Source organism: Papaver somniferum, unplaced genomic scaffold, assembly GCF_003573695.1.
Source record: "Papaver somniferum cultivar HN1 unplaced genomic scaffold, ASM357369v1 unplaced-scaffold_79, whole genome shotgun sequence".
NCBI lineage: Eukaryota > Viridiplantae > Streptophyta > Magnoliopsida > Ranunculales > Papaveraceae > Papaver > Papaver somniferum.
Genome location: NW_020650859.1, coordinates 1,591,001 through 1,662,753, shown reverse-complemented (window position 1 = coordinate 1,662,753; position 71,753 = coordinate 1,591,001). Strand labels below are relative to the sequence as shown.

The 71,753-nt window shown below is 35.7% G+C and overlaps 5 protein-coding genes and 2 long non-coding RNA genes across 12 annotated transcripts; 3 read left to right on the top strand and 4 right to left on the bottom strand.

Annotated features, from left to right (window-relative positions):
- Positions 1-15,657: 15,657 nt before the first annotated feature.
- On the top strand, positions 15,658-18,468 carry LOC113344714 (transcription factor PCL1-like). Of its 4 annotated transcripts, none has more exons than XR_003357907.1 (3): positions 15,658-16,922; positions 17,088-17,425; positions 17,741-18,468. XR_003357907.1 is itself a non-coding variant. In XM_026588648.1 (2 exons), the coding sequence occupies exon 1, from the start codon at positions 15,973-15,975 to the stop codon at positions 16,888-16,890; it is 918 nt and encodes a 305-aa protein (XP_026444433.1). In that variant the 5' UTR covers positions 15,658-15,972; the 3' UTR covers positions 16,891-16,922; positions 17,088-17,674. The 4 variants fall into 4 exon arrangements, 2 of the variants coding, with proteins under 2 accessions (XP_026444433.1, XP_026444434.1); XR_003357906.1 differs by having other exon boundaries at positions 17,725-18,468; XM_026588648.1 differs by lacking the exon at positions 17,741-18,468 and having other exon boundaries at positions 17,088-17,674.
- Positions 18,469-34,504: 16,036 nt separating this feature from the next.
- LOC113344545 (protein SAWADEE HOMEODOMAIN HOMOLOG 2-like) lies at positions 34,505-37,270 on the top strand. Of its 2 annotated transcripts, XM_026588497.1 has the most exons (10): positions 34,505-34,597; positions 34,687-34,809; positions 35,037-35,122; positions 35,243-35,288; positions 35,378-35,519; positions 35,638-35,704; positions 35,808-35,859; positions 36,154-36,297; positions 36,377-36,496; positions 36,684-37,270. In XM_026588497.1, the coding sequence occupies exons 2-10, from the start codon at positions 34,756-34,758 to the stop codon at positions 37,101-37,103; spliced, it is 1,131 nt and encodes a 376-aa protein (XP_026444282.1). In that variant the 5' UTR covers positions 34,505-34,597; positions 34,687-34,755; the 3' UTR covers positions 37,104-37,270. The 2 variants fall into 2 exon arrangements, with proteins under 2 accessions (XP_026444282.1, XP_026444281.1); XM_026588496.1 differs by having other exon boundaries at positions 34,509-34,809.
- Positions 37,271-37,606: 336 nt separating this feature from the next.
- On the top strand, positions 37,607-41,297 carry LOC113344750 (probable inactive purple acid phosphatase 27). Its single transcript, XM_026588686.1, has 14 exons — positions 37,607-37,634; positions 37,744-38,301; positions 38,390-38,477; positions 38,562-38,828; positions 38,914-39,022; positions 39,128-39,242; positions 39,337-39,469; positions 39,639-39,826; positions 39,932-40,118; positions 40,224-40,291; positions 40,392-40,476; positions 40,569-40,760; positions 40,895-40,978; positions 41,066-41,297. The coding sequence occupies exons 2-14, from the start codon at positions 37,967-37,969 to the stop codon at positions 41,198-41,200; spliced, it is 1,986 nt and encodes a 661-aa protein (XP_026444471.1). The 5' UTR covers positions 37,607-37,634; positions 37,744-37,966; the 3' UTR covers positions 41,201-41,297.
- A 251-nt stretch (positions 41,298-41,548) lies between these two features.
- LOC113344752 (thaumatin-like protein) lies at positions 41,549-42,535 on the bottom strand. The gene has a single exon (XM_026588688.1). The coding sequence runs from the start codon at positions 42,506-42,508 to the stop codon at positions 41,735-41,737; it is 774 nt and encodes a 257-aa protein (XP_026444473.1). The 5' UTR covers positions 42,509-42,535; the 3' UTR covers positions 41,549-41,734.
- Positions 42,536-44,468: 1,933 nt separating this feature from the next.
- On the bottom strand, positions 44,469-45,581 carry LOC113344529. Its single transcript, XR_003357856.1, has 3 exons — positions 45,351-45,581; positions 44,956-45,265; positions 44,469-44,853 (listed from the first exon to the last, which is right to left on the bottom strand). It is a non-coding gene; the product is annotated as an uncharacterized LOC113344529 (long non-coding RNA).
- A 784-nt stretch (positions 45,582-46,365) lies between these two features.
- Positions 46,366-47,855, bottom strand: LOC113344520. 2 transcript variants are annotated; one of them, XR_003357852.1, is made up of 2 exons: positions 47,143-47,855; positions 46,366-47,027 (listed from the first exon to the last, which is right to left on the bottom strand). It is a non-coding gene; the product is annotated as an uncharacterized LOC113344520 (long non-coding RNA). The 2 variants fall into 2 exon arrangements; XR_003357853.1 differs by having other exon boundaries at positions 46,366-47,019.
- Positions 47,856-60,602: 12,747 nt separating this feature from the next.
- On the bottom strand, positions 60,603-62,878 carry LOC113344650 (FACT complex subunit SPT16-like). The gene is made up of 2 exons (XM_026588577.1): positions 62,786-62,878; positions 60,603-62,643 (listed from the first exon to the last, which is right to left on the bottom strand). The coding sequence occupies exon 2, from the start codon at positions 62,599-62,601 to the stop codon at positions 60,997-60,999; it is 1,605 nt and encodes a 534-aa protein (XP_026444362.1). The 5' UTR covers positions 62,602-62,643; positions 62,786-62,878; the 3' UTR covers positions 60,603-60,996.
- Between the last annotated feature and the right edge of the window lie 8,875 nt (positions 62,879-71,753).

Sequence of the window (71,753 nt, the reverse complement as noted above, 5' to 3'; positions counted from 1 at the left end):
GTAATTTTCTTTGAAAACAAATTTATGTACACAGCTGTTTTGTTAAATGGAAATATCGAAGAAGGCCAATTTGAGTCGAATGATAAGTTGGTAATTTCTCCAGGACAAGAAGACTTATTGTCGCCTGTCAGTATACGGGTACCAGCCACTGAAAATGTTAATGGGAGTCAAACACGTACAGGTGAAATTACTCGGGTTCCAGCTGCTTCCTTACAGACCTTGTCAGATGGAAATACGAATGGTAGTGGAGCAACTGCAGCAGACAGTTCCGTAACAGATGGGATGGGTGACGTCTCCGTGACAAGCGGGAATCTAAATGGTAGTGAAGCAGTCAAAGGTGGCAGCATTCGGTCAGCTGATGTATCAGCACCTGCAGGAGATATTCCAGCTGCTTCCTTACAGACACCCGTCAGACCTTCCTTACTGACCCTTCCAAGATTGTCTCAGGTGGAATTTCAGACACGGTACCACCTGTAGCTCCTATACATAATGCCTCAAATGATACTTTTGTCCTACACGATGTTGGAGATTCCCGGGCTGTTGAATATTCAGTTGAATTTGTCTCATCTGATATTAATTCAGGAGATGTGTCAGCCCGGGCTTTATCTGATAGCGCTCAGATATCCGACACAGCATTTCGACGTAGTGCTAGGTCCCGAGTTCCTAATAGCCGATTACGAGATTATGTATGTAATACCACTAAAGCAATACACCCCGGTTCCTCTACTCTTCACTCGGCAGCGCCTTCAGGTATGTCTTATCCCATAACTAATTATGTGTCTTGTGCAATTTTTCTGCTAATCATACTCGTTTTTTGTCGGCGATTACTACTCTTAAAGAACCTACCAGTTATGTTGAAGTTGTCCGTCTTCCCGTTTGGCGTGTAGCTATGTCTAAGGAAATTAGTGCTCTTGATAAGAATGGCAAGTTATCTATTACGGATCTTCCTACAGGGAAGAAGGCTATTGGTTGTAAATGGATTTACAAAATTAAATATAATTCTGATGGTATTGCCGAGCGGTATAAAGCTCGCTTGGCTGTCCTCTGTAATAGACAAGTGGAAGGTGTGGATTATCATGAAACATTTACTCCCGTAGCTAAAATGGTTTCAGTTAGAACATTTTTAGCAGTCGCGGTTGCTCGTGATTAAGAGATACATCAAATTGATGTTCACAATGCTTTTCTACATGGGGATCTTGACGAGGAAGTATATATGCAACTTCCTCCAGGATATTCAATTAATTCTCCTGGTAAAGTGTGTCGCCTCCATAAATCTTTATATGGTCTTCGTCAAGCTCATCGTAATTGGTTTTCTAAGCTTGCAGGTGCTCTTAAGACTTTTGGATTTGTACAGTCTTATGATGATTATTCTTTATTTACCCTGCGACGAGGTGAGAATTATATTAACGTACTTGTCTATGTGGATGATTTAATTATTGCTGGGAACAGTTCCGCTGCTATTACTGCTTTTAAAGCATATGTAAGTCGTTGTTTTCATATGAAAGATCTGGGCCATCTCAATTATTTTCTTGGTATTAAAATGTCTCGAGGAACCGATGGTTTGTTTTTATCTCAACGAAAATACACCTTGGTTATTTTGTCTGAGACTGGACTTCTTGGAGCCAAACCAGCTTCTTCACCCATTGATCAACATCATCGTTTAGCTCTGGATGATGGACTCATATATTCTGGTTCATCCCAGTATCGTCGGCTTATTAGACGCTTGATTTATTTCACCATTACACGTCCTGAATTGTGTTACTCGGTGTAAAGCCCGTCCCAAATTTCAAGGGCATTTTTGTCATTTAGTATATAAGGGTAGTTTTGTCATTTCATGAAATACTATTGTAGTAACATGTTTTATCTTCTTTGATAATTCGTTATAGTTTGTAAGGCTATGGATTTTTTTCTAATGGGCCTAACAAGTATTAATCTTTTCTTTCTTTAATGGGCCTAGTAATGATAGTTATAAACTTATAAGGTTCTTATTCTTTTTCCTTCTTGTTGGGCCTAAGATACAAGTGGACCCTGTAGGTTGTACTGCTAAGTCTGTCGATCAAGAAGTTTTAGGTCAGATTTAGTATTTCATTTTAGGTTTAGCGTATATATAAAGAAGATACGGAAAAATAAGAAGAGGAGGAAATAGTTAGCCGCAATCTTTTTTTTTTAAGTTTAATCATTTCTTCCGGGCTGTGAACAGTATATAGAAAATTGAAACGAGAATACCAGTCAGTGGTTCGTAGATAATCTGTAAGAGAGTTATTTCTTAGGGTGTCGATGCTTTATGGTGACGTTTTGAATTGCGTTTTGAGGTAGTCGCAACACAATCAAAAATCTTTTCATATTTAAGTTTTCTTTAATTAATTTCAGATTTACGGGTTTTTATTATTGTATGGATGATAAATGATTTTATTGATGATGATGTGAGCATGATTATGATTGTCGGGCTGCGGTCTATAGGGTGTGATTCTTAAAATATTTTTTTGATGGGATACAAGATATCCTTGGGAACGATGTTGTTTCCCTAAACCCACGTGGGGCTCCCTGGGGCGAGCGGATTTGATTGATTTGATTGTTCTTATGGATGTGGTGTTTCCATGTGTTTTTGATGCTATTAGTCATGCTAATTGTTTTAAAAGGAATTGAAAATGTTTGATAAAATGTTTTATTGCTTCTTTTCCTACTGGGTGTCATAACTCACGTCGTTTAATGAAAAAAATTCCAGATTTTATGGCACCACAAGGAGCTGATGGCGGAAAAGCGTAGAGATCGGTTTTGGTGCTATTATTAGTTGTCTGCATAGGATTTATGATTGGGGATTGTAATAAAATATCATCAACTCTTTTAGATGATATAATTAGTTATTTATTGGTTATTAAAACTTTAGAGGTTATTGGGTTAATGTATAACCAATGAAAACAATGCTTTGTTTAGACTACTCTATTTGATTGAATAACGGAAATTTCTGGATCATGTCAGTTTGACTGTCTATCATAATTAGTATATAATACCTTTTTGTTTCATGTTTTTGTGGTACATGTAAAACTCTTTCACTATGTACATACAAAAATTTCAGAATTTTCTGAGTTCCAGAAATATTTTTAAATCAATTGTTTTTCACTGTACAAAACCTAGACGTTTTCTGTCATATTCAACTTTACTGAAGTTTGTCTATTTTTAAAATATTCTATGTCATGTTTTAGTCTTTGGTGTCTTCTTTAAACTTGAAGATGGTTCTTTTATGTTTTCAGCATGGTAGACCAAAAGCTAATTTGAAGTTGTGAGTGAATTGATATGATTTTTGTAAAATGAACCATCACTATTTTACGTTTATGCAGTACTGGTCAACTACTCGTTTAACTGTGGTCAAAAGGTCTTTAAGATAAACATAAAATTATAGAAATTTTATGATTGGAAAAATTCTAAGTTAGGATTCAGAATGTATAATCATAATAATTTATGGATTCGTATTGAACTCAGTAAAATTTCTTGAGTTACCAGATGTCTATTTATGTTTTATGACTCTTTCTTCAAACGTAACTCTTTTGGATTAAATCTGGAACTTTTAACGGTGAAATTAATTTTTCTGATAAAGTATGTTTCTTTAGGGTTCATGTAAATTAAAAATCACGTCATGTTAACGGTTAGATTTTCCTAAAAGAATTTTTATGTATCCGCTGCAACAAAATTTCTAAATTGAACATAAATAAAGATTAGATAAGGAATTAGTCGTTTGGACTTTGGCCAAGTGTGGAAGTCAGGGCCTGATATTAAATGTAGCATTCTGGATTTTGGGTTTGGATTTGGGTTGGAATCCAGGCCCAAAAATGTAGGGTGTTACACTCGGTGCATGTATTGGCCCAATTTATGCAGTCTCATAGGGTAGCTCATTGGGAAGCTGCTCTCAGAATTCTTCGTTATCTAAAGGGACATCCTGGTCAAGGGATTGTTTTACGCAAGGATTGTGCTCTCAACTTACGGCTTATTGTGATTCTGATTGGGCCTCTTGCCCTCTTGGTCGTCGTTTCCTTATTGGTTACTTTAATTTCTTGGTAGGCTCACCTATATCCTGGAAGACAAAGAAGTAACACACAATATCTCGTTCTTCTGCTGAGATCGAGTACCGTTCCATATCTCATACTTGTAATGAGATCACATGGCTAAAGGCATTATTGAAATATTTAGGTATGTTTCATTCTCAACTTATGCGTCTTTACTGTGATAGTCAATCCGCACTTCATATTGCTGCTAATCCCGTTTTTCATGAATGTACCAAACATATTGAGATTGATTGTCATTATGTACGTGATCAAGTTCAGTCCGGTGCTATTGTTAATTCTCATGTTCGCACAACCGCTCAGCTTGCAGACATTTTCACCAAAGCTCTTGGACGTCCTCAGTATGAACTCCTTCTTCGCAAGTTGGGCATTCGAGATCTCCATGCTCCAACTTGAGGGGGTGTATTAGGAGATACGTATATCTCTGTATATATGGTAGGAAATATGTTAGTTACGAAAGATATTATTTTGTAAATTTAATTTGTGTTTGTTTGCCTATTTAGATAAATTGTAATCGGTTTTGCTAAATCAAGCTTTTGGAATATACAAAACCTTCATCTTCTTACCTTGTCGTTTCACATGGTTATATTGACATAATCATGACATGGTTTGGTAATTTTTTCTACAAAATCCAATCGACAACGAGTTTGAAGTTAATTTTCTAGTGACATGTTCCACTTATATAGCTCTATATACCTGCCAAAAATGAAAATATCCCGATATACAAAACATCATCCACAAAATTTAATTTTAACTGTTAATCTTCAACAGTTGATATTCAAAATGGTGGATGGTAGATTTATATATCTCGGATGCATTACACTACACTTTGGACAACAGATATCGAGCAATTCTCGTGTAAGCTGCAACAGTGTTGCATGCAAAATTCACAGATACCCTAATTATTTAGATCTTCCAATTTTTCTCAACATAGTTTGGAGCATTGGTCATTACACGTCGCCCTACCACGTGTTCTGCAATTGCTTGAGCCATTGAGTGATAGCCAAGAGAGCTTATTGAGTTTCACATGTTGAAGCCAAAGCTTCAGGAGGAATAGTCGGAACCAAAGCACTTGCCGAATAAAAGGCCATGAAGCGTCTCTGCACATTTAAGAGTTTAGTTAAGTCGACTAATTACGAAGATTGCAAAATGGATTAGCAATACTAAAGGGATGATAAGAAAATTGGAATCTTAACTAAAAATCACACAGATTGATTTATTTTAAAAATTATTCTCATAAATAAAATCCACCATAGTGTTTCTGATCCAGCAAGTAAGGTATATGTATTATGGGTGTTTGATGATTTATTAAAAAAAGGTAGTCTTGAATATTATTCAGCCATGGCTCATCATGACAAGCTGAAAATCATCATCCTCTTGGCTTCATGATATTCAAGACTACCTTTTTCTGGTAAATCATCATGGCTTTTGGTTTGAAGGGTCATTCAAACAGGATCTGAAAAGTTTAATAGAACCCTTCTTTTGCTCTTCATGGCATCCATGAGAGTCTGGTTGGAGGAGATGAGTGATTCTGATCAAAAAGAGAACAAGAAAGGAAGATGCATATGATGGAATGATATGATGCTATTTGAATACTGGATGAAGTCATGGCTAACTGAAAAAGAAATTGACTTCACTAATTCATCTAAACGTTTTATGTAATGAGTGAATATGCAGAATGGCTTAGATATATAGACTAGTATTTATAATTTTAACATTAGCATTGCACTACACTACATTTGCAAGTAGTCCAACTTGCACACTCAATTATTAGAGATCGATTTGATCTTCATTCATTGAATTGACTAGAGAGAGCTTCAGTTAAAGATGCATACTTTAATTAGTTTGTTTTTATTCTTGTTCTTTGAACATAAGTTGTATGCATAAAAAGAAGTTGATATCAGGAATTGATTCAATGCTTAGCACATAAGACTGACTTCAGCAAGAGATAAATGGACGGCATGTATCCACTTGCCATACTAACCCTAAGAATAAGGCAGTGGTAGGCTCCAAATAGTGCAAGTATGTAAGAATCAAGCAAAACCACATAGTGATATATACAAGGATACCAAATACTTTTCTTTGCTGTCAATTGATGAAAGTTATGGTTTTGTATGTATGCAACTAGGGTCATGCTCAAGTCATGCGAAACCCGTTAAAAGGAATAGTTGAAAATTCATCGGCATATTGAAATCAGCCTTTGATTATATTCCTCCTAGCTATAGAAAAGTAAATAACTAGCTAGCTTAACTACTTGCTTGGCGGGGCCTCAGAATTTTCGGAATTAAAAGAGTTCAAATAAATTCTTGCAACATTTTAGAGGGAATTTTTTTTTGCTCGTGCACGTTATACCTGTATTATTTATCTAGCAGCATCACTATCAATCATTAAGAAATATGAACGACATTTAATTATCCATCTATGTTCTAAATTACCCGCCAAGAACCTTGTAAAGACTAAGAATCCAACTCATTGGTCATGTACTTTCTCACGCACGTTAATAGATTTCAGCATTAAATTTAAAACTTGATTATTGAGCTCTAGAAATGTCTAAACGAACGGCCAGAAGGTCCCCGGCTATGACGGGAACGTTGAGCCTTGTCACATAGTAGCCGAGTCCTTTCGTTGATTTATCTCTTGTGGAAAGTTCGGCTAAATATTTAAAAAACATTACCAGCTGAACGACAAAGTTCGGTTGATACGATTTTTAAAGTAAAACATTTTTTCAGCCTAACTGTTGTTGTTCCGAAGAAAAAAAATTAAGTTCGGCTAGTACATTTCAGCCAAACAAGACTTTGTAACTACCAAAATAACAAATGCGAATCAATCAATCATCTCAGTCAATCAATCAAATACGAATAAAAATAAGTTACGGGTTTGTGGGAAATACCTTTTAATGTGCGATTTTAAAGAATCGTGGTCTATCACTCGCTCTCCAACACCAATTAATCCACTATCCTCTTCAACTCCATTTTTTTCTAAAAACCCTAGATTGAGATGTTGTTGAAGCAAGTCCAGGATTAGGCGTCCTACCTCTAGCACAACACTTATAAAAAGGTGCCATATATGGGTTTAAATAATCGAGAACTTAATCGAAAAATCAAATTTTGAAAATAAACGATTTTGAATTTGGAGAATAAGAGGGGAGTTCGGCTGAGAAGAAGAGGGGAAGAAGAGTGAGTAATCTTCTGTGATTTTCGAGAGTTTAAATTTTTTTAAAATTAGGTAACAGTTATTTAGTTAATAACGGTTAATCAGTGGAGTAATTAAAGAGGTAATTATTAATTAGTGGAAGGATAACTAATTAGTGTATGGCTTAATTAGTGGGAGAGTTTTAGAATTAAAATTTAATTTAGTTGAAGGGTAATAGAATAATTTAAATTATTAAGGGTATTTTAGTAAAGTCAATAATACAAAAACACCCCTTATCATCTTTCATGGGATGGCATAATAACTTTGTATGCCCCAAATGATGGTTCATAATAATAGAACCATCTTTTGGGGACTATTCAAAAATGGTGGGGGACTACTCTTCACTTTTTGGGTGGATATTAGAAGTAAAAAATGAGTCACCCCTTATCTAAGTTTTTTTTAATATCAAATTTACCCTTGGTAATTAAATTAGTTAGTGTAATGATTAATTAGTGTTAGTATAATGATTAATTAGTGAGGTTAGGTTAATGAGTCACCACCAACCACCTCAAATCACCACCACCACTGACCACCTCAAATCACCACACCACCACCTCAAATCACCGCCACCACCACCACCACCGCCACCTCTATATATAGCTTAGTTTAAATCATTAACAAAACAAAATCAAAACCAAAATTATAACAAACCATTACTTTTCGTTCGTTTTCCGTTGAGATAATGAGAAGTAATCATCAAAATTAGTTGAAAATGGAAGTTACAGAGAACAGTTCGGTTAGGAAAAAAATACGACGTAACCGAACTAAAAGTTCGGTTGGGAAAAAAAATGAAAAAAGTTGCGACGTAACCAAACTAAAAGTTCGGCCGAGATATGATTTTGTGACGTAACTGAACTTTTCTCTGGAAAAGAAAACTCCATTAAAGCTGAGTTCGATAATATATAGGTTTTCAGAGAAAAGTTCGGTTAGGAGAAAAAATTTGAAAAAAATTGCGAGGTAACCGAACTTTTCTCTGAAAGAAAAAAAACCTCCATTAAAGTTGAGTTCAGTTAGTTCGACAAAATTTTTCACATAATTCCTAGCCGAACTTCTCTCTGTGACTTTCATTTTCAACTCATTTTGATGATTACTTCTCATTTTCTCAACGGAAAACGAATGAAAAGTAATGGGTGTGTTATAATTTTAATTTTGATTTTGTTTTCTTAATGATTTAAATTAAGCTATATATAGAGGTGGCGGTGGTGGTGATTTGAGGTGGTCGGTGGTGGTGAGCGGCGATAGTGATTGGAGGAGGTGGTTATATATATATATATATATATATATATATATATATAGGTGGTGGTGATGGGAGGATGTGATTATATACATATAGGTGAAGGATAGGTTAGTCATTTCCACACTTTAGGACACCCCTTATATGTATAGGGTAGACATTTGTATCACAAAGTAGTCCCCCATTTTTTTGAGTAGTCCCCAGAAAACCGTTCTAATAATAGCGCACGCAATTATTGAGCATGGGCCTAGGCCTGTTAGAGTAGAAGGTGCGGTTTAGCAAGATGGGCTCAGTTCAGGCCTCTATCGAAATTATACCCTAAGGGCAACTGCAATGGTGCGATCAAATCCAAAGATCAAAGATTAAAAAAAATGACTAAATTTGGGTTTAGTCAGTGGTGAGACGCTACGGTGGTGGAGTAAATTTGGTGGAGCGGAGCTATTATTTGCGCCTGATAGTAGGGTGTATGTATAAAATACGTTAGATGGGACGTAACTTTAAGTTACGCCTGGTACGTGGCGTAGCTTAAAATTGCGTTTGGTGTGGGGCGTAATATATAAAACCGCCCATGGAGAGGCGTGAATTAGCGTGAATTGAAGTTACGCCCCATCTAATTGAGAGAGAGGATCATCTGTGTTTTTATTAGGTGTTTCATGTTCTCATTTCTGCAACTCCAATCCAAAACACAGATAACCCAACCCTTCCCCCATCTCTCTCCTTCTATTAACTAATATTATTTTGAAATGAGTTTGTGCACTTTCTCGGCAAGGAAAAAATCTAAGTGCATAAAAAGAATCCAAAAGAAATGTTGATTGCTATTGAACCATCACGAAGGATCACCCACTATCATCTTTGTTAGTATAAGATCGCCATAAGTGGAAATTATCCTACTGGAGTGAGTCTCATCCTACTAGAGAGTTGATCTTCCAAACGGATCAAACGGGTATGGGTACCCTTTGGATAGCTAGTCAGTGTGTTTAACACTATGCCACTAACGTTGGCTGACACAAAACCGAATGGCCAGCAGTGTGGTGTTGGTCACCTTATGTTTTTGGCAGTTGGCACCCAAGTTTACCTCCTCTGACACATTGATCCCCTATATGGTGTCAGGCGTAACTAATAGTTATGCCCCATCTAATTTCAGGCGTAACTAATATCTACGTCCCATCTATTTTCAGGCGTAACTAATATGTGCGCTTGGCTTTAGGCGTAGCTAATATTTATGTCCCATCGGGCGTAGATTAAAGTTACGTTTGAAACAGACGAAACTGTTATTTGCGCCTAGCAAGAATATTTGCGTATGTTATCGGGCGTAGTCGTAAATTACGCCCGATCAAAACCAAACTGTCGATTAAATATAGTGTAGGATTTGGTTATAGTCTGGTATTTGATCGATAATCGGCTCTGTGACGTCTGATTTTTCTACCAAACTTTTAGTTATAGTCGATGACCGTGGTTGCTCTACAGACGTAAGAAGATATGCTTAACTAAGTTTCTTGTATACTAAGTGCTTGTTTTATTTTGAGCATTCTAATTAACAATTCGTTTAAGTATCACCTATCAGGGGCAGTAGAGAACGATTTGTTTTTATTTTTGGTAAAAGAATTAGCAATTGGCTTATTGACCGTAGGTGTCCTTTAGTTTCTTTGGTTGCAGATAGTGCGTGCTTTCAACTTGACTCAAATGTTTGGAAACCATTCGTTCAATGAGAATCAAGATACTGATATTATCCACCTACACATAAACTACTGTATAAAAGATTTTGATGAGATTTCTTCGCAATATTTTTTCAAATAAAGTCAATGTTAAAGATTACTACGTGTCAGAACCACACAAATATCTTCCTCTTTTTCCTGTCCACACCGACCCTTAACATCACCCACGTTAAAGTTAACAAGTGGGTTGACAACCTGTCATCCGTTGGATCCATATACGGTCTATTTTCTTAGGACAAAAATCTTGATCAACCTAGAATCTTTCTACCTCGAATAACATTTCAAGAAATTAGGAAAAAGGGTGATCTAAATTTGAATCAATTCTAAGATCTAATTGAGGTGTGAGCTACAAATCTAAAGCTATGTGCTCCATTTGGGTAATTTATGTCCAACATTTTAAAATTTGCCAAAATCTTTTAAGTGCTTGAAAAATAATTGTTAAGAATAAGTTTCACGTAGACATATTATGTGATGAAATTGATTTTTTTCCTCCTGGAGAAGATTCGTCATCACATATTTAGAGCAAGAGGTTTGCAAATTATCAAAATGGTCTTGGCATAGTCATAGAATTAAAATACAACACCCCTTAACCATTTATTTTTAAAATGATTAGTATATTCTTGTTTAATTAATACTAAAAAAATCTTATTAGTTTAATTAATTGAGTGTAGATTAATTAATGAGTAGATTAAAACTTCTTATGAATTTAAGTTATGAAATTTTGTTTTTGATTGAACTTATGTGGGAAGATTTTTGATGAAAAAAATTTGTTTTGAGAATATTTTTACAACGGAAATTAAGGCACACAACCCAAACATTTCTGAAAAGGGGATTGCAAAGTTGTTCAATGAAATCATACTCAAAATTATAAAAGAAATCAACACTTTCGGTTCTGAAAGTATGAAAAGTCGGCAAGGTCGTAAATTTCTTACCTTGCCGATTAATAGAATTTTCAAACAAAGGAGAAGGTCATATTTTGTTGCATATAGTCGGCAAGTTCGTAAATTTCTTACCCTGCCGACTAACATACAGTCGGCAAGGTCTTAAATTTTTTACCCTTCCGACTAATAGAATTTTCAAACACGGAAAAATGTCATATTCTGATGCATACAGTTGGCAAATTCGTAAAGTTCTTACCTTGCCGACTATAAGGTCGTAAATTTCTTACCTTGCCGACTAATAATATTTTCAAACACATGAGAAGGTCATTATTTGTTGCATATAGTCGGCAATGTATTTGTTCATTACAATGTCGATTAAACTATAGTCGTCAAGGTATAAGGATGAATACCGTGACGACCCTGTAAATGCCAATTTCAGAGATGAAAAGTCGTTACAATATTCAACCTAGAAAGATAACAACTAATACTAGCAGGCAAGGTGGACAAAAAAATACCCTGTCGACTTTTGATAAAAATGCAGAATCATACGGGTTCATACTCAGTTTGAGTTTGGGTACAAAATCATACCAAATCTCAAAACTCTTATGTTTTTTTTTGTTTCATTTTGATTCTACTTTTTTCTTTCTTTTTTGATTTCATCTTGTATGGTTAGAGTTTTAAAGAGATTTTGAAGATTGTTTGGATAGGTTTTAGTTTTAAGGTTGAATTCATGAATTAATAGTAAGGGTAATTTGGACTTTTAACATTTTTAGACACCCCTTAGCACACCACCTAGGATGGGCTTAAAATTGGTATACCCTAATTAATCTAGGTATACCCCAATTTAGCCAGGTAATTTTACTATCCATATCCCCGCGGCGGTGTAATTTTTTTAATATTAGTAATTTTGTGGATCAATGAATAAAGACTAGAGCTGTTAAACAAGCCAAAAAGGCGCAGGTTTGATTGGCCCGTCCCGTGAAAACCCGCGCCCAATTTGGCTGGTTGTATAAACAAGCCGGGTTAGGATTAGAAAAATGGTGGCTTGTGGGAAAACGGGTTAGCCCAGGTCGGTCGGAAAACCCGCATGTTCAACCCGTTACCCGTCTAAATATCATATATGTACAGATTTATAATTCTTAACCCTAGTTTTTATTTTTCTTCACTCTCTCCTCCTCTCGTTTGCGGCAGCAACAACAACCTTTTTTTTCTTCATCGCACCATTAAATTGTTCTTCTGTTCTCTTTTTCTTTCTTCTTATTTTTATTAGGGTTTACTCAAATCAATTTGTGTTTTTGATTTTTTTAGGGTTTACCCAAATCGATTTATTTTTTTAGTCTATCGAAGAAGACGTTGTGGGTGAATCTGAGATGAGTTTTTTATGATTTAGGGAAGAGATGGTGCTGCCGTGAATCTGAAACAAGAGAAGATGTTGATACTGAGTCTAGGGAAGAGATGGGTGTATAGTAGAAATGGAGTGGGTTTTTGTAATATCTGTTTAATTTTTCTCAATTGGTTAATATACATGTAGCTCTTATAAGAATTTTTATATGTTTACATGTCTGTTTCGATCTTGGTTCTCATGACTCTTCAGATCGTTACTGGTAATTTTCACTTTCCCCAATTTAATTTTTGCTTGTTTCACTAGTGTTTGGATTTTTATTATTTGTTTGTTGTCGGAAATATGAAATTGTAGGGCTCTTGTTTGTTTTACTTTTTCTCTAGTATTGAAATTTGATATGTTTTGCTTGTCATAATTTCTGTTGTGCTGTGTTTCTAAGGGAGATTTGATGCTTTTGTTTGCTTTGGATGTAAATTGAGCTAGAAAATGAAAATCTAATATAGAGATGACAGTGGTTATGATTTATGAATGATTGAATGGTGTGTTTATGTGGGAATTGTCTGCAGGGAAGGAGAAAAAATATGGAAGAAATTGAATACCCAAGGAAGCTTTATCCATTACCAGTCTGCAACATACTACATACACAACAGATGTTTCAAAAATTTCATGAATGACCATGTTCTACATGTTTTCAAGAGTTCAGACCAGCAAAGTATGGACCCCGCCCATTTGCCAGCTCTAATAAAGACATTCCGAGAGAGACAGTCGCATGCGCCTAGCTAGCCACTTGCTAACTAGTTGCTCTGCATTTCTTGCTCCTCCGCCTCAGATCTGGTCGGGCCATATATATATTTTGTATGTGGCCCATCATTATATTTTGACACGTATTTAACTTAAAATCCATCCCCTCTAAATGAACGTGTAATTGGGGGATATTAAAAGTAATGTGGAGATATAAATTAATGTCCTCATCCAATAGTTTTTATTAAGGGGTGTTTTTTAGGGACGAAAATACTAAATACTCTTTAAAACAAATAAGATCTAAATGCGATCTAAATATTCCCCACTCCCTTTCAAATTTTCTTCTCCTTCTCTTCCGTCTCTTCACTTCGAAAAAGATTTTTTTTCTTACATCGGCGAAACTATTAGTGATGAAGACCATGCCGGAAGTGATGAATACCATGCCGGAAGTGATGAAGATCAAGTCTGAAATGATTTCTTTTTTTACGTTGCCGGCATTGTATTAGCGATGAAGACTATGTCGGAAGTGATGAAGATCATGCCGAAAAATGGTGTCGGCATGCTCGATAAATAACTTGCAATGACCCATTTTCTATACATTTTGTAACACTTGTCGCCATTTTTTAGGTTGGGAGTACCAAATTCCTGTTACCCTAACAAGTTTCCTTCTACCACCCAAGTGAAATTACTACAATTTATACTAATCATTATCAAACTAATCTATTAACTAATTATAATTAACCACTAAATATGGTTAGTGATGGGCAAATTAGAAATTAGTTTAAATATATGTATACAGGGCGACTCTGATTTACTATTTAAATCCCTATTTTATCCTATTATTATATGCCAATTACTTTATATATATCCTCACTTGCACATTCCTCTAAATCCATGTAATTATTTTACATTTAGAAATAAAAAAACATAATTGTTTTACATTTAGAAAAAATAAGAGGTTAAGATAAAAAAAAGTTACATGATAAAACTGTGGAAAAAATATTTGAACCTTATAAAACGTGTCATTATATAAAGATGGGCCCAGTACGTGGCCTGACTATCTAGTAGTCGCATCGATCTCCAACATTCAAAGTCCCCAGCAAGGCTATACAGGAACCAGACCAGAACCGAAAAACCGAACCTGAACTGATATTAAATCGGGCCCAGATTCGTACCTGAATCGGAGAAGCGGTACAGGGAAAAAGAACAGGATTCAGAACCGGCTGTATAGTGAGTAGAGGGACCGGTTTTAGTAGATTCCCGTACCAGAACCGGACCAAAGAACCGATCAATTTAAGCCATTGAAGAATTCATATATTTTAATCTTGGTTGTTGATTTTAGGTCAGAATAATAAAAGCCTAAAACTAAATTATCACTCGACGATTCTTCTTCTCTTTTTCTTACCTCTATTTTCTTCATTACAGAGACATAAAATCGTCTTTTTTTCTTCTTTCTTCTTCAATACATAGAAACCATGGCTGCTACGGCCACCACCCATGAATCCACAATCCTCTCTAACACCAATATCATCTCACCTGTCGTTCCAAATCTTCATCTCCCTCATCATCGGTAACCAAATACATCTCTTCGTTAATCTCACTAATCTCTCGATTTATCCAAAATCCTAATATCTCATCTTTATTCTCATTAGTCATTAGAGACTTCATTCATCACTCCTAAAGTCGTCAATCTCTTTGCTCTTTACATAGATAATCTCCCTAAAAATAAACTGTTGATTTGATTGTTTATGGTTTCCTTAAAATTATTGATCCTGATGATAAAGAGAGATTTTAAAGATATGAGAAATTCTGGTGATTGTTCTTGAATCAGTTGAGAGAGGTTTTGATTCTTCTTCTGTTGGTGAAGCTTAGATATGCGGTATTCCAAAGCAGGTTTTGAATCTGTATGGAATTGAGGACCGACATGATTGAAGAAGAAAGAGATTGATCTGGAGGTGTTGTAGCAGGTAAATTAGGAATTTAGTAAGAAAAGAAAATTAGGGTTCTTAGGGAGTTACTGGAATTTATCAAAGATGATGAAGATATCGAAAGTAGTACTCCATATATGACTACTTGTAATTGAATTTTATGCATAATGTAGTTGTAAATTTGGGATGTGAAGAACATAATTGAAGTGATCACATTCACACCAAGCTCTCTATATTTTTCCCTAATTTTATAAACTAGCCTGATTTAGTTAGAATGAATTCATATATGATTTTTTTTTTGTTATTGATAATTATAATAGGTAAAAGCTTGGTACCGACCGGATAGTCTTGCAATAACAAGTGCAACTCGAAATACAGGTATATGTACAGGTCCTCGGAATGAGGTACCGGTAAACTACAAGTACAGATACCGAGTTAATAAGAAACCCGAACAATACCCGTCCATGTGCAGCTTTAGTCCCCGGCTTCATAGCACCGTCAACAAAAGTGAGTGAACAAAATCCCCCCTAAAAGCAAACCCAACAAAAAAAAGACATAAATATCTATCTAGAAACGTCCACGTCAGCAAAAAGTTCACACTTTTAACACCACTTTTGCAGCTCAATTAATAAAGCAACCCACTTGCTTTTGCATTATTTCCGAATCTCCCCCTTCCTCTCCAAAAATATCTATCCTTTCATTTTCCTTCACTCACTCCCACCACAAAATCCCCCAAATTCCTTCAAAATTTCCCCATCTTCTGATCAAATCAACAAAACCCCTATTATTTCATCCAATTTCCCCCAAATTTTCAAGCTCAATTTGGTCGATCTTGGTTTCAATTTGGGAACATTTTTCATTTCACAAACCCTTGATTTCTGATGGGAGAAGAAGTACAGATGAAAGATCAAGGTAGAGATGATGATCAAGAACGAGTATCAGAATGGGAATTCGGATTACCGAATTCCGATGATCTAACGCCATTATCTCACCCATTGATTTCACCAGAACTCGCATCAGCTTTCAGTATAAGTCCAGAACCGTACCGGACGATGGTCGATGTCAATCGCGCATCTAAAAGCACCTTGTCGAATCTCCGTATACAGAATCAATCGAGGAATTTCCCTTCGTTTGATCAAGAAACTGAAATCCTTGAAGAAGATGACGATGAGGAACCGTCGCGGAAATCACGGCGAACGGAGGCGGTGGTGGAGGTTACAAACGTTACTAATGATGATGATGGTGGCGGCGGCGGCGGTGAGGATGATACTGATCGGAATTCGAAGAGGGTGAGGTTAGTATGGACCCCACAGCTGCATAAGAGGTTTGTTGATGTTGTTGGGCATTTAGGGATTAAGAATGCGGTTCCGAAAACTATTATGCAATTGATGAATGTGGAGGGGTTGACAAGAGAGAATGTTGCTAGTCATTTGCAAAAGTATAGATTGTATTTGAAAAGAATGCAGGGGTTGTCGAATGAAGGGCCGTCGTCTTCGGATCCGTTGTTTGCGACTACGCCGGTTCCGCAGAATTTAAATGAGTCAGGTGGACAAGGTCATAATGTTCCGAATGTTCAGAGGAATGCAATGCCAGCGCCGTATGGAGGAGGAGGGCAGATGATGTCAATGCCGGTTTGGAGTGGTCATCATGGACATATGGCTATGCCTTATCATGGAATGGAGCAGTATCATAATCATATGTATAGAGAGCAACAAAGAGAGTGGCACAGTGGTGGTGGCGGTAATAGGTTCCATTCAATTTCGTCGTATCCTAATAATGTTAATCAAAATGATAAATAAAATTGAATCCGTTTTTGGCAATTTGATATGAGGTGAGTTACTCTTTGATCTTATTTAGCATTATTGTTGTTAATTGAATGTGACAGTTCATTATTTCAATTTAACTAGGTGAACCGAGTAGAATTTGGAATCACTATTGCTAATTATTGAATAACACCTATCCGTGTAACAGAGTTGTGGATAACTTCCTCTAACAGGTCATACTAAAATGTGACGTCAATGTTTTGTGAAAGCTGAAATGTTTCCACAGCCATCTGTGCAAATGAATAAAACTGTAGTTGCATGTGTCACAAGGCTTGTCGCACTAAGGTTTGAATGAATGGGATTCCAGAAATCACGGAGCACTAAGCGAATGCAAGTTCACAATTCAGTTTCTGTCAGTTTAAGGCGATGTCAGTGGGTTCCAGAACTCAGCAACTTACAAAACATTGAAAGGAAAATGATTGTTCGTATTCCAGTTTCTGTTTGTAGATTCTTATGTTCCGTTGGTAGTAAGTGCGCAAAGGGACCTGCAGCAACTGAGGGCGGATCTAAGGTAAGATGGCAGATGTATGTAGCTATTGTTAAAATGATCTCTCTATTTGTCTGTAGACGAGGAAGATGCAAACCTAGGAAGACACCATTTTTGTAGACTCCTACTGTATGGGAAAGTCTGAAATTAGTAATGAATGTTTAATGTGGCAAATCTGAAATCATTTCATACATTGTTGTTCTGTTTCTGTTTAGGCTGCTGTTGTTGTTGGTTGTTATACTGCATTGGACAATTTCATTCATGTATTGTGAAATAAGCTGAAATGTTTCCATATCGATCTGTGCAAATGAATAAAATTGTAGTTGCATGTATCACAAGGTTTCCCTCGCTATTGTTTGGATGAATGGGACTCTAGAAGTCATCAACTTACAGAGCATTAAGTGAATGCAAGTTACCAATTGAAGTTATGTCAGTTTACTTAGCTTTGGAAGAGGCGAAGTCAGTGGGTTCCAGAACTCAACAACTTACAGAACACTGAAAGGTGAATGAATGTTTGTAGGTCTAATTTCTGATTTTAGACTTTACAATGCAATTGGTGGGAAGTAAGCAATATTGAGCTGCATCAACCTTGGGTGGATCTGAGGTAAGATACCAGATCTATGTATGTAATTCTGAACTGATTGATGTCTTTATATGTCAGCTCATAAAAGCTCTATTTGTCAGTAGACAGAAGATACAACACCAAGGAAGACATACCATTCCATAGACTCCTACTGTATGGCAATGTCTGACATGAGTACTGCATTTTCGATTTGTCAAATCTGAAATGACTGCATACATAATTGTTCTGTTTTTGTTTGTCATTCATGTTTTGAGTAAATGTTGAACCGATTCTTTAGGTTTTTAATGTCAAGGATGATGGCTTTTGGAAATCAATTTTCCTGGTTTTCAACAATAGCTTAGTTGTCGATATTTCAAGCTCATATTGAGAACATACATGCAGGAGCAGTGATTTAAGTTCGTAACACAGTAGTCGGTAAATGTATGTATTTCTGAACTGAGTACTTTTTCAAAGCCCTGATTCTGCAATGAATGTTGGTACCTGGTAGTGCTTGATCTTGTAGGGGTTAATTTGTCAACTAATCTTTGTTCAAGAACTTTCTAGCAGCCGGACTTAAATCGGTTATCACTTTTCCACTTGTCAACGAACCTAAGTTATGTCAGAATATCAATTAATATAACATCTTCAGATTATATTGAAATTTCTGAATTACACCTTGTAGCATGTGACTTCAGTTTCCTTCATCATCTTAACCTTTTGCATTGGATCTCCAGAACAGTCAATGTTATAGCTATTTTAAACATAGCGGCGATGAACGATTATATAATGTATTTTTAATCTAAATACTACATATTACAATAATTTTCCAAAATACAACGATAAAATCATGATTAAAAATTTCGTTGATACAATTTTGGATGATGAACTCATAGGCACACAACATTCAAGAAGTATCAGTTTTATTAACCTGGCTAAATTTGGGCCTGTAACTGCAGGACAATTTTTTTTCAAAACTACCCTTTTACCCTCTATCAAATATTAATACTACTAATTTGTCCCCATCAAATCCTAATCATAAAATTAAAAACTAAAATCAAAATCATAAAGCTAAAATCATAAAATTTAAAAACTAAAATCAAAATCAAAATCATAAAACTAAAATCATAAAATTAAAAAACTAAAATCAAAATCAAATTCATTTCCATCTCCAATTCAACTGATTCTTCTTCTTTTCTTGTCAACCCAATTCTATAAACTAGGTTTTAGTAACATAAAATTGCTCAAAATTTGAAAATTTTGAAAACAAATTGTTCCTGGTTTATCAGAATCGGTTAACGCTAAAGTATATGTGATCCGATTGCAAATAGAAACGATTTATGTTCATGCCCACAAAGACCGATTGTCCTTGATATGTTTTCTGGTTCGAGAAATTTGAACCAGAATCGGATTACATTAGCACTTATAAAAGCCGATTGTTGATGTATAATGTTAGAATCGGATTTTATATGTGTGTCGAGTAAACCGACTGTTGTTCTCAATTTTTCTGTATCTTCTTTTTGTTAGAATCGGATTCCTGCTATGCAATGTCAATATATAATCGGCTTTTATGTGTGCATCGTGTAAACCGATTCTGGTTATATCCGAATTAAAAATGACTATTAGTATGACACAATTTCAAAATGAGTATGAAATTTATACGCGAAAGTATGAAATCATACTCATTTCCTGATTGAGTATGATAAATTATGTTTCATTTTTTTCTGCAAAAATCGATTTTTTGTGCACATGTGTAAATACTATTCTGAGTGTTTTTTTTGTGAATTGAAAAAATCAACCCAAAATCGGTTTATGAGTTCATGAACATACACCGATTCTGGTTTAATTTTCTTTAAAAAAAAATTATGTTTTGATGATGATTCAAGATTAGTTCATTTCTAATTTAATTTTACTAAACATTAATTAATCACCCCGATTAACAATAATTAATTAGGAATAAATTAGCCATTATATAAAGAGATATTTTGTAAAAGGGTCGTATGTTTTTAACCTAATTAGGGTCTGGGTTGTAAACGATGCAGTTGATGCATTAGGGTCGGAGACTAACAGAAGACCTTTAGAAAATTGTTAGCTAATTTTCCTTTTTTTCCAAACACCCTGACCGTTAGAAAATTATAGGTAAAACTATGTCTCTAAGACTATTTTTACTAGAATTGTGCTTACTCCATCTAGAAAAAAGAAAACACAGCATATACCAAAAATCAAATACTTGTCATTTGAAATGCGGGAGGAATATTAACAACGACTTCGAAAATTGATAATGCTGGGTTAATTATCCAATGCTAAGAGATGAAAACAGAAACTACCGTTAAATTCTCAGAAAAATTCCATCTTTTGTATCATTTAAATACAATAAGGTTCTCATGCTTTATAGAACTAGCTTTATCTTTGTTTGAACATTTATCATAATGAAGATTATGGTTATTTTCGAATGGCTTTGTTGAGACGTGAAATGCTTAAATACACATCATGTACAAAACTACAGTCATTATTTAGAAAAATTTCGGAAATCTATCCATTGTGTTATAAGTGCACTACTGTAACTCGAAACTCCCAGACAAAAAGCCACATCTTAAACTGTTCGGAAATCTATCAATTTCACGATAGTTTCTTTTCCCTTGGTAATGTCATGTTATAAAACCTGGAACTGATAGCATTTACATAAATGCTACACTGTTAACTCTAATGTCGATGAATCTAGGGAATTAGCTAAAATTAAGAAATTGGTCAATTCATGGGTTCTGATCTACAATATGTCAGAGTCCTGATATGAGTCCTAAGCTAAATTCCTCTCTTCCTTTAGTATCTAGTTTGTATTCTTGTAAAATGTTATAAACCAACCAAAATTTATGCATTTAAGTACAATAACGCTTACAACTAGATGTTGCAGCACTGTAGAGTGGATCTGACGTTGCACCCCTATAGACTGGATCTGATGTTGCACCCCTATAGAGTGGATGTTGAGGCATGAATACTTGCTCTTGAGGTCAGAAAAACTGTTCTGGTCTGAACATGAGGGAGACCACATTCTCCATCATTCTCTTCTCAAACTCCTTAAATCTTCTATCATTTTCCTTGGTCATTTCTCCAATGATTCTCTCTGTCTCTGTCTTTTTCAGATATTATGTCCTTCAGGTCAACCACTTGTTGCTCCAACTCTCCTATTCTAGAAGAATAGCCAGAACTAGCGCACGACGTGGTACCATTTTTACAGCTCTTGCACGTTTACGATGTCTTGTAGCTTCGGGTACTACTTCCTTATAGATATCATCAGGGATAGATTGTTTCACACCATTCTCATCAAAGCTATTCTCGTCTAAGGCAGCTCGTTCTCTCATCTGTACCTGCATTGGTAGATATTACCAATCAAAATAAGTAATGGTAGATATTACCAATGAAAATATGTGCAAATATCATAACAGTTTTAAGTAAATATTCCATCACGACTTACTATGAAGCCCTCAGAAACTGGGTCCTTAGAGCAACTGCACTGGACGACTAAACCCAAATTTGGTGTCGCGTGGGCTGGCGTAGTGGGACGGACCATCGATCAAAATTTGATCAAAGAGTAAAACTCGGACCAAATTTGGTCGGCGATTAAGACCAAATCCAAATATAGTCGGGCGTTTATATAATGTCCGCCTACCCGACGGGCGTTGGTATAATGTCCGCCTGTAGCCGCGCGTTCGTAAAGTTAACGCCTGATGCAGGGCGTTGGTATAATGTCCGCCTGGATGGGGCGTTGGTATAATGTCCGCCTGAATGGGGCGTTGGTATAATCAACGCCTGGCATGGGGCGTTGGTATAATGTCCGCCTGGATGGGGCGTTGGTATAATCAACGCCGGACACCAAATTTGAATGGGGCATTGATATAGTCATGAACCCAAATTTGCAAAGTTTTGAAAACTTTGCTTGGGGCGTTGTCTTTATCAACGCCCCATTTTTTTTTTTTTTTTTTTTTTTTTTTTGAACCCGGGCGAATGTATAATCTCCGTCCCACCACCAGGCGTTGCTATAGTTCACGCCCCATACAGGCGTTGTCTTTATCAACGCCCCATACCAGGCGTTATCTTTATCAACGCCCCATACCAGGCGTAATCTTTATCTACGCTGGACGATGAAGCGGACTTTATATCAACGCGCGACCAAATTTACTCGTCACCCGCTATGTCACAGGACGGACTAAACCCAAATTTGATCTTTTTTTTTAGTCTTTGGTATTTAGTTATGCTCGCACCACTGTGGACGCTCTTAGCCTTTTTGGACTTCTTACTTGTATGGTATTCGAGGAAGACGTCACCTTCAGTTGGTGGAACCCCACTATTTTTCTCGGTCTATCACAGTTCCATGGTATACAAGAACACCAATTAATTCTATTTGAGTATATGTGAACTCAATAAGGCATAGTTCATGTATCAACTGGACATACTGTTTTAAGGTGTACAGGTACCTGAACAAAACAACTGGACAGAGTAAGATTCATCAACATAAATATCAACTGAATTGCTTATACATTAATAAAATATATTAAGTACTTACCGTTCGACTGGATACATCCTCCGGCAATGAACTAGTCCCGCTATCATGGCTTATCTTGCTAGATGTATAGGCAAGTGTGTCATGATATCGAAAAATGCAGGAGGGAATATCATTTCCATTTTGCAATGTCAGAGAAATCTTCTTTTCAAGTTTTTGCAGATCCTTAATGTCTAATGTCTTTGAACATAATTGCTTATAAAAATTTGAATACTCAACCAACACTTTGGTTGCATCTCTGTGTAATATACCACGTGCTGCAACTGGTAGAAGCTGCTGCATAAGAACATGCCAATCATGACTTTTTATCCATGGAATTTTACATTCTTGCACCTGAACATGACGTGAAATATTCGACGAGTATCCATCAGGAACCTTCAACTCACTGAGAAACTGACAAAACTTCCTCCTCTCATCCAAATCCAGGGTATGTGTTGCCGAGGGAAGGTAGTATTTATTGTTCCCCAAAGGCTTAGCATGAAGTGGTGAAGGTATACCCATATCCTTTATATCCATCCGAGCCTTCAAATTATCCTTCGTGTTACCCTCAATATTCAATAACGTCCCTACCCAGCTCTCGCCATTGTTCTTTTCTGTATGGATTACATCAATATTATGTCGCTGGAGAAGATACTTCCAATATGGTAGTTGAAAGAAAATGCTAATCTTTCTCCAATTGTAAGGAAACTTATCGTCTTCCAGCCTTATTTTATTCCCATAGCTATCATGCTCTGACTTGCCAAAAGTGATCTGATGATAACCTCGAAACTGCCTAAGTACATCATCACCTGTCAAAGGTTTTGGTGCTTTATCCTTCTCCTTGCGACCGTTAAATTTATGCTTAATAGGTAAGAATCTCCTATGCCCCAAATAGACACTTTTTCCCATTTCGCAGCCTTTCTGAACTCGTAAACTTGTGGCAGTAGAGACAAGCGAGATAGCCCTTCGTGCTCCACCCAGACATGTTAGCATAAGCTGGAAAGTCATTAATAGTCTAGACCTTGGGATACCATTGTTGCAGGAGATACACGGGCAGTAGATACTCTCACCCAAATCAGCAGTACAATGAGCCCAAGCAAATGTCAAAAACTCATCGCGGCCACGAATGTAGTCACGATGACCCCTACCTTTTTGCATCCAACTCTTATCCATTTGTGCTAGATTATGAGAAAATGGCAATGAAACTTATAATAAACTGAATACTAAATATCAGAAAATAAGACTAGGTTTGAGAAGACCCTAGAAGCTAAGTTTCTGAATTTCAGATGTTTAGAAACAAATACAAATACCTAATTGCAAAAGGCACCAGGCCAACATCTTAATGAAACTAGCAAAGTTATTAAATTAACATAAAACAATGAAGGAAAGAGAAGGGATTAGCTAGGCATTTTATCTAACTAAAAATTGGAACCTTACATCAAACAAATAAATTAAGATGAATCAGTGTTCTAGAGTATGTATGGAGAAGAATGTATGCTCAAGGAAATAGATTAACACCAGGAAATACTGTCAATATGCTAGATGATCAAGATACCAAATCCAACTTATGGGGATTCTCTGATTCCCATATATAGGTATAATTAAGCTCATAACAAAATATCATCCCTCTAATTTTTGCCTTCAAAATGAACTAATATATGCTTAGAAAATCCAATCTGCAAGCCCCTCATCTTACTATCAATGACTTTATCTCACATGTGCACCACCATGATCAGATTGAAATTAAACACAATCAAAATGATACTAACACACATCATCATGCACCACCATGATCAGATTCAAATTAAACACAATCAAAATCACCCAAACACATACACATACAATCAAATTAAACCAATTAATCTCACTACTCCAGTAAACCCTCACTTGTTCTATTACATGTTAATCAACAATTATACTAAACTCAGAACACAGATCCACATCCTGTGGCGAATCCAGCGCAAAAGTTCAATGGGGGCACAATTTAATCTCAAAGATATAACTAAAACCTAACTGAAAACACGGCGATAAACCGCCATCAAAATGATTTTTGCTCCGTGCATTGGATTTGGATGACCAAGAGAATAATTGAAAGTGCTAATTATTGAAATTTATCAGTGTAAATGACCAGGAGAAAAGTTGTTTTGCTCTTAAGCTTTGGTGTTTGGTAAAATTAGGAAAATGGCGACTGCATTCAGGGAGAACCAAAGTGACTTGGTGTTGACAACAGAATTATGAAATGAGAAACCTACTGATCATGGTTTCTTCTTCGTACGAATCATATCATTAATATATATATGAACTTATGAAGTCTAAACCTAACGAAATCACTTTGTCTACTGTAAAATAGGGATTTAGAAGAAGGAAGGTTAGATTTCTTCATGGAGGTGTCTGATATTCAAAGTATTTTGGAGAAGAAGCTGAAAAAAAAATGAAGGAGGCGATAAAACATAAGTTTTCTCGTAAAGTACAACACGTGTAATTTCTCCATCAATAATTATCTAGGCTTCCTTTCCGTCGGCCCCAGATAAGATGTAGTCATTTCAAAGAGTTACCGAGTGCTGTTATTTTGAATGAATGGTTAATTTGAATATTTACTGAAGATTTATTGTTGGTGCTGCCTGAACCGTTGTTCCCCCATGTCTCATCAGGATGCTTTTCAATCCAGAAAAGCAAGGATTGATAAATTGAATTCCTGTGATTCCAATCAAGTAATCAATTAAAGAAAGATCACCTCCTCGCGGAATCTATCAAAGGGTTTCACATCTTCTCTTAGGAATTGGTCCTGTAGTAATATATCCGTCTATTGACGCCGGGTTTGACAACCTAATTCTGAGGTCATACTTTTCATCAATCTCTCTAATCTCAGCAACCCACTTAATCATATACATAACTTAGTTTATTCCTTTTTGCAATTCCATCTCTCTTGGTTCCACCGTGGTATTCAATCACCGTATCCATGATCTAATTATATTTAACCTGCTGTTGTAGCCTTAGGATAATCTACAAGCATACATAAATCTGTGTTTCGACGTTTGTTTTTGCATATCTCAACCAAGTGATAGCTTTTCTTTGATTGAAATCATTATGCTTCTCTTAGTTTTATGTGCATTCATCTATAATTTGGCCTTCATCATCTCTATTTTATGCGGTCTCTCAAACCCTTTGTCTTAGTCCCCTGCTCTTAGTTATCTATTGTTTTCTTGTTTTTCTACTTGTTCTGGTTTGTCCTGCTGTTTTTTATTAAACCTGTTTTTTCCTTGTCTTCTTGTTATAAATGAGATAGCCAGTTTAGGTCCTTTAAGAACCATGTTAGGCTATGGAACCTTACGCTTATTGGTGGTTTTTTAACCAGAAGGAAAAAAAAAAGTCATTTGATTTTAGAATTGCCATATGTTATACTCCCTCCGTTCTTTTTTAATAGGCCAGTTTTGTTTTTAGCGAAATTTAAGGAAATTAAGAGAATTAATCATTGAAAGTGGTCCTCATGACACTTGTCAATAAAAGAAGTGACATGAAATGGTCCCCATGACACTTGTTAGCAAAAGAATTAAAGTGAAGTGGTCCACATGACACTTGTCATCAAAAGAAGTTAAGAGAAAAGTGGTCCCAAAAATTAAAATAACATTTGACTTTCCCAATTAGGAAACTGGCCTATTTTTTTGAAATTTTTATTTATTAGAAACTGGTCTATTAAAAGAGAACGGAGGGAGTAGATGGTTTATTGAAGGAGGTTTTCCTGTCAGCAAATTTAGTAAGTTTTAATTTCTAATTATGCTTGAGTTTCGTCACGAAATGTTAAGAGTTATAGCAACCACCTTCAGAGTAAGTACTGCATAATTTTTTCCATGCTAGTACGGCTACAATCGAAAGTCACCCAAACTCAGAGCAATTTTTATGGTGAAAGAATTCCATCTTACAAATTCCATGACACTTAAACACTAGGAAGTGGAAGATAAAATAGATTCCAAAACTAGATTCGGAATTATATTAAACACATTCAAAATCGTAACCAATATTGGCCCACAATCGATGGCCATTAGATTCCATTGCGTTTAACGCGATTCAATTTGGCAGTTTTTTGGATTTCCAAGGTTTTTTTCGTGAAACCTTGTAAATTGTAATATGCATTGAAAAAGTACGGATGACCCTAACTTGAAAGCCATTCGAAATCCCACGCTTTTCGAAACTTAGTTGATAACAAAGATAAAAAAGATTAAAGAAATACCTCATCCTTTCTAAGATCTCCAGGATGCTACGCTTTGAAAGAGCAGTGCCCTGCGCTGTGCACAAGATCAAGAGGGGAAAAACTATAAGAATTATATTTTAAAGAGGAAAGCATATATAAGAGTCTGGAAACTGAATCCTAAACCCTAAATCTCTGTTGTGTGTGGTTTGGAATTTAGAGGAAAACCCTAATTTTAATTCGACTAGAAAACCTAAAAACCCTAATTTGAATTTTCATTAGAGGAAACCCTAAAAATGCTGCGCCACCATTGATGATCGAGATTTTTAAAGAAAATAAAATTATCAGTGACAAATAAAAGCGAGTAGAAGATCTGTTGGATATGGTGGTGGCATTGAGTTTCGGAGTTTAAAATATTTTAATATATGTGAATAACCCTTGAAAGAGGACATCACACAGAGAGAATAAAACCTCTGCAGATGAAGAAATAGAGATGAATCAGATCAAAAACCACATATCACTAGATTGTTTTATAAATCTACACATCTAAGAGAACATAAAATACTTAAGAACTTACCACACAAGTATTGATATTTTTCTGTTCTCTTTTTCTTCGGCTGCGGATGTTGAGATGGTTAGAGAAGACAAATGCTATCCCGCACCGTTTGGAGGGAAACTATCCCGCTCAAGCGGCTTCTTTACCGTTAGATGATCAAATCAACGGTTGGATTTGCATTCAGAAAAAGACCCGCCACTTTCAAGAAAGGACGCACAATTTCCCCTAAAGGGTTCAAAGTTGTTGGATCTGGATTTTAACGTGATCTAACGATAAAGAAGTCGCTTGAGCGGGATAGCTACCCGCAAAACGGTGCGGGACGGCACTGCTCGTTAGAGAATGCCCAAACGTAATGGCCGATATTTAATGTGGATAACATCACTTAGGTGTTGTTTGGTAACGTTTTTATCACTGCACAAACACAAAAAGTAAAAGACCGTGTTATAAAAGGTCGGTTTTGTTGTGTGAACACGTCGGATAGATTTTTCACCTCCTCTTGTGATCTAAGATAAGGAATACACAAGTTCACTTAGCCATTATTAGCTAAAGCCTCAAATTTTCCTTGATACGAAATTTCTTATAATGGGATCGATTATATAAATGAACTGGTTAACATAAAAATAACATAATTTTGATCGATTACGAGTTTTGGTGACCTTTGTACCTTATTTTCCTTTGATGTCGGGATACCAACACTAATTCTAGTTCTATTATATTTTTTATTTTTTTTTGAAGGAATGAGGGGCTTTGAAGAGCCCCTAGAATTTATATAATTGACTACCTCATTCAAGTTGAGGTTTGAAGGATTACATAGAAGAGGTGATACATAATTATACCCTCTTATTTCATCATTGTACATTGCATATTGACACAACAAGCATGCAACGTGATTTACATCTGTTGAGATTACATAAAAAACCAAATAATATGGAAGAGAATAACATGAATCTTGATCCTACAAGTGAGAAAGAAGATGTTCCAAAAAATAACTTGATCATTCCCCAAATCGGATTGTTGCCCATTTATTGCATACTCCTCAATTATCACATCTGTAAGATTAAGATTTTCCTTCAATTTAATTTCCAAATCACATACCTTTATCTTGTCCGTAATAGAAAAAGTTGTATCAAAGTTAGTCTGGTATTTGAATTGTAACGGAAAATCCTGAATAATCTTCCACACGAACAACAAAATCAAATTTCGTCCAACATAACATATTTTCTTTGTTTTTCCTTCCACTAGTCTGGATTGATGAGATTGTAGAGACAATATTTGAAGAAAAACTCTGTTGTAACAAATCCATATATTGATTATTTCATAGTTGTGAAGATTGATTTAAGATTTAAAATTATGGAAAAAACTGAGACTATGGATTCCATCATTGACCAATTTTCAAGCGATTCAGTTAACAACAATATTTATACAATTCATACGTTCATTTTAATTCTAAGATATTGCCAATATTAGATTTCCAAAATATTAATTGTTAATCGCAAGTATGGAACATCAAGAGCTCTAAGCTTAGCATGCACCATCAAGAGAGAACACAACTAATTAATCAAAATATTATAATCAATTATAGTTCAGTGCAAATAATCATAAAGAAATTGTAATAATAAATTAATAAGAAATACTACTTTATCATTGGAACAACGCCTCCTCTATAATCCCAGCATGTGATTCTAATTCCTCATTATTATAAAAAAAACTAAATAGAAGAAATAAAAGAAAATTGTGAAACTGGCTACCGGCTCTCCAATCACTCTCCCCAAATATGCTCTCTATCTCTTTATTTATACACACAAATACACATCACTCAAATATATTCTTCCATAACTCCAAAATTTTCTTATTTTTAATTAAAAGTATCTTCAAGAATTTTTCATTCTCTTTATTCTATATATGTCTTTACTAATCCCATATCTTCTTTAATTCGCAGAATAAAATCCAAGATAAAATCTTCAAAGGATATCTTTCTTGTTTAATACAAGATAACTTCCTTTTTCTTCAAAACTTCATGTTTGTAAGGCAAGAAGATATTCTTATCTTAAAGATAATAAATCCTTTACCATTGAAACCAAATTTCCCATCAATTTTTCTTTTCAAATCAAGGAAGAAGATGGAGCCCCCTTAACCAGTTATCTTGGGCTTATCGAACAAACGATTGTTAAAAGTTAAAGGTCTAAGTGTTTTCTTTGTGAAAAACTAGAGACTGATGAGAAAAATAAAGTTAATTCATTTCTTTATTTTGGGCTTATCGAACAAGCGATTGTATTTGTACAATCGGTTTAGCAAAGAACTAATGATTTTTGGTTTGCTAAACTATAAAAATTGCTTAGTGCAATTGTTTTCTAGATGACATATTAAATTCAAAATTACTTGTAGCTTCATTTTTAGTATTGGTTATCTAAATATGGTGTGTAAAACCCTCGTGCTCAACTCTTATAGGTTTACAATTTCTCTTTGTGAGATTTGTAAGATCCTTTCGCTTTGTCCTTTATGTTTTCGTTTCTTTGTCATTTTTGTGATAAAAAGGGGGAGAAATATATGGAGTAAACAAGTGGTATTGTGTTTTTATGAGTTGGTATCACTAAGTGAAAGGACATTTGTGCTAAAACGGTTATTCTAACGTACAGGGTGAAAGCATAGACTTAGGGGGAGTCACATACCATGTGATATGTAGTTATGTGAGGTACTACATTGAAATAACAAAGATGTGTGGATTGAAAATATACCTATCTCACCTTTAGGGGGAGTATTAGCTTTGTTATTATGGTGTTAGAAGCGGCATTTGAAGATTGAATCTAATGCAGGTTATGTGATGTTGAACTTGGAATCAAGCGTATGAGTATAATGAATTCTTGTAATTTGTTTATCCATATGATGTAAGAGTTTTGTCAGTAAAATTGACAAAGGGGGAGATTGTTAGAGCATTACTCGGTTGAACCCACCAAGCGTTGGTATGTCAAGTTTGGTTGTCATATTTTAGTGAATCAAAACTCATTTAAAGAGTCGCTTGATTATATACTAGATTCAACTTCGCATAGGTTAGCTTGAAAGTATTAGGATTTGAGACTTATAAGTATTACATGAAGGCTTGAAGATGGTGAATAGGTATGGAGCTACAACGACAACAATCATCCTTCCTCTTGAGGTTAGTAATATTTGACTTGACTGTTTCATTCCCTAACGTATCTTTCAAGTCGTGCATATTGAAAACGAAACTGCGAAGCTGTGTATGAAACTCTAAATAGACATAGTATTAAGGAATCCAATACGAGGATGTCGTCATACTTTGAACACGAGTTGTAACTCTTATCATTAATTGTTCAAAGATATTCCTTGATAGCTAAGTAGAATCCCATGATCGAAATTAATTGAGAATCTTTTTAATTAAAGGATTCTTGGTTTTTATATGGTATTAATTTACAGCAATTAAATACAGATCTTTAGAAAATAATAATTAGTAATGTGCATTTACTGATTATAGATTTTTATATTGGAATTTCAGTCAATATTTGGACAAAGCATTTCCAGGAATTATGAAAATCGATTTTTTGTTTATTACATATCTTTGAGAATATTCGTTTTTGGAAATTCCTTGGTGTCCAAACTTCACTGTCTATAAATACTGAAGTTTTCAATTCTAGCAAACTAATCCTCAGAGCCAGCAAAACTACCTCAGTTTTGTTGTTACTGGGGGATCCGCCTATTCGGGGAGGAAAGTACCCTAATTAGACGAAATCTCTTACGGCCGCTCAGTTTAAAGACTTCTTTGGGTTTGAGAAGCTCTATTAGTACCGTTGCTGGGAAACTAGATAATTGCGGTTTATTATTAGTTTTCTATTGATTTGATTGACTAACGGTGGTTGAAATTTGATTTCACCTAGTTTGTTTATGCTTGAGAATCTTTTCTTCTGATATAAGATTCACTCAAACTAGGTCGAAGTTTCGACGGGGATCTTTATACTGTTTGTAGATCTAAAGACATCTTCTGATAATCCAACGTTAACAAACTCTGTTTTATGTGTGGTTGATCACAAGAGATTCAAGTTGATTGTGTGCAGGTGTTTATTGAAGATCATAAAAGATTTGAAGACAAGAAGACTTTTTGGGTTCATAATCTTTGGTGTGCAAAATACTTGTTTCGGCTGGAAAGGGATCAGACTATAATCAGATTTATCCTTGTGATAATCGTGATTGACTAGTTGTGTAGATTGACATTAATACACTTTTTTGTGATTAAAAGTGTTGATTAATTAAGGCTTACAATCACCTTATTGATTTGTAAGAAAGAGATCTTGGAACCCGACAAAGGTGTTTATGCGATAAACGAGAGACTCTTTTTCAAACTCATATCACTTGTTTGAAAAGAGTTGTTACAGAACAAATTTGTTTTTTCTTTACTGTTTGGAATACGAACCAAAGGAATTGTTCCAAGTGCGTGACTTATCACAAGTTGGAGGCGCAGGGATACCGAGGAAACTAGGTGAACTATAGGTTTAGTTGCTTGGTTTCAACTATACGAAGTTGGCTTAGATTTTGTATATCGACTTAATTCTGAGAGTATTCAATCTGGACTATGTCCCGTGGTTTTTCTGCATTTAAGGTTTCCTCGTTAACAAAATCTTGCTGTGTCTTTTACTTTCTATTTCCGCAAGTATAATTGTTTTATTATAATTAGAAGTAAAATACACAAACGTTAATTCCCATTTACTTGATAGATAATCCTATAGAGTTTGGTTAAGTCCGAACCTATTATCAAGTAAACATACTTCGTTGTTGTATTGTCTCGATCTAGTATCCATAGACGATCACACAAAGTGTGAGACCGATTTGTTGTATTGTCTCGACTCAGTCCACAGACAATAACTTTCGGAAAGAAGGGACTTATAGGTGGAAAAGTTTTAGATTGAGGTATATTTGGGTACCCTCGTCTTTTCAGAAAATAAATGTAGATGTAGCTTGGACTTCAGAAACTGACCCTTCTAGCTTTTCTGAGAAATGATGCAGGAACCTTTGCAGGAGGGAGATCAGGGCCAACAACATTTTCAGAAACGCTAGAGGCAGAAGCGCAAGGATTGTTGAACGCAACAATTTGGGGAGGGAAATAAACTTTCTCAGTTTCAACATTGAAAGAGACTGCGAACCTTTAATGAAGTATCTAAATGGAAAAACAATGGATATTTCTTAGACAAACAGAGATATCTTGGAAGAAGTCAGATGCAAGGTTTTATTTTGTAGGAATTTCTTAGGTTTTCATTTTGTCCTTAGATCAGAAAATGTTGTGGCAGACACGTTAGCAAAACAAGCAATAGTTTTTACCACTTCAGTTGACTGAGATGTATCCCCCCCACCCCCACCCCCACATGTATACGGGGAAAGCCTTTAGACTTTAGTAGATAATTCTAATATCACCAGGGCGTCTACCAGGATATTCGATGTCTCTACTTTTGCTGTAACAGAGAACCTTCTGTGTCTGCTTAGTTTTTTTGAATGAAATTTCACTTACAAAAAAAAAAGTGTTCATAGGTACAAAAGTGCTTCCTTATTGATGGAGATATTCTGGTTTAGCTTTTTGATGGTGATATTTTCAGTGGTTTCCCAACTAATATCTACTGAAATTATTGTCCAGTTTACAGTTAGCAGTGAAAAATACGTGAATTTTCCGTTTCGGACCAAAGTACATAAAGATCGAAGAAGGTGGGAGACTGCATTGAAAGCTGAATAAACCGCATGAAAAATGTAAGAAGTACTACGAGACTGTATTTTCTTAACTAATGGTTTTAGATATAAACGCTTTCATATATGGTTCATGAAAGATTATGGATAGTGTAAATATTGTATTTAGCAATGTACCTTACAACTATTGGTTTAAGGTACTGTTAAAATATTATCTTTTAATATATACTTAAAATATTTTAAACATCTCACAATTATTTCAGAATACTCAAATATTAGTATGGAAACAAAGATATTTTAAAAATAGTCACACCATTACTATCTTTAGTGTCGTGGACGTCGTAATCAAGCAACCATAACATTTAAATTGTGCATAACTTTTTATATTTCTTAATAGATCAGTAGTATTTTTTAAAACCAGCTATCTAGCCTGTATTTAAGTAATCCATCACCAACCACTTTTTAAAACGTTGTTCGGTTTCCTCACGCATGTCGCATCTAATTTTTCATATGCACGGTTTAACTTTCTTCTTGATACATGGTATCAAAATCTTCTTTGATTAACTTAACATATATAACAAGTTTCATCTTAATAAATTAATAAGTAAACAAAAATACATTCTTTATCGCGTATAATTCATTTATAGACATGACAACATCCAATTTTATATATCTAGGTAAAAAACTATTTTTCTGTCGTTTATATAGAAATATTAGTCCCGAAATGTAGCGTTTTCGCCTATCATAAGGGAAGGGATTTTCTAACTGCCATATATATTTACTTTTTTTTAGGGGGTTAGTAATTAACAATATAGTTATACATATATTTGGTGGGGTATTTATAAAATTTTAGGTAATATTATATATCTAAACTTAAAGGGACACTTTATAGACAAAACAATATCAAAATGTAGGAGAGAAATATATATAAGGACTGGCCTTAAGCCTAAGCGACAGCCCTGTTTCAGCCAATATCACCTGTACCACTAAATTGTTTTTTTTTTCTCTTTTTTTTTGAAGCATACGTTTTATTATGTTATTAAACTGCTATTACACGAGGGAATATTATGTCCATAAAATCTTCGATTATAATAGAATTGATGGGTGGGGTAACTACATTGCCCACAATATTGGTACGAGCTTTCGTATAGAGCAATCATTCGCCGCTCAATTTTCTATATCGTCCACTACTTGATATCTTTTTTTCTGTTAATGTGCTTAATAGTATATTGCTGGATTTGAGTAAACCTATAATTGATTTCTGCAATCTGATAAAAAATATACTATAGAACGTAGGCGTCCGAGATTAGAAATCTCGTTAAATTCTCCAAATATATTTCAAATTGAACTTTTGGCCACCCCGTCCCTTCTTAAAAGTGCCAAAATGTCACTGAACTTTGAGAACAAAAAAAGGTCTTAAATCTGACTTTTTTTTTGTTTTGAAAGTGTCTTAAAAGTTAAATCCAACTGTTTTCAAAGTCAGATTTAAACGACGAGTCAGCCAAAGTTTAAAGTCAGATTTTAACGACGAGTCAGCCGAAGAAAACAAAAAAAAAAAAAAAAAACAAAAAAATCCCCCCTGATTTCATTTCCACAGAATCCAAAGGAGAGGAAGAAGAGGACCAAAAAAAGGAAACGAGAGAGTAATAAGGCATGAATCAGTGAATCTATCAATGGTAACATAAAATTTCAGATGAATTCAATCATGCGTTCTCTTCATTTCTTCATTTCATTCTCAAAGTTTCAACCTTTTCTTCATTCACAGTGACAACAAAACCCCCAAAATCTTTCTTCATCTTCTTCGTTATTGGGGTTTCAAATTACAGAAACTACAATGGGTAGACCACCACCAAGTGGTTTTCCAGCTTTCCGTTTCACTTCCTCTGAGGTACTAACTACTCTCTCTTTCTCTCTCTCTCTACTTCTTAGTTCATTTCCTTCTTCAGCTAATTTTTTTTCTTCCAATTTTTGTTACATTTTCTGTAAAATTATTTCAAAATTTCAAGTTTGTGTTTCATTTTGAAGCTTGGGTTTTGTTTAATTTATTAGATTTAGGGTTTTTGGATGGATGGGGCAAATGCCCCCACAAGCCTAATAATGGTGGTCTTTTTGAAGGTGGCAGAGATGGATGCTCTTTTACTTGGAGCTAATAATACTCTTCCAACTCGTGAAGTTGTTTGTACACTAGCGGAAACCTTTAGGTATTTTGGGGGGCAATTGCCCCCACCCCCAATTCCATTGTCATTGTAACATCTTGATTCTCAACACTGGCAGTGTTAAATGCGACACACAAGGTTAACCTAGATTTTGTTTTCGTGTAGTGCGGCACCAGAACGAGCTGGAAAGAGTGCCGTGCAATGGAAGCAGGTTAGTTGCAGATTATACAATTTATACTACATTTTGTCCACATTGGTGATAGTTTTGAAGGCTCGTTTATTTTGGATATTTTCGTGTAGGTCTGGAATTGGTTTCAGAATAGGAGGTATTCGTTAAAGGCAAAACTGATTAGGACTCCAGGGAAGCTCAATGTTTCTTCCTTGCCTCGTGATGATTCCGGTCTTATTAGAAATTTGTGTAACTCTGGACCGTTGCTTCCAGGTACCGTATAATGGCTACCTACGCTTTCTTAGCATTGCAACGATGGAATTAACTACTGATAATGCTGGGACATACCTTTGGTTGAAATTTTTTACTTACTTAAGTTTTGGTTGTGAAGGAACGGATCCTTTTGATAATAATGCACGAGTGGAGTTTGAAGCCAAGTCAGCAAGGGATGGAGCCTGGTAAGTTTTACTCGCCATTGCATTGGTTTGAGAAACAACTCCGACCTTCTTTATGTTCCTTAATTTTTTTCTTACCATAAACAATTAAACAATTATATCGCAGGTATGATGTTGCAACATTTGTCTCTCATAGGCTCTTTGAAACGGGTGATCCGGTAATTTCCAGCAAATTTTTTATTTTTCGACATGCATTTATCTTTTCTTGAATTGCAACCATATGACAAAAACAAGTAGATATTGGGATATTGGAACCCTAATAATGAGGCTGTGCAAGTGCTTGCTATCATCTACTGCTGTCTCTATTGGGGTATTGGAACCCCTTGGTCTTTAAAGAATTGGATCCTTGAAGTAGTAGAAATACCAAATTGTTGCAGTAAATAGTATGGCTGATAATGCATATATGAAAATGGGCTCTTTGTCTCCCTCATTTGCGGTGTTTTCTATTTCAGGAAGTTCGAGTTCGGTTCGCAGGATTCACTCCAGATGAGGATGAGTGGGTTAATGTGAGGAAGCATGTAAGACATAGCTCTATCCCTTGTTTAGCAGCAGAATGCGGTGCAATACTTCCTGGAGACTTGGTACTCTGTTTTCAGGTATGGTTCCGTTTGTAGGAATCTATTAAGTTATGAGCTTTTATTTTTCTGAGTACAGTCACTTTCTGGAAATTTTCAGGAAAGGCAAGGCCAGGCTCTTTACTTAGATGCCCATGTAATCGATGCACAAAGATGGAGACATGATGTTCGTGGATGTCGTTGTAGGTTTCTTGTGCGTTATGATCATGACCAATCTGAGGTGCTATTCCTTAAATATCCTTCTCTGTTTGTTGTTTGCATGATCCCCTTGAGCATTTACATTTATGGGAAGGAAAACAATTGGGGAGCTACACTGTTGGCATTCACTTAGCCCCAGGAATCATGTATCCATGTTTGGTTAATCAATTCTTTTTAGATATAGGAACTTATTATTTTTTGTTTTGCAGGAAATTGTACCCCTGAGAAAATTGTGTCGTCGACCAGAAAGTGATCATAGGTTGCAGTTACTGTATGCTTCTAAGGAGCCTCCTTTGGTGGATCTGCAAGACCTTGGTAAAGACCATGCTTCTCTTTTTGGCACTTCTGGGAGTCTTAATTCAACTCCTCGAAAGACAAGAAAACGACATAAACCAAAAGTGAATGCTGATGTTTCGCAGTCTTCCCATTCCGGGGAGCAGTCAATATCGTGGCTGAAGACTGAAAAGTTTGATGATAGTAGCAATAACTATAATAACTTCAGAACATCAGATGAACCAATTCGTGATGCTGCTGCTGCTGTTGCAGCATTGGTCATTGGAAATGCTACCGCCACAGATACTGGCTCTGTCTCTTTGATGCCTGCAAATATTGAGGGAGGGGGTATTTAATGGATTCCATATGGACGTGCTATATATGTCCTCCGCACCCTTAGTTATATGTAGTCAGTTTGATGTATACTAGACAGTGAAGAAGTATTTTGTAGTAATCTTTGTTGTACTTCGCTTTTGATTACTACGTTAACTCAATGAGAACACTTTCTTATCTAACTTCTGATCAGATAATATCTAACTAATTTTGCATTTGCCGCGAAATCAATTATTTATAGTTCGAGAAAATTTTGATTCCCTGTCAATGCAGTCTTGGGTTTTTCCTTCCCAGTGCTATCTTCCTCTTGCAGGTCATACTAATACATGGTGGGGATGATTTGTGAAAACTGGAATGTTTCTTGAGGTTTTGTTTCTTACAGTACGTTGGAATAACATTTTTTCTTGGCAGGTAAATGTTGCACCTTATTCTTTAGGTTTTGGAATATTACAATTCACAGATGGCTTCTGCTAACCAATCTTTATTTTCTGAAAATGTTTTATTTTCCTGTGCAGATACGGCCGACCGAATGCAAAACCTGCCGCAATCGATAGGTACAAAATCCCTTGGAACTAGATACTCCCTTTTGTCATTTACCGCAAAATCCAATACACCTAGTGACAATTTAGATGGAATAAATTTACCTCAACTCTTCGTTTGCAGACGGCAAAATGGCATCCTATAAATAGCTTTGATTCTTTGAACCAAGTCAACAGAATATTTCTAGCCTTGTTGATAGTTTTGTTAGTTATATATTAATAACTGACAAAATCTGGTGAAGAAACCAAACCAAAATTTCAACTGCCATAGATCTCATCAAAAAATGGATCCTATAAAGAAAGCTCCGCAATTTCAGAGTTTCAGATGCTAAATCAAAGTTTCAAATATGTCTCATCTTCCGCACAGAAGTTCTCATTTTCTGTACAGTTTCTCCATAACTACTTTTTTGTTTCAGTTTCCATTATTCTCTTGTTCATCTGTTGAAATGATGAATTCTACAACAGAATATTTTCAGCCTTACACGGCCATTTCAGAGTTTCGAATGCTAAATCGAAGAACTTTATTCGAATGTCCTGATCCAAACCCATTTCTACAAGTTAATTTCAGTTCTTCATCACAGTCGGGACTTTTGAACGAAGAAAACATAACTGTTACTGTTTCTGGTGTTTTAATTCCTTCGGATTCTGATTGGTTGGCAATGATCTCACCTTCAAGTTCATAGTAAGTTAGGCTAAACCGAATAAGAAACTATTCTATGTATATTTTTGTATGTAGTTGAACTAAATGGGGTTGATAACTACATTGGCAGTGTCTCTTCTTGTGCTTTAAGTGGATTGTTTTACGAGCAGACTGGGGATCTTAGCAAGCTGCCTCTTCTTTGCCATTATCCTGTCAAGGTAATTGAAACTGCAACTTTTGTCATATTCATTGTTATGTAGTTTGTGATATCTGAAAATTGTTTTGGTACTATGACTTTGCAGGCTCAATATTTGAGCGCGGATCCTTCTTATCTTGGTTGCAAGACAAAAGAATGCAAAAAGGAAGAATCGGGTAAATGTGTACTGCATACTTGCAGTGGATCCGTTACGTTCCATGTTGTTAATATAAGAACAGACATCGAATTTGTGTTTTTCGCTGGAGGCTTCGAGACACCTTGCATTTTAAAAAGGTCAAGCCCTATGAAATTTGCTAATCCAAATTCTCCTTTATATGGTCATCTCTCCAGCATTGATTCATCCGGGACATCGGTAAAATTTATTATATCTCCTACAGCTTGTATCGCTAATTTGATGTTTTTTTCTTTCTTCTTGTTAATAAATTCGTGCCGTGCAGATGAAATTGACATGGGTAAGTGGAGATAAAGAACCTCAACAGGTTCAGTATGGGGATGGAAATTCACATGCATCAGATGCTAATACGTTTACTCAAAAGGAGATGTGTGGTAAGTCTCTTAATGTTTGTTTAACAGTAACTAACCGAAATCTAGTGAAATGAATAAAATGCTTCAAATCTGTGTATAATGCTTCTAAAACGTCTCTCTATACAGATTCACCAATAAAAAGTCCAGCTATTGATTTCGGATGGCATGACCCTGGTTACATTCATTCAGCTGTGATGACTGACCTTCAACCATCAACCACCTACTCCTACAGATATGGCAGGTAAAACATATGTCTTCTTGTTAGTTGGGTCATCGATTTTTTTTTTTTTTTGCTTTAGTGAACAAATATATATTCTGAAATTCCATATGTGCAGTGATTCAGTAGGCTGGAGTAATGAAACAAAATTCAGGACCCCACCCGCAGGGGGTTCAGACGAACTTCAATTCCTTGCCTTCGGGGATATGGGAAAGGCCCCTCTAGACGGGTCCATTGAGCACTACATTCAGGTGCTAATTAAAAAAAATTAAATAGAAATGGTACTCATTTAACTCTTATTATTGACGTTATCCCCTTGGGACTCGTTGGTAGAATTTCATTTGAAAGACGCCGTTACCCATATTGCCAAACACGCATGTATTTGATCAATTGTCTCGTGATTTTCTTTCTTCGTAGTAGCCTGGATCTCTTTCGGTGATTGAAGCCATGGCGAAAGAAGTAGAATCAGGAGAGGTGGACTCAGTCTTTCATATCGGAGACATAAGTTATGCCACTGGTTTCCTGGTAGAGTGGGACTATTTCCTTAGCATGATCCAGCCTGTTGCTTCTCATGTCACCTACATGACAGCAATTGGCAACCATGAGAGGTATGGAAATAGCACTCACACATCCACTTACAATTTCCTAAGTAACCATTTAAGTCCAAATACAACTTACTGAGAAATAACTAACGAGCTCGTAACGTATACCAGAGACTACATAAACTCTGGATCTGTTTATATAACCCCAGATTCTGGTGGAGAATGTGGAGTTGCTTATGAGGCCTATTTTCCTATGCCCACATCTGCGAAAGACAAACCTTGGTACTCAATCAACCAAGCCAGCATTCACTTCACTGTAATCTCAACTGAGCATCCGTGGACTGAGAACTCCGAGCAGGTAGACTTGTGTGAATGACTGTTGAATGCCCACGTAAGACATAATTCTTATTATTTACATGCTAAATATTTAATGTTTCTTCCTGTTTTTTTCTGTTCTTGGCAGTATGAATGGATTGGAAATGACTTAGCATCGGTTGATCGCTCGAAAACACCTTGGGTAATTTTTACAGGGTAAGTACAATCTAATATTATTCTCAGTTGCAAAACTATAAGTACCAAGTTAAAGAACGCAGAAATGCACAATAAAGAAGTAATTGAGCTGCTTTTACAGGCACCGACCTATGTATTCATCCTATCCTGGCAATGTGGATGGCAGGTTTACTGATGCGGTGGAGCCATTACTACTTAAGAATAAGGTAAAAATAATTGAGATATGTGTTTAGGTAAAATTTTATCATCCATAATATGGTATACTGAAGTTTCAAAGTATTTCGATCCGCATGATTAGGTGGATCTTGCTTTGTGCGGTCATGTACATAACTATGAGAGAACCTGTGATGTCTTTCAAAAAGATTGTAAAGCCATGCCTATAAAAGGTGGAGATGGGATTGACACGTATGATAATACCAATTATACTGCTCCAGTCCATGTAGTTATTGGTACGGCAGGCTTCAAATTGGACAAGTTTTCTGAGAACCAAGTAAGTGTAGCTATGACATATTGTGAAAAATGACAGTTTTGAGGGGATCGAATTCAGATAAAGATTGTAGTTTGCGTTCGGCATTCAGGATATGAGAAAATCTCAAAACTTCTGATTTTATGTTACTGTGGCATATTTACGATGGTTGGAGTTTATCAAGGCATACAGAATTCGGATATATTAGAGGGCATGCGACAAAGGAAGAGTTAAAAATAGAGGTTAGTGCATATATATCATATCTAAAGGTGAATTCTGATAATTCTATCAAACTTTTACATGTTTGCTCTTTTGTCCGTTTCTTTCAGTTTGTCATCTCAAATACGGGAACTGTTGGCGATAGCTTTGTGATCAACAAAGGAAAGAAGCAACAGAGTAGCTGGAGTAAGAAGTTGCTTCCAGATAAAAGCTTAAAGGATATTTTAGGTGAAAAAAAGTTGTAATATGTTGCGAATTGTGAACACTTTAGGTGCAATATGAAGCATATGTATATGTATGTAATTAGGACAGAGAGAGACCTCCCATGGTTGTAGTTTGGATCTTACGGTAATTAATCTTACGGTACATTGGAAAATTACGGATGGATCAATGTTCTTTGTTTTCTGCAACTCGTCCTGTTTTCATTTTGTTTTAGCTAGTACAATATTCTCTGCAGATGCATCAAGAATGAAAAACATAATCTAGGAGTTTGAATATGACCGAACAAGTGCCGAACTTGGTGCAACAGGTGGTCTCTGGAGATGGTTAGGCACCCAGCAACACCCTTCAGAGATAGATACTCACAAGCCACATCCAGAACAGCCAGTAAATATTTACAAGGACAAGACTGACATGTTAATTGCGAGAAGAAACCAAATAGAAATGACTGATAGAAACAACTGACACATTCAAAATTTTAAATCTTGATGGTAGGAATTTCATTTGTTTCAGAACCACAAGAACCCCAAAGTGGCTAATCTTGATGATCTGATGCTTCTTCATGAGGGAGGGCAGAAGGTGATGACATACCTAGGTGCCCTACATTTGTGAAGACTGGAAGAGTCATCATAGGCGAAGCTGTATGCTCTCGGGCAGATGGCCTTAAAAAGATGGGCAAACAATGTTGGTTGGCAAGCCTTAGGGTTAGCGTAATCTCCTGTACAGCAATACTTGGCCGATTTCATAGCTAAACAAGCACTCTTACATCCAACCACCTTGCCTCCTCGTTTCACCTCTAATGCAGATGGGCAGCATAGGTTCAGGTCCAACTCACATCCTGCAACTCCACACCCAGCTCCACCTCCCACAGGCACCATTGATACCGGAAGATTGAAGCCATCAACTAAGCTCACATCATAATAATGTAAAGGAGAGTTGGATGTTCCGAGTGTCATTTCGACCACCGTAGCTGGTGGCATCCCTGATGCACCCTTGCAGTGAAGTAAGCCTGCACAGTCGCCAGTATTGCAGGTACCCTCGCCAATTCTATTGAAAGAGCATCCTTGCCTTCCCCATATCCTACCTGACCACCTCTCCGGTACGTTGAGAACTACTTCCTCACCAAAGTTGAGATGGAAACCACCACCACCCACAGATGAATGACCTGAACTACCAAGAATACCAGGCCATATGCTCTCTCTGCAGTTGTTTACTAGTATCAACTGAGTCCCATCTGCACAAAACCAAAAGCAACAAAAGAACAGGCATAAGGAAATATGAATCTTCATCTGGGTCTGGACTATTTTGAAGTAGATGAGTGCTAAGCAAACCATAATTCAACTGAGAACAATATATGGAGATTAAAGATAGTCAGATGAATTTTATGTACTCGGGAGAAGTGGGCATATATATTCTTTGCTTTGATTCTAAGTTTTCTTTTTTGGTCAAAATCTTCATATCTTAATCTGTCTTTTCGTTATCTTAAGGTTAGTGTCGGACAAGCTTAAGCTTGAAGCCCTTAGAGATTTTGCTTTAGAAGATCTCCCACTTGCACACTTCTTTAGTGAAAGAGTATCTCTCTTTATATCTTTTGGGAATGATTTGAGATAAATGTCATCCATGGTGGTAAATAGGGTTCGTCGGTCAGCCGCTCCGACTAAGGGGCCGCCGTGTTAGGGACTTGCTCAGTTTTCATTTATTTATTTTTTTGGAAATGGTCTGCCCAGATTCGATCTAGTGACCTCAAATAAGCCGAGGCTCGTAGTTGGTTAATATTCATCATTTCATGACTCTTTGTGAACCCTAAACTGATAAACGCCAAAACCTAAACATGGTGAGAGGGAAGTCACCCTAGAATTATGCATGGAATCTCTGTTTCCAAATCCTCTCCCACCACCATCATTCTTTCCTCGATTTGGTAGTCAATCAAATTCATTTATACCCATTAATAGGTTTGGTCATGGGAATGATCCAATTGAGTTCCCTTCCCTCTCTGCTTGTTTTGGCCATGGAAATGATCAATTAGAGTTTCCTTCCATCTCTGCTTCCCATTCATGTTTTGCAACTCTTACTGCTAAAACTAGTAATGGTGGGGGTTCTTGCAAGGGCTACTATTGGTGGTGGTGGTGGGTCTCTGTATGATGTTTTAGGTGTGTCACCTTCTGCAACTTCTGACGAAATCAAGAGTTCTTACAGAAAACTTGCACTCAAATACCATCCTGATGTCAGCAAACAGGTACAATTTCTTTGTGCATTTCTTTAAGTTCACTTTTTGTTTTTTCATAACATTTGTGTGTTGTCTGAATTTGCACAGACAAATGCCCAAGAGAAATTCATAAGGATAAAAAATGCTTGTGATACGTTACTGGATTCAAATTCTCGGCGTGAGTATGATTACGAAATAAAAACAACATCTAGTTATTCGTCCAGTACTAAGAAGAAAAATCATTCAAATCATTCTAATTCGGCCAGTAGTAGGAAGAAAAATCATTCAAATCATTCTAAGTCACCGGGGCGGAGGAGGCGCACTTATTATTATTATTATTATGGAACTGGAGGGCTTCGTTTTACCATTTCGAAAAATCTGTCAGAGTCTTGGACTAATGGAAGAAGAGGAACATCATCCCCTTCAAAGCACCAAAGCAGGAAAGGCACATATGATGAGAATTACTATTACTCCAATGAGACAATTCTATGGGTCTGGTACTTGTTACATGGATTACATTCATTACATTGATTTCATGTAAGTATCGGTAGAGTCGCTTAATAATAGTAGCAAACTCGTTAGAGATGAATTGCGAAAAATACTCGAGAATTGCACCAACAGCAATTCATCTAAGAAAAATGCACGAAACTAGTAGATAGATGAAGTGCAAACCTTATTATCATAACTGCTTGCTGCTTTTCTAGTCTAATCTAATCTCCTTACTTGAGAAACCATTTTGTGTACTTGGGAGCAGTAGGCATCTATACTTTTGTTTGGTTGTGGGATTTTTCTTTGTGTCAAAATCATATCTTGACTCATGTTTTCGATAGATTAAGGCCAGTGTATTGAACTGAGTTTACAAATTTTCCATACACACTCTTTATTGGTGACTTCCTAAAAGACTATGAACTGCAATGTTATACAAGAAGAACACATTATTTAAAAACTTCCCTTGTTGATTTCCGTGTATTACGAAAAGAAAAATATTATTATTGTACCCCATAAGCCTAATCCATCTCCCTCTTATCCTCACTTAAATTTACTGGATGTACTGACTACAAATTAAGCATCATCTGTGGAAAACTAAATCCGAACAAGTTGCAATCACTGATCTAAGCTAGTTTGCACACAGGGGATCAATTATTGTCACAAAATTAACAAAATTACAGATAGTGATTCCAACTAGTCAACTAGTATTAGTTGTGACTCAAAAAATCAAAGTTAGTAATTTCTGCATTGGCCACTACCTTCTACATAAGACTATGTTTGAAGCAGCTTCTTCAGCAATTTGTAGTAGCTTCTGATCGCCAGCACCAGCTTGAAGGAATTGCAACTGAGCTTCCTGATTGCTGGTATCTCTTTATAAGAGTTGCTTGGATCTGATTGAAATCCGATCCAACTTTCCTGGTAGGCTTAGTGAGAAGGAGGTTGTTTTTCAACTGCTCCTTTGAGCTGCTGATAAATATGGATTAGCTGTAAACAACATGAAATGGACGAAAAGATTAAAACTCAAACAAGTTCTCCAATCAGGAAGAAAAAAAGTTGCAGACAACAAGAAATGAAAATCCATATTACCTGTTAGTATTTCCGATTCCGGTCATACCAAATCAAGAATTCAACTACCATTTTGTTTCTTCTTTTTCTTCTTCCTTTTCTTTCTCTTCGCCATTTTGGACTAATGACTAGCTAGGATACAACAATTGTGGCTGTTTTCTCACAGAAATTGATGATGGTGAATTAGAAGTTATAATTAAAAAATTGAGATATGGGCTGGTTTTAGTAGCTGAAGAAATCTCAATATATATACTATATATATATAGAGAGAGAGAGAGATAGATAGAAAGAGATGGGTAGAATGTATGTAGAAGAACTTCTTGATTTTTCTCTGCAAAGAAAGAAGAAGCAGTTTGATTAATAAGAAGAATCATTCAACCAAACTAATTAAATCCCTTCTTAATCATGTGCCTCACCTATTACATCAGATGCTCAGCAAGAGCTGCCTTTGTGCAAAAGTCATCAATTAAAAGCATTCAATTCATTCTCTACACTTTGAACTATCACTACAAAATTCAAATTCAACGCTACATTATATACTTTGATTTCACTATAACACTAAGAAGTAAATACATGAGGAGAGCAGGTAGAAAATTAGTTGAGAGGATCCATCTCTCTATTAATGTGAACCACCAACTCTGGCAGGGACAAATGCACCATAACGTATTGTAATCATGCATGCATTTGTCATTTTTCCTAATTATGATCAGTTCACAATAAGTTGGTGATGCGTCAAGTAACATAGAGTACTACTCATGAGTCACGGACAAGTACTCTCAAATTTTTATTTTTATTTTTTTGATAGCAATTTGTGAGATGGTGAAATGAAGTTTTGGACTTTGATACTACCAGATAACGCTGTGGCCCATCACGCAGTGGCATTTGGATGACAAGTTTTCAATCAAGTCTAATTCAGAGTAATTTTATTTTTTTACAAGAATTTTTACTGTGTTGTCAACATTTTGGGAATTCAGCAAATGGTAGATTTTCTTGTACATCTGACAACCAAACTGGCACTGGTCTATTCCATTGTATTGCCGCTCTCTACTTGCGGAAGTTTCAAATATGTCTCATCTTCCACAAAATATGTCTCATCATCCAATACAACTAGTGACAATTTACATGGAATAATTTGACCTCAACCCTATGTTTGCAGACGGAAAAATGGCATCCTATATGTAGCTTTTGAACCAGTCAACAGAATATTTCTAGTCTATGATCCTCAAGAGAATCAACTCATACAATCAGGTTATGGTAAAAGAATTGCTGACCCGTACTCTTTCCCATGATTCAAAATTTGTGCAGTACCATAGACTTTGCTTTGTGACTCGGTATTTACATACCCAAGAACTAAGCAACGGAATGTAAAAAAAATTATTATTCTTATAAAAAAAATAAAATTAGTATCGAAGTTGGAAGATAGTGCAAGAATAATAAAGTGAAGAACCACGTTAATGTATGCCTCCTCTTTACATAACAGCCAGAGATCTATCTCATCTCATGATTTAAGATTTGCAATCTAAAGAAAAGGTAACTCAAAATTTGCCATGTTGATACAAAGAAGAACACATTCCTTTTTCTTCATTCCTTGTATATATCACTGCTTGAAATCTGTTCAATAAGAAAAGAAGAACATTATAGAGTTGTATCTCATGAGTCGATTCCATGTCTCTCTGATTCTCACTTAAATTCACAGCATGTACTGACTAGTGACTACAAAGCATCTTCTTTGGAAAACTAAATCCGAACAAGTTGGAATAAATCAAGCGACATTGATCACCTAAAACAAACAAATAGTTGGTGATGATAATTAGCTGGACCTGAATTTGAAGTTACACTGTTGTTAGCACAATTTCCCCTCCGGTCCCTGACTTATCAGAACCAATTTGTTTCACAGAGTTAAGTGAGTTATAGATTTGGAGTGTAGAACAATTTGCTTCCTTTAAAACTTCATTTGAGTGTCTGTGACTGTGAGGCAATTCTCTCAATCTTTCAAAACATATTTAGCCTTTGACCTCAATCCTTTTTCCAACAGATGAAGGTTAGTTTTTAACTGCTCAATTTGAGCAAATAAATTTGGGTTAGCTGCAGTGCTGCACATAACAGGAAATTAGAAAACTAGAAAGAAAAGAATTTGAGATGGAACAAGATTTTTATTTTTTATCATTAAATTTATTTTAAGCTATAAGAAATGAAAATCCACGTTACCTATTAGTATTCCGAGTCCGCTCATACCAAACAAAGAATCAAATATCATAATTTGTTTCTTCTTCTTCCTTTTCTTTTTCTTCCGTCATTTTGGACCAGTCACTAGCTAGGATACAGCAATTGTGGCTGTTTTCTCAGAGAAATTTTGATGATGAAAAAAGTTATGTATAAAAAATTGAGATATGGGCAGGTTTTACGAAATCGGATCTTGATTAGTAGCTCAAATCTCTCTCTCTATATATATAGAGAGAGAAAGGGGTACAATGTAGAAGAATAACTTCTTCTTTGTAAAAGAAGAAGAAACAAGAGTTGGATGATGAGTGAAGATGAGAATGCATGGAAGAAGAAACTAAACATCAGTATAAAGAGGATCCCTCAAATTATTATTCTTCTTGGAAATTCTAGTGGTGGTGGTGAGGGGCAATATAGCCCCTCCTTGGGTGTTTGACCATTTCCCTAAAAAAGGATTGTGAAAGCTTTCTCCTGTGAATGACTCTGGGTTCTTCGAACATAGAGAGCAGTACAGCACATGCATGACATAAACCCTTAATAAAAACTCCCTAAAGATAAAGAGGCATCTTTAAAGTGCATCATTCCTTAATGGTGTCATGATTTATTACATTTCTTGAAATTTTGTTTATTAACAAGCTTGTAACACTGCCCATGAAGTGAAAACCAAACTGCACTCGGCTCTGAATTTAATTTGGAGGTGTTACATCTGCTCAGCAAGAGTTTTGCCTTTGAGCAGAGATTTTTCTCAAAGCATCCAATTCACTCCGTACCCTTTTTAGCCATTATTTCAACTCAAATACTGCACTATATAATTTGATTTTTCAATGGGTAAAGTGGAAAAATGTCCCAAAATCGACACCCTACGTTGTGAAAAATGCCCCGGACGTTAGGCGAAAGATTAAAATGCCCCAAAATATTATCGAAATGCCCTAATCCGTTACTTTTGCCGTCAGAGATGGTTAAGTGGTCAAATTTAGAAGCATGTGGTCCGCACGTGTGATAAGATGACATTTATACCCTTCTGACATATAAGCTGACATAAAGGTGACCGTTTTGGCCTTTGGGGCATTTTCCCAAATTGTACTAAACAGGTGACACGTGGCAAAGATTAAACAATGGACGGTCGCAGATGAGGGACATCAATTCAAATTAACGGCTACAAATTAAGTGCCCTATTAAATAGGATTGTGACACGTGTGACATCAATTCAAATTAACGGCTACAGATTAAGTGCATAATTAGAAGATAAAGCGAAGATAAACCGAAATTGTATCAACTCATGAATTAAGAAATAAAACCATAATTTTCTCCATACTTTTTAAAACCATAGATTCATAAACAAAAGAATGTTAACACTCTTAAACATAAATTGTCCATATGGCAACATTTGATGTCGACACGTGTTTTTTGAAACCAATCCGACCGTCCATATTTATCGAAAAACTTAGTCTCTAAGATTTGAACACGTGTCAACAAATTATATCTACACCTTCTATTTCTGACGAAGAGTACGTTGGACATTTCCATATATCATTGACTAGTCAGTAGTCAAAATCCCTCATTTGACCATTTTACTATATACTAACGGAGTGGGACATTTTGATAATATTTTGGGACATTTTAATCTTTCTCCTAACGTCCGAGATATTTTCTCGATTTTGGGACATTTTGCCACTTAACCCTTTCAATAAAACGAAGAAGTAAATATACGAGGCGGGGGCAGGTAAAAAATAGTTGAGAGGACATCAATTAATGGAGAATGGTCCATATGTCGATCTCTCTATCAACATTTTTCTTAGTGAAATACCAAGACCTAAGCACCGTAACGTGTTATAATCATGCATAGTTAAGCTTAATTAGTTCACAATAAGTTGGTGATGCGTCCAGTCATGCATAACTAACCATAGTAGAGAGTAAGTATCCCAGTGGTACATCAATGATCACTCTTCTTTTGGGCCATCATGAGAACACGCAACCATATACGAAGAGATGGAATCACCAATTATAAGCTTAAAATTAGGTAATTGGCATTGGTGATCATGCATGTATACTGCTCAAGTCTAGTTGGCATTGAGACTGAGATTCACAAACATTTGGATCACTGCATTGGGCATATAAGTAACCAGAATCTAGAATGGCTATTTGCAACGTACCTATAGTTGTGTTTTCCACATAAGGATTAAGAAGAAGATAAAGCCTTCAAGAAATCCATGTACTCTGATGCCAAGATACTTATTCTCCTCCATTAGAGCTGTTCTTTTATTTTTCCTTCCTGGAAGTTGTGGTGGTGGGGGTGGGGGCAATGGCCCCTCATTGGATGTTTTACCATTTCCCTAGAAAGGACTGGAAATTGAAAACTTTTAAAGGTAAATACTAGTGAGCAGCACCAGCACATGCATAGTATACCTTTAATAAAAATTCTCAACAAATAGAGAGCAATCATAAAAGTGCACCATTACTTGAAATGGTGTCATCACTGTCATGATTCATTACATGTTTTCAAATTTTGGTTATTATTAAGCCTGTCAGTCTGTCACATTCTCCATGACGTGAAAACCAAAATGCTCTCACTACCAACTACTAAGTAAGGCTGTGGACTTGTGGTCCTTGCGGAAGTATTAGCGTCAGTAAGATATCACATTCTCAGCAAGAGTTTGCCTTCGAGCAAAGATTTTTTTCAAAGCATCCGATTCACTTTTATGGATGCAAATTCAATGCTGCAAGTGCATTACATAATTTGATTTCAGAATGAAGTTAATGTTAAGAAGTGAATACAGGAGGAGAGAAGGTGAAATAGTTGAGAGGACTTCAATAGACAGTGGTCCATATCTCTTTTCAAAACACACAAGCAGCGACCATCTCTAGGTCTATTTTTCTTCATCTTCTTGTTTTTATTTTCGTGCGACGTTTTACTTCCATCCCCGTTGTTGAGTTTAAGAGTGGGTAACTTGTATTGTGCTAATACAAGTTATATCGGGCAGTCTTATCCTGGACACATCTTCGCACGTTGAGAATGGATTTGATTGCATCTATAAATTATTTCTAATGAATGTGGAAGGAAGCATATTCCTAGAAAATTAATGTGTCAATCTAGTTAATTGTAGATCACTGGAACTTGAATTACTGAATCCTTATTAACCCCAACAATGAAATGATTGGGATTGATTCATAAGGACCTTGACATAACCATAAGGTACATTGGTTGTGACACGATGTTCCGTTTTGAAAGTACTAACACGAGCATCACTTCATTTGAGTGTATAAGAAAATGAACTAATAGAATGCGAAGTTACGACATCTATCATAATCAGTGATTTCTAAAGTTACTAGATTTGCACTGCCTTTCCCCATTATGTTTTTGAGTAAGAAAGCACGTCATTAATCTTACAAAGTCTCTCTTTAGTGAAACATGATTGAGACCATCCTGTTTTACTTAGATGCAAATGCTAATAACTCATTCTCAAAGAAATAAAGTGTTGTTAGTGAACATATATCCATGCAGAATGCGGACCATTCAAAGTAATTTATGGCTCTGGTAAATGATTATATGCATTGAATCAATTGTTGTTCATAAAAAACGATGCGTTTAATTTTTGTAGAATTCCTAGCACATATTACAAAAAGCAAAGTGCAAAGGATCACCACCCTTCTTAATTCTAGAGAATTTACATCAAAAGGACTTGATGGATATTGCATGTTTAATAAGATCAATATAGAACATCTTATACCTAATGGTCTCGCAAAGGCTACCATCAAAGGTTACAGATGGTATCTAAGGAATAGGTTATGCGTACCAACCTACCTTTTATTGCTTTGGGGATATGCAATATTACGCGCATCTTTACTTAATTCGTTTTAGAACCCAATATTAGTCAACCTTTTCTGCGTACCAGTTGGTAACTGGATTTAAGCCTGACATTCGTGTTCTTACGCATTTTTGGTTGCACTATATATGTGCCTTTACGACTCCATATCGTACTATGATGGGTCTTCAAAACTGTTAAGTAGTTATGTTGGAAATGAATTCCCAACAATTATTTGTGTTTTTAAACCTTTTGGAAGGAGATCTCTTACCGCTAGATTTTCGGTTTATCACTTTAGTGAGACAGTCTTCCCGTCGTTAGGGAGAGATAAGAAAAAGTATTTTCTAAGGGAACGACAAGAATCTTCGTGGTGTGTTCCCAAATATGTCTCATATTGATTCTTGTACTCCAAAAATGTAAATGTGAAGTGACAAAGAATAATCAATTTTCAGAATGTACACTGATGTCGCTAAAGTGACAAGATCACACATACCAGCTGCAAATATTCCTGCAATGTTATAAATCCTCAGTATGGGGTACACCATAGACTAAGGTGTTGCAACTACACTTGGTGGAAGTGAAGTTGAGGTCGTGGCTCCATAAAGGAAGATGGAGAGACCACCAGGTTCGATCACTTCTCACCTAGAAAGGAAGTAGATGAGTAAGGCACAACCTAATTTGTATCATTAATGAAATCATCTCATTTGATTGTCTCTGACTATGTCCATGAATCAATACTGGAGGACGCTCCAAAGTTTAATGATTCCAGAGAACAATGAAATCCTAAAGGATTATGAGAACACACACGAGACAATGGAAATACCGTGCGAGCATATTAATGATTATTTTTATATATAGTTGCTCAAGGAAATAGAGCAGTATGAGATCGAACCATGGTTTTTATTATTTCATGTCAACAAAGAGCATATTTGGCCTATACGATCCAGGTAGAACTTGGTTCTTTGACAAATATATAGGTATTTGGTGTGGTAGTGCTAACCAACCAAGTGTAAAGCCTATTGGACATACATAATTAATTTGTCATAAACCATAATGAGAAGAAAGTAGTCTTAAAGTACAAAGACTCGCCTTGTGGCGCGAGGTTTCTCACAAAGCCCTGGAATTGTTCTCTTGTAATGAACGTTATAGAGTTCCGCTGCTTAGTTAGCTTGGTAATTTCAAAAGGACTTGAAATGCAGCATATGTATGTGGTTGTTACGTATCTCTGAAAGAATCAAGAGATAGAAGATATTTACAAAAGTACTTGATAGACTTTTGTTTCCCAAATCAAATAACTCTAAACCACAGAGTGCGTTTACAGTTAGATAGAACGCTCACTTATAGATTCAAACAATCATGCGGATGTGGTATACCCGTCTAAGTGACTATTTGATTGGGAAGGGATAAAGAAGTAAGGTTTCGTGCCATGCGTATTAAATAAGTTCCTGATTCAAAATTATAGCTATCTATGTTGACGGTATGGACATGATAAGTACTCTTAATGGAATAAGAGATCTTACAAACTATTTAAAATCTGAATTTGAGATGAAAATCCTGGGAAATCTCGATCTTATCTATGTTCTAAACTAGAAGACCGAGATTGTGGTATATTATTCCACCAGTTTGCATATGTCCGTTGTCAGTAAATTTAACAAGGACATGCATGATGCTAGCACTCCCATGATTAGTCGAGTTTCAAATGTACATAAATGACCAATTTTTCTAAAGGAAGATGACGAAGTTGGGTCGGGAGATGAACTTTCCTTATCTAAGTATAATAGACGCATTATTGTACTTAGCATAATGTATTCGACCAAATGTTACATCCTCAATGAACTCGTTATCTAGATATAGCTCAGCGCCAACGCAACGTCATTAGAATGGTATAGTGAATGCAATCATGTACTTAAAATTAACCATTGACATAAATTTGTTTTATCCCTGCAAAGACATGAAAAGGAATGCTAATGAAAGTGCAATCCAAAAGTTGTTGATTATGAAGGAACAATAATCCCTTTTACCAACAAAAGTAATCAGGGGGAGATACGGTAGACTATTTTCTAGGTCATTACCAATATTCAGTTTCGAAAAGTACATGATTAAAGGAATAGTCTAGAACAACTCTGAAAGTAATCACGGGGAGATGCCGACATCAGGGGGAGGATTCAAGGATATGATGTCGACATAATTTACTTCGAACTTGAAGCTGTGTTGTACTCTTTTTCCCTTCGATCGAGAATAGCTTTTCCAAAAGGGTTTTGTTACTCGACAAGGTTTTTAGCGAGACAATACTACAAAACATCCATTTGGTTCTTTAATGACAAGGTTTTAATGAAACAATTAAACATGGTGGTCATCCAAGTGTGGTTGTATCAATTTTGGTTATTTTGTGGATTCTCAATATTAAAGAGGTCAATCTATAAGAACAAATCAACATACCCATCTCGTGAGATTTTGGATGTCCTTCTAAACCATATAAGGTTTAACCACAAATATTATTTTTTCCACGTATGGTAATGTATCTATATATCGGCTCTTTTTTGAAGAAACTAAATCAGGTACCTTTGCAAATCATTTTGAGAAGCTATCAATCCATGAGATAAGTCTCAATATACTAAAAAAGAACGTAAACAACAAAAATATTATTCGAAGACAACACATATTATGCGTCACAACCGAAGACTTCGTCGACTAGCATATATCTCTTCCACAAAAGCATCGTAATCTTCCAAATTCAAGAAATTCATTTACTGAAATTGGGAATTCTTGACTCAAATATTCGCAAGCAAAAATTTAACTTAAGTCCTTATCATGGAGGAGCGACATCCACAAAGGCGCATTTACTAGACTTATCGCGTTGTACTGTTTTTCGTTTGTTAAGTTTTTTTTCCCATAGGGTTTTCCTTGTCAAGGTTTTACCGAGATATCGTCTCCGTGTCAATCACTATTTTATATGTTTCGTGCTCTTTTTTGTTTGCCTAGATTTTTCCCTTTGAGTTTTCCTAGCAAAGATTTAATGAGGCGGTGTCTAGTAAAGTGGTGTCATTCAAGTGGTAGTAGTATGAAATAAATATCTAGTGGATTTACACCACACTTACACTCCTCTTCACCACCATCCATTCACCTTCTTTTCACCTCTTCAGTTCCCTCGTTACTTTGGAACCACCACCACCAATAATAATGGATGCATTCCTTTTAATTGCATTGTAAAAATATTGGTTTCATCTTAGAAATAGGGATCATTTCCTTTATAATGTAAGTATCTAATGATAATTCTTCTTCATTTCATCTTTACTTTCTATGTCTCATTTAAGTCTAAATCATGTCACGCATATTTTTAAATTTTATATACTGTTGAAATTTTTTTTTAAAACACATACAGAACAATATAAACATGACTATCAAATTATACATATCTTTTATACTAAAAATTGAAAAGATAATTTTGAAAATATAGCCTCGTTTATTTATAAAGGTCAAATAAGGAGGGATAAAAATATAGAATGAAAAGTTCATCTATACGGGATAGAGGGAGTATAAGACAAAATTATCTTCCGATAGTACTGCATGTAAACTTACATGAAGAGTTAGACATCTCGCATACTACATGTTAACTGGAAAATACATAAAACCCTGCTAGATACTGCATAAGAAATCGGATTGATTGCAAAAGGTCAGGGAATGGCCACAATTTTAAGTTTCTTAGCAAAGAAACCCTGCTAGATACTGCATAAGAAATCAGGTTGATTGCAACAGGTCATGGAATGGCCACAATTTTAAGTTTCTTAGCCAAGAAAGAAAACAAAACATAATTTTAGTCGGCACTACATGGTTCAAAGATGCATGATGCATGATTTAGTGCATGATCTTGCGTTGTCACGAGGTCCTGATACCCAAAGTAAGTGAAATGGAAAATGTTGTGTCCCAAGTTCGTAGGCTACAATTAATCTTGGTACGGAGAACACTAATTCCATCAATAGACTTCTTTCTTTTATCCGAGTACTTAGTAACAAGCCTCTGCGCGTAACAACATGATGGCGGTAGTAATCAGAAAACCTAAGAAAACGACTCTATGTTTGATAAGAGTTAATCCCATGACATTAGCAAAATTGTCATTTAAACGTGTTTTTCTTCGATTTGTTACAACAAAATTTCATTTATAAAATAATATCATCTAATAATTGTTTTTAACTTAATCCTATGGAAACTCCTCTTTTCTTGATTTCCCCAAGATACTTTCATTGACTTTTTGGGACCATGGTTCTTCTGGGGACCATGGCTCTATTTTTAGCAAGGCGTTTAAAAGTAAAGCAAAGACACCCGCTATCAAAATATTTATGTTAATACCAAAATTAACCGTCTTAATTAAATTTATGTATTGATTAATTACTGTAATCATTAGTTAATGTAATTAAGTTAGGTTAATTAATAATTAGATGTAAGATTAAATCAATATTATTTTTCTTAAAATTGAGAGGGAAGAAGAAGAAGAATATAAGAGTTGGAAAAAATCAATTATGTTTTTTTAATTTTTTGAATCCGAAACTTCAAACCACCCAAGCATACTTCAAATTTAGTTTTTTGTCGCTTGAATTGGCTAAAATTTTCTGAAAATGAGAAAATTAATAGATTAGTTTGGACTAAGTCAAACAAGTTCGGCTATTAGATCTGAAGAACAAGTAACCAAACTTATCAACTAATGTAGTTCGGCTGATGTTCATGAAAGCGCATGTAACCGAACTTAGTTTTAATGGAGTTTTTTGCTTTCAGAAAAAAAATTCTTTTAGGAGAAAAAATTTGCGATGTAACTGAACTAAATATATAGGGAATTCGGTTTGCGACATAACGGAACCGCGACCATGTTTGTTCCGGTCCTGTCTATATGTACAGTGGGAGCTAAAATTGGAGGTACGTAACCACTGTGGGCGTTAACATTCAATACTTACTAGGCTTAATTTTTTTTTCTTCTTTAGAACATGCCTAGTTTTGTCTATTTATATCTTAAGACAAGTCCACATCATATAAACGGTCAATTAAATTATGGTTGTTTATCTCGATTATTAAGAATTTTGATCTCAATTGTATTTTGTTCTCTTGCAATAGTATTGGATATGGTTGAATGATGTTTATCTTTTGTTCAATTGGTTGTATCAACTCGATTCAAGTATATTTATTTGGGGTTTAAAAGTACTTGAGCACCATTATTGTGTATTTGATATTTTCTGCCCAAATTTGAATGTTCTGTGGGATGTAATCCGCTTGCTCGACTATTAAAGAGTCGGTATTTTGAAAAGATACGTTCAAATAAAATCATATGTATTCCAATTTTCATGGAAGAACTCACAAAAGATTATATGAGTCAGAAAATTTTCATTTCTCTACTTCATACATAATACTAACGAACCGGTATATGTTGAAGTATGACAACAAGAGAAATAATTATTTTTAATAATATATTCAACCTAAAGTAAGTGGTTGACATGTGCTGTGAGATTCTCTTGGCCTATTGAGATAAAGAAATTTATCAAATTAAGCTAAATATAGCAAAATTGAAAAATGGAAAGAACCCCGAAGTGATAAGGGTTAGACGTAATGACTCATATAAAGCATGTGAAAAGGGACATACATATCATGAGACGGAAATGTATTTTTCCTAGTAGTAATGACACCAAAGTACCGGTATCAGCTGAATATGGGATGAAGCTAAGATGTAATTCTAGCTCCCATCATAAATGAAAGAGTTGGAAATGCAGCAATATATAGGATTTCAGAGAAAAGTTCGGTTAGGAAATTAAAAGTTCGTTTAGGAAATTAAAAAGTTCGGTTAAGAAATTAAAAATTAAAAGTTTGGTTAGGAAATTAAAAGTTCGATTAGGAAATATTTTTTGCGAAATAGCCGAACTGTTCTTCATGTTCTTCATTTCCAGCAAGTTTGGCTAGTTCGACAAAGTTTTTCAACAAAATTCCTAAGCTATTTTGATGACTAGTAGTCAAAATTTTCAATCAAAAACGAATTAGAAGTAATGAGTTTGTGGGAAAATATCTATCGACGAGTTTGTTTACAAAAGATTGATTAATCGATGATAAAAATTCAATTAATCGACGACGATTAAAATTTGATGGTTTTGATTAGATTTGTATATGATCAGGTTTAGATTATCATAAATTGACGAAGAAGAGAAGAAGAAAAATTGTAGGATAGAGAAAAAAAGATTATAGAGTTATAATTTTTATTAGGTTAAAGGGTAAACTAGTCATCTCCATCTTTTAGGACATCCTTATAACTATAAGGCAGTGGCCTAATAAAATCATGGACCCCGTAAAAAACAATGGTGCCCAAAAAATCGTTCTAAAAGAACGCAACTTTGTTGTATATGAGCCTGGGCTAATGCATAGTCATATATGGGCTATCCTCCTAGCCGGTAATGATTTAGAAGTTAGAACCCTCATTTGGGGACGCTCATTTTAATCAGGCCATCGGACGTACTTTGATAAGGAGTGGTTTTCACTAATCTAGCTTTTGTTAGATGAAAAAAATATTCGAGGGATGCTATGGTGAAGGCCATCTGACGTATATTTGTAAGGGGTGTTTTTCTCTAATCTAGTTTTTGCTAGATGGACAATTTTTTCACTAATATGGTGTTCTTTAAGCATTATCACTAGAGCTGGTAAACAAGCCGAAACCCACGGGTTAACCCGTGCCCGATCCGTGAAAACCCGAACCCGGACTAGCTGGTTTCTACACAAGCCGGGTTCGGGTTGGAGAAATGGCAACCCGTCAAGAAACGGGTTAACCCGTCCCGGCCCGTAAAATCGCGGGTTAACCCGTTAACCCGCACTTCCATTTATGCCGCGTGTCTCCTCTCCTGGCCTGGGTATAAAAACATAAAAAACCCTAGATTCTTATCTTCTCTGCTTTCGTCTTCTCCGTCCGTGTCTTCTCTGCTAAAAAAAAACCCATCTTTATTAGGCTGTGACTTGTGTGAGTAAAAGCTAGGTCTTTATCTGTCTCAGGGTTTGTTATCTCCTTCATTCTCCGTTCCTTCTCATATCAATTATTATCCTTTTTATTTCCTTATACTACAGGGTTGCAGATTTGATATTGTTGATGTTTATTTTTTCTTTTTGCAGTGCAAGTGAGAGATTAGCAGCTGCTGCGGCTGTCAAGTTTGAATCAAGAGAAATCAGAGATTTCGATTTGTAAAAGCGTGATCTGAGATCTGATGATGAATTCATGATGAGTTATGTCGAATTTGTTTCTACAACAACAATTGGAGATGTTCACGGGAAGTGGTTTTGATGGTTGATATTTCTGATTTGGATTCAACAGAAAAAAACATCCTGGAACATTTTCGTGCTAAAACCATACTGCTTAAGGTAACCCTATTTAAATGAGTTTTGAGTTTTGAAATTTGGGTGTTCTTTTTTGTTTGCCATAGATTTCATTGTATCTCTTTTACTGTTATATCGATTTGTGTTGAAAATGATAAATAACTAAGATTGGGTTTCTTACACATTTCACCGAAGGTGCTTAGGCACAGAGGTATGGATTTTAATAAATTTTCTGATTCTATTTTGTTGTTTTTTCACAGTTCTTTTATTTTGTGTTTTTGTGGTGTAATTCAATACTGCCTCTGTCTTTTTATTTTGCAGAGAGGAATCAGTTAGTATGGAGATGGTTGCTGGAGTGCACCGAGGAACCTATGTCAGTTTGAAGGTAAACAAGTTTATGAGAGCATAGTTCATGTTCTGGATGGCAAAAAATTAACTATGAGAATACTGATGAGTTACAAACTGACGACTCTTCATGTAGTATTTTGATTCTATTTTTTGCTTTTTTCTTTTTTTGACTTAGTGGAACAGCAAGGCACCATTTTTCAAGCTTAAAACAATTTGCTTAGAAAGGTGCGTAGGATTGATTATGCAGACTCAGTTTTGTCTATAGCTCTCTTCACGCTGACTTAAGCTTAACCAATTAGTTTAAAGATTAGCAAAAGAGGACTAAACTCAAATCATAGCTCATCCACTTAAATTGCCAAAGTAAGTTGTTGTCGGGTAATCAGGTAAATTCTGCTTCATTCGGCCATGTTTATTAGCCTACAGTTAACTAAATTATGCAGTCTATTCAAAAATGACAAGATAATTAATTAGTTTTGTTTTTCCAGTTATTAGTTGCCAAATCCTTACCACATCACTAGCTAAGTATTTTGTTTGATAAAACTGAATGCATAGACTAATCCAGTCATGGATTGGATTAAAAATGGCGAAGTTCACTTCTGCTTGAGCTTGCAAGCTGAAGTCTACGCATCTGGAAATGTACACCTTAGAGTGAAAACACTTTCGTTTTAAATTTAGAAATCCTATAATGTGTCTGTGTTTTTCATTTAATAACTACGAGATGTGTTTGATGAATCTTGCCCAGGTTATTCACTCTATGTGGAATAATTTTGTAAGGCAGAACTTCCTCCGGAAGGACATGATAACTACTATCTTTCATGAATCAACATGAAATCATTGCCATGCATTTATCACTACAATATCTCATGTAAAATGTAACTTAGGTTTCTTTTGATGGTGCGAAAGTTTAATGATGCGAGAAACAAAAGCCGAGAACAACTGGCATAATAATTTGTTGTATGAATATGGACATCAGATGTACAAAACATTTCCCATGGTATAATTTTGATCTTTATTACACTTTTTTTTTCGCAGGTCATGGTTTGGGAGGATAACAGAAGCCTGTGCATGAGCTTTCATTTAGATGAAAATTTTAGGGGTTCTTCTTCGAGAGCAAAAGATTTTATAATTTAAATGATACAAAGTTTTTGTGATTGCCATTATTTGTTTGTTCTTCGTTCTATCGGCATTGGATTGTAAATTTTGGCGTGTGACAGGCTGAAACTGTCACTGTGAGTATGTGAATGTTGAATCTGTTGATTGGATTGATTCATAAATCAGAGGAAACTCTGTCAAATCGGTTTCTGGCGAGTTGACTCACCATAAACGGGTTAACCCGTGAACCCGCAGGTTTAACCCGTTACGTGTGCGGGTTTAAGAAATGACCACCCGTGAAGAATATCAACCCGCGGGTTTTGACCCGTGTTAACCCGAACCCGTGTAACCCGTAACAAGCCAGCCCCCGCCCCGCCCGTTTGCCAGCTCTAATTATCACAATATTCTTATTCTTATTGCAACATTCCTATTTGCATACACGGAAAATGGGTCATGTGCCCAAATATTTTTAAAACATGGTTCTAATGGACGAGTAAAAATTAGTATGGGTGAAATAAACACCAAAAAAAATAACAAAAACGAAACTGGATTCATCCTGGCTTAAACTTAAAAAATAGCGAGGATGAAACTGGATGCATCCTGATGTAAATTAATAATAAGAAAAAATATTTGAAAATGGCTAGGATAAAACTGTTTACTTCCTGGCTATTTTTACATTTTTGTCCATTTAAACAGTATCAAAATTTAGATGTTTTTTTCACCCAGAAATTGTTGATTTTGGTCTTTTTAACCAATCTTGTGTTATGAAAAACCGTGGTATAGTTTAAAAGGAAAATTATTTCGAAGTTTTACAAGTTATTATGTATAAGGGCATACTTGTAAAAAATACCTAAACATACTCTCCTTCCTTTCTTGCCTTAATAATTGTGCAAACTACAAATGACTCAACTAATATGGGACAGAGTGAGTATAATTCATGGAGTAGTACTATGCTCATTCTGAACCAATTATTTTAGTCTGTTTATCTGTACTCTATACTGAATCATGAAAAACACCCGACTTGCACACAATAACCAGCTTGATTTCTTGTTGCATTCACCTTGAGGTTATTTACTTCACCCCACTGCTTAAAACACGACAAAGATGCGAAAGGTTTTGTAAAGTTACAAAAAAGGATTCTCTATTGGAGGGATCCATACATAGAAGCAAGTACTAATTAATCGATACGATATGCCAGCATCTGTCATTTTACTACTACAAGTAACTTGAAAACAAATGTAACCCCTAACCTTTTTTATGCTCCACTCTATTCTTCCTCACCAGATTCTTCGGTCATTACCAACTTTCTCCGTCTTCTTACCGTACTCGGCTTCGTCTGTGCTGTGGCCTTTTTTCCTTTCACTTCTGGGTCCGAGTCACATTCATCCGATGATACCATTACCTGTTTTCTTTCTGCCATAGTCCATGTTTTCTGAATCAATGTAGTCTGTTTCTTTTCTTCTTTTCTTGGGTCTGAATCAGATGCTTGACCAGGTGCTTTGTAGGAGTATTTACCAAATCTGCAGGGGAAGTCGGAGACAAGGCTGTTGCGATTACCAAGACTCTCCACTGAAGAGTCAGATTCTGAGGAGTAAGAACCAATACTATACTCATCTCCTGAGCTATCAGAGTTCTTAGCAGTCTCCAGATCGAGGAAGTTCCATCCACCATTCTTTATGAACTCCTTTGGGTCAGCTCTTATTTCCTCCAGTTTTGACCCCCAATCTGGAATATCCTGCTTATTTTCGTAGTATTTGACATCAGCAAGGTGAAGTGACCCTTTGATGCTAATGCGCTTTGCTGAAGGAATTGATTTGATCTGAAGCACATCGAGCTCGAAGTTCTTGAACACGATTGTCATATTAAACATCTCCATGTCAGACCCAACTTCCACCAGATTGACAATCTCGATCTCTTTCAGTGTGACAACAGTGAAAGGTGTGTGATTGAGTTGCACCAGGGTAAAGTACGAGAAGACAAAAATGGTTGAAAATGGAGGGTGCTCCTTCAAGTGAAGCTCGCCACAGAATCCTCTTTCCGTATCCACATAATCACAGGTAAGCCTAAATGGCAATGGATCCAAAATACCATCAACTTTGAGTCTAAACTCCCGCATAACCCTATTATTATCATCTCTAATCTTTTGCAGCTCTTTTTCAAAGTTAGCCGAACCATGAGCAGGTCTCTTCTTCCTTCCCCCTAAGTTCAGCACCATACGGAACTGGATATTCTGTGTCATTTCAGTCCCCACCAAGATCGGTTTGTGCAAGTGCAAGTGGCAGAACGGGGCACTCTGCTCATCTCCATCTTGAGTGAAGGCATACCTTATATCACTATACATAATATTAATCTTAAAGGGAATACAACTGTTTGAATACTGGAAACCGTTTAAATGGGCTTCGAGAGTACCAGTCACATTTTTTCCACGCCGTCCTCTTACTATGCAGGGATGGATTGACACATTGAACAACCGTGTATGCTGGTATTTGTGCCTTAGCGTTACCAATGTCGTGGCAGCACAATCTACAGCTCCTTGAGATTTTCTCTTTTTGTAATTTTCCCTCTGCGTTGCCAATGCTTGAGATTTTGCTTTTATGTTCCCTATGGCTTGTCTAGAGTCAGGCTTGATCACCAGTGGCTTAATCACACCTAACCTCAAGGCAGTCTCTCTGAGATATCTGCGGCCGAGTCTCCGCTGTCTCTGCCTGCGTAACTCCTCCATATACATCTCTTTATTATCAGACCTGATAATCTCATCCCAGAGAGCTTCAGTACAGTGACGATTCTGATATTTCAATCGGGCACTGAAGTTTTTAAAAACCATATCACCAGACCACATAGTACCAAACAATCTGTATTCCTGGTCTAGCATCTCTCATCATCCTTCCATTCCATTGCAAATAAATACCAATCTCTAGAAAATCAAAATAAAGAAAGATGCATAAAAATCCCCAAATTGCGAAACCCTAGATTCTAAAAAAAATTCAAATTGAAAACATACAGACATTACTTCATACAGATCGAAGAAGAAGATGAAATTAGGTTAACGAACGTACCTTTAATTATGCCAATTATCTGATGTCGATGCTGAGAAGAAGAAGAAGAACCCCGGATAAATACGACTGCGGAGAGTGTAATCAATAAAAATGGAATAATAATCTCAGAAATAAACGAATCCCCAAATTTATAGAGCCGAGAAATTGATTTATTTAAATTTCCTCCCTAACGATGAGAAATTAGAAAAAACATCCTCATCTCTGTTAGTTGACTTATGCCGGTTGACTTACACGTGTGGGTGCAAGTACCAACCTCTTTGTTACCATAAGATGCATACAAGTGTTTGGTCCGTTTGGATACCATAAATAAAATTCAAGACTAAGAAAGAAATTTTTTCCACAAAATCTTTGTTTTCTTTTGAATGTCGATCTCAAATTTTATTACCACTCTAGTTTTTTCATTTTTCTTTATTGGAATTTATGAAACAGCACCCGAACACCTTGGGGATTTTGTTTAAACATGTATTTGATGGGTTAAATAACATGCAATACTCTTCGTTATTGCTTATAAATGATATATTGTTGCATGTAATTAGGCTCGATAGATGAGATGATAAACAATATAGGCTAGTAGTCAATAAACAAATCTGGCAAAACCAGAATTTTATGCCAATGGAAACAAACTAATGGAATAGTTATTTTTTAGCTAGGTAAACTAATGGAATAGCTAGCATAGTGCATAATGCTATTTGTGTCCAATAATTAAAGCTACTGTGTGATCCATAGATAAAAACTGGATGTCAATCCACTATTCTGGCTTTTTTTTTTTTTTTTTTTTTTAAGGAATATGCTATCTAAATTTACTGTTTGATGTTATTTTAATTTTGTTTTACTTAAAAAATAAGAGCTGGAATCACTATTTTGGTTTGTCTGCACAATTGCAATATTTTGGTCTTTGTTGAATTTTTCTATGTTCTCCCTCCAAGGTCTATAGATTAAGATCTCCATGTTCACTTTTGATTATGGTAGCTAGTTGCTATCTCATCAGCAGAAACAATATATGGTGGTCATTTTTGCTAAAGCTAAGAATTGCTGCGTATTTTTCAATGATCGAACATACAATTAGGTATGCAACTCAGATTTTAATTTCCAAGTTCAGGTATCTAAGTTTGGATTCCTGGGAAAGACTATTAAGTGAGTGCCATTGTAGTTTAGTTTTTAATATCAAATAAAATTAAATATAGTGCCATTAATTTCTAAGAGTGTACCATTCTACAACTGGTCTTAACATAAGCAAAACCATCAAGTTTACTTGTAAAAATATACAAGAGTAATAATGCTTCTATCTGAAATAGTTTGTCATATGCAGAAGTTTACAACTAATGGTGGAAAGGTGGAGAGGTTGGATCCAACCCCAAGAGGAAGAAAGCTATAACTGAGTGTGAGGTGAATGGAAGTTCTTTTGTTGCTACGTCAACACCAAAAAAGATGCCCACTGGAACCAAGAGAGCAGGGCAAGTGTGTCTAACGACAACTCCAAAGGTTGCTACTTCGTCATCTATACATCGGTTAAAAAGACTTGTATACATATGTAGCAACTAGCAAGCCAAAAGGGAAACAAGACAACACTAGCACTAGTCAATGTTTTCTGTTAAGACAATCTTCGTTCTTCTTATTTTGTTGCCAAATCATCACAATTTTTCCACATTTGAGTTTTAACTTCAGTTCTCAAATTGTTTTTAATGTTGCATTTTTTGCTCTGGCTTGATAGGGCGATGGGTAATATCATTGCATACACCTAGCGAAGTTTGTCCTTCGTTAGACTTGTCAATGAGGCACGTTCATCATTTCACAGTGATTATTTCTTGTGAATACACATACGTTAAACATTTAGCGTCGTTGTGCGTATTAAATTATTAATGGTTTCGTTGCCAGCTCCACAAAATTAACACAGGCACATTACACACGAACTTCACGCTGTAGATGATTTTATGCTGAAGTATGCAATACAGCTAGCAAACTAGAAATTCATCGAAACTCTACATTATTTACTCCTGCATGGAGAGTTAGTCAATACTGATTAATATCATTGCCAAAAGCGCGTGCAATCAAATGTTAAAAGTCCCTTAGGCGAAGGGAAAAAATGTAAATGTGAAGAGCAAAATTGTAATATTCACGCATGTATAATCCCACACATGTGGCCTGTTAAGAATCTAACAGTTTTTTTCTCTTTAAAATAGATTTCTTAATTTTTTTCGGCATGGGATAGATTTCCAAACGAACTAGTGAAAACGGGACATATTCCTATTTTCCCATCCCACATCTCATACATAATGAGATCCCTCGACCCTTGGACTAGCAAGGAGATGGTATTATAGGTCACATGAGTGTTATTTCTGTGAGAGGACACTCATCGAGGTGTATTTGGCAGTCTATCCCGCATCTCATACATATGAGATCCCTCGACCCTTGGACTAGCAAGGAGATGGTATTATAGGTCACATGAGTCTTATTTATGTGAGAGGCAAGACGGTCCTAGAGATAAAATTTGAATTCCATGGAGAATAGTGAGTTATGGCAATATATATTATGTTAAGGGTTCAAAGTTTTAAGTCGAAGAAGCTGTGGGTACGAAATATCGTCTCGCCATAGTTTGGAAGTTTAGAAGTAGGGCTGCACAACGGGTAGGGTGGGTAGGATATGGCCTATACCTGCCACCCTACCCGTTTACTGGCGGTTAAGAAAATCTTTACCCGTCACCCTACACGCCAAATAATGGATAAGGTAGGATACGGTTAAAAAACTGGCGGGTAGGGTAGGGTTGGAGGGTATGTGCACCCCTAGGTAGGATGGGTAGGATATGACATATACCCGCCACCCTACCTGTTTACTGGCGGTTAAAGAAAATCTTTACCCGCCACCCTACCCGCCAAATAGTGGATAGGGTAGGATACGGTTAAAAAACTGGCGGGTAGGGTAGAGTTGGCGGGTATGAGTAGCGTATGTGCACCCCTATTTAGAAGCACGACAAATAAAAAGTAGCAAAAGGAATAGGCAGATATAACAATTGACGATGAAGGAAGTACGATAAAGAACGGTTATGATGGGAATATGAATCAGACTGCGATGATCTATCGAACTCAGCGCAGACATCTCGGCGATGAAGATAGAGTTCACATGAAAAGCATGATCTATGTCTATAGGATATAATCTTTGACCTAGAATCCTTTGTAAAAGAAGAAATTACTTTTTTAGATATCATCCAATATGTAAAATACCTATAAATAGAGAAAGAGAGCAATGGAGAGGGTAATGTGATTTTGTCTAACCAAAGAAATAGTTTGATAAAAGAGAATTCTGAGAGTAAATTAGGTTTTGTATCCTTCGAAAAATATCTCCATCTCTCGGTGTATAAACCTTATAAGAAAACAATAAAAATGGCTTAATTGTTATCCATTCAATAGTTTTTAGTAAGTTTGATCGTGTGTATTCTCTTAGGTGTAGTCAGAGGATTTCGTGTGGCTACATTTTGGCGCCAGACAAAGGGACTAGAACCTGTGAGTTGTTATTTTCTTTGCTATCAACGATACATATTTTGTTTTTCGTCATTGTACTTTCTTTTTCATCATCTAAAGTTCTATTTCTCCGCACAAGAAGTTGGTTTCATAAGTTTTTTTCTCTAAATCTCATCAAGTCTTTGAAGTTATAAGTTTTATAACTTCATGTCATACTTTGTTTTGAATCTAAGAAATCTTTTAAGTTTTACTAAGTTTTATCAAGTTTTTTAAGAAGAAGATTTACGACTTACATCTGGGTTACATCGTACTAACAATAAAGGATTATTAAGTGTAAGGAAAAGTTTCATTATCTTTTGTTGCAGTTTCTACAGATTTTGGTAAAAATTTCTATATTTGAGAGGTTTTCATCGAATATTCTTTTTCTTGGTTTTCAGCTAGCATAACAACCAACAAGGTTACTCGACATCTCTGCTTCGTCAAGAGGTTCATGCATAATCCGATTCACATTAATGACCTATATTATAAGAAAGAAGATCAGCAGAGGATAGACAAAATAATTAATGATCACAGATGAAAATTTGGCGTTACTATCAGCATGAGATATCTTTATATGGAGCATAATGCTGATAATATGTCATATACTAACTTTTCCCTTATTTCCATGAACTATGCATGAACATATCTAGTAGAAAAATGACTATTGGTAACAGTTCGTCATTTTATAAGGTGACAATTCTTAAATTACCTGTTACTAAATATTGGGGCGTTGATTAATGGTAACAGTTTTCTGTAAGAGTTGTTACATATTACTTCTGCTTATAAGTAATATACTGTAACAGTTTTTAAATGTCATCTAAGGTGCATATTGTAACTGTTTAAGAACATTGGTTACTGTATGCCTGTGTTATCGTAACAGTTTTATTCTGTCACCATTGCTTACATTATCCTTACTTATCTTTATGAAAACCGTTGCTATATAGCCAGAGTAATTATAGCATAAGCATCCATAACTCTTCCTCAGGGCAGCCACTTCAGTCATTAATGTAGCAGACGAGGTTTTTCGCTTCAGGCTACCAGGATAAGACGAGGTTTTTGCCCACCCTAACCTATTTCCCTTCCATTCTTCTCTCGACCAGCAATTCACATTTCTTTTCCTGGTTTGATATCTCTGCACCAGAGCTCATTGCTCACCGTCGGCTAGCCATGGCTCATATGGCTGGTTATTTATCTATACGAGAGGTCTCGAGAGTCCGGAACAATGGGAGGAGTATTTAAAAGATAGATTTCGTGAAGATTCGACTGGAAAAATAGAGAAGAAGAGTGAGGTTTCAATCGTACAACTTGGTGATTAACGAAGGAGATGGAGAAGTGTTGCGGTTCCTACGTTGGATTAGGAAAGATTGGTTGTTAGCATATTGGAATTTCCAGTGAGAACCTGTAAGATATAATGTGAGATTATAAATACCCTCGATCTCAGTCAGAGTTCAGTCATGGAAATCCTAATAATTTCATATTTGAATTCAGTTTAGGTATTGTTTCTCTTGATGATAATCAATTTACAGATGATGAGAATCAGGTTAGTTTTGATTTTAATTTAATGGTTTCTTATAATTTTTCATAAATTTAGTTTAAATTATGTTTTACGGGATGTGCAGTTTTCGTTTTTTTGCGGGTTTTGGGAAGTCAGACGATAGTATGAGGTTCTAATTCACCAAATTTCGTATAATTTGACTATTTTAGGTTCATTTAACTTTCTCGTATACTATTCTGGTTCTTGTTGCTTAAAAATTGTTGAACATTTTCCAGGTTAAGAGTCCTTCATAATCGTTGGAGTTCTTCAGAAGTGCAATTGTTGTGGGTAGAACAAAGATAATGGCAGGAGCTTTGTTGTAGTTTAGGTATTCATGTCTCATGGTCGTTGATACTAGTCTGAGTTGTGGGAAGGACCAAATATTGTGGTTGCAACACCTAGAAGATTTATCGACCATTTTCAATAGGAGAGCACCTGCCTCTTTATAATCTCATTAGTTGTTTTGAATGATGTTGATAGAATGTGCAACATGGGGATTGAGTCTCAGATAAATGAGGTATAGATTCAACAAATACAGTAGACTTGAACCCTCTAACGAATCGTAGGAAAAATGTTATTGTCATTATTATTTGACAAAAACCTATTCTTCAGCCAACTGATAATGTGGCTTGCCCTATATTGGTTCAGGTTGTTTTGCTTTATTTGAAATTGAAGTTGCATATACAACAGAGAAAAGGAAGTCATACTTAAAGGTTTTATGGTGAAACATCTAACATTTCCTCACAATGGTCCACTATCAAAACAAAGATTGAGGCTATTGGTGGGGGCTTTCTACCTATGGCTACATGCTGGAACTGGAAGTTAGTTGTCTCTTATTTTGATTTAGATTGATACTCTTGTTAATATAACAACAAAAACCTCTCATGTTGTTTTATGAGCCATGTCCGGAAGTTCCCATTCATTTCAGTTCCTACCAAGTAACTGAGTGCGAGTGTGCGACCCTGGCAGATTTTGAACTTCTATTCTGATGGTTCAATCTGAATCCGAAGTATTATATTTTTCAGAAATCTGATTGGAAGTTTTAGCTTGATTAAATTCTTATTTCAATAAATATAGGCTGCTGGATGGATTGAACAATTCTTCAGTATAACGTGTAATATATTTTCTCTTGTTCTTTGTTTCTAAAATTGTGTGATTAACTGGTTTAGCTTTGTCATTTTCATATCATCTTTTGTATCTGTTGGATGCTACTGATTTCTTTTCATCTAGATTTTATGTGATTGGAGTTCATGTATGTTGTGCAACAAGACAGGAGCTGGTACAATAACCCTTTAAAATTTTGGTTTTATGTGGCAAGCTATTTGCTAAAGAGTTAAATGTTTTATGTATGGAGTTTATATCTGTAATATCAAATCACGACATTCTACATACTGCAAACCCCATCTATGCTTTGGTGTTTCAACGTGACCTGATTATCTCCCAGATCTGTTAGATACTTGTGTTTTATTCATCTCTTTTTTTGACCCTCAATGAATTGTAGTATCATTTTTCTTAAGCTCGAAAGATTTCAGAATTACTTAGTCGGTGTTCTATTCGCAATTTGATGTCAAGGTAGAAGGACACTTCAGCTAGAATATCAAAGTTAGGAATTCATGAACGCGGAAGACTCCATGGTTCTCCTTGGCTTAAGGTAGATCACCAGCTTATCTATTTTTCTCCAACTGATATGCAACACGTTCTTTGTCATCTATACATGTAAAACTGGTTCTGTTCAAATATACACGCAGGCAGTGCAAAGAGTGTTACTGAGATGTATGTACACGTTATTGGACTATGCACAAAATGGTCTTATTGCAGCAGTGTTATTTTTCAAAGTTAGCATCCCAAACATATTACTGAAAGTGTAACCTTGATAAACTAATACCATGTGGACAAAATTAATTTTTTCTGATAACATAACCTCAAATTTGCATAAAAGATTTTTGTGTGCTTGGGTTCTTTAGTATGTGTTGGACAGAATGGAAATTAACGCTTTAAAATAATGCAGGCTTTTCATGTATTGATAATGTTCGTTAGCCGATTATAGATATTCCGAGATTACTCTTTTTAAATTTCAGATGTAGTGTTAAGTTGCTTTGTGTAGCCTTAAGTACATAAGTAAATTGATTTCTCTTCTTTTAATTGAGTTAGGATAATTGCATTACCAATCGTTTGGTGCAGGTACTGTTTCAAAATGTATGGTTCATGTGCTGTCTGTTTGTTTTTGATGGATTGAACTTGTCTTCTATGAATATTTGGAAATATTAGTGATTCGATCTTTTGAACTTAAGGTATGTTCAAGTTTACTGTTAATTTTGACCATGTGTTAAGTGTTAACTGAGTTCAGCCGTGCTTTCAATTGAGATCAGGTTGTAATGTAACTCAAACCAGTTGCTTGGTGTAGTCTTTAAGTATATATAACTAGTTTTCACTTTATTTGATTAGTCTAATTGTATTACCATTTTTTTTCACAGGTACTATTTCGGAACGTACGTCTCAGGTGCAGTTGTATGCTTTGGAGAAGTGATCAACTTGTATCTTTGGAAATTTCAGTGGTTAAGTTATTGTTGATTTTGAACATATGTCAAATTGTCATTTGAGTTCACATTATGTTTCCACATGAGATGAGTTCAGGTTGTGTTTTCAACTGATTTCAGTTTTTGTTAAAATTGAATTGAAGATTTAATATAATGTTGATATTTATTACTTTAAAGTTGTTTATTGAAGATGAATTTTTATTTTAGGTGGTTTAATTAAAATTTATCACCTATGTAGTAATTGTGTAACGGTTAACCCTATTGAGAAAGGACTATGATAGTTGAATCAAAAACCTGTTACTCTATGTACATAAATGGTGGCGGTGTTTATCAAATATGTAACCTTAGGTCCAAAAATAGTAGCGGTTTTTATCAAATATGTTACCTTAGGTGTTTTATGGTGACAGTTTCATAGGCAAGCGGTTATTTTGTATGAGCTGATAGTGGGACGTGGTGACAGTTTCACTAAGAACTGTTACCTTATAACTAGTTATGTAACAGTTATTTTACAAACTGATACTGTAAAACCGTTAATAATGACAGTTTTAGGATTTACGTAACATTTTTGTAGAGACATTCGGTGACTGTTTTTATAAACTTTCCGTAATAGGGGCTTTGGTAACACCGCAGAAAAAAGTAAAACTGTTACGGAAATAATACGATAACACTTTCTAACTGTTACCTAAAGTCATTTATCTACTAGTGATATGTGGGAGCGAGGAATGTCAAAGACACAATAACTGGAGCCGGAAAAACCAGGAGAGGAGCTCAACTAGCCATTCAATGGGACAAAGAAAAGCAAAGAACTACTGTGGATTTTCAGGCAGAAGATAACACAACTCTGACAGCAATACAACATATTTACCGAAATGAAATACAACAAAGATTCAACCAAAATCATTATCAAATGGGAGATGGAAATTTTGAAGCAGTTACTTTTGTTCCACGCAAGCTGATCAAGATAGACAGGCGATTCAATTCCATGGCAATTAAACTCCATACTTTAGCTTTTAATTCTATTGGTATTGAAAACCTTAATTGGAAAGGACGAGATCTTATGTATCTCTTTAATCAGACTCAGTCATTAGAAATCAAACCTGGTATGCTAGAAATCTCTACAACTGTTATACCCAATTCAGATAAGATGGATGAACTTCCAAGTAATATTATAATTGCCGAGTAACTGCCCCTCTCAAGTGCTAGTTTGCTCGTTTTTCTATAAAATAAAAAAAAAGTTCCATATACCACCTACACTTAAAAAAAATGATACTCTTACATTAGGTTTTTCCATTTTATTTAACAAATAGGTCACATTAAAAGTGGAATTATTACTTTTCTTGAAATGGAAAGCAGCAGGTACTGTCATAAGAGTACAATTTTTTACGTTTGTTAATAGGGGTACT

Coding starts and splice junctions, on each gene's coding strand:
- LOC113344714 (XM_026588648.1), top strand. CDS start 15,973: ATGGGAGAAGAAGTACAGATGAAAGATCAAGGTAGAGATGATGATCAA.
- LOC113344545 (XM_026588497.1), top strand. CDS start 34,756: ATGGGTAGACCACCACCAAGTGGTTTTCCAGCTTTCCGTTTCACTTCC. Junction 35,289..35,377: donor GTGCCGTGCAATGGAAGCAG/GTTAGTTGCAGA, acceptor ATTTTCGTGTAG/GTCTGGAATTGGTTTCAGAA. Junction 36,497..36,683: donor ATGATCATGACCAATCTGAG/GTGCTATTCCTT, acceptor TTTGTTTTGCAG/GAAATTGTACCCCTGAGAAA.
- LOC113344750 (XM_026588686.1), top strand. CDS start 37,967: ATGTCTCATCTTCCGCACAGAAGTTCTCATTTTCTGTACAGTTTCTCC. Junction 39,470..39,638: donor CCATTGAGCACTACATTCAG/GTGCTAATTAAA, acceptor TCTTCGTAGTAG/CCTGGATCTCTTTCGGTGAT. Junction 39,827..39,931: donor GCAATTGGCAACCATGAGAG/GTATGGAAATAG, acceptor AACGTATACCAG/AGACTACATAAACTCTGGAT.
- LOC113344752 (XM_026588688.1), bottom strand. CDS start 42,508: ATGGTTTGCTTAGCACTCATCTACTTCAAAATAGTCCAGACCCAGATG.
- LOC113344650 (XM_026588577.1), bottom strand. CDS start 62,601: ATGCTAGACCAGGAATACAGATTGTTTGGTACTATGTGGTCTGGTGAT.